This window comes from Cynocephalus volans, chromosome 8 (assembly GCF_027409185.1).
Source record: "Cynocephalus volans isolate mCynVol1 chromosome 8, mCynVol1.pri, whole genome shotgun sequence".
NCBI classification, from domain to species: Eukaryota; Metazoa; Chordata; class Mammalia; order Dermoptera; family Cynocephalidae; genus Cynocephalus; species Cynocephalus volans.
In genome coordinates this window covers 102,900,793-102,972,881 of record NC_084467.1, presented here as the reverse complement: position 1 = coordinate 102,972,881, position 72,089 = coordinate 102,900,793, and the positions used below count along the sequence as shown (strand labels likewise).

Sequence of the window (72,089 nt, the reverse complement as noted above, 5' to 3'; positions counted from 1 at the left end):
TTTTTTTTTTTGTCTTTTTCATGACTGGCACTCAGCCAGTGAGTGCACTGGCCCTTCCTATATAGGATCCGAACCCGCGGCGGGAGCGTCGCTGCGCTCCCAGCGCCGCACTCTCCCGAATGCGCCACAGGCTCGGCCCCTTTGCCCATTTTTAAATTGATTTATTTGTTTTTTTTACAATTAAGTTGTTTGAGTTCCTTGTATATTTTGGATATTAATACCTTGTGAGATGCATAGTTTGCAAATGTTTTATCCCCTTCCATAGGTTGTCTTTTCACCCTGTTGATTGTTTCCTTTGCTAATTGTATGCTCTAAACATAGTTGTATAACTGTTTTAAAAAATATACTTAAGCACTGTCATGATCAATAAAGTAAAAATGTATTTTAAAATTAAATTTATGCTTTTATGTATTGTTTGATCTATGGAAATTGAATATAAAATTTCTCTCATATGAAGGGTCTATATTTGCAAGTATAAAGGATGAAGGATCATTACACTTGAAAATGTTGGAAATCAGTGAGATAATGTCTGGTACGTTAAGTAGCTGCTTAGTGCTTGGCAACAGTTGTTGGTAGCAGCAGTAGTAATAACAGCAACAGTAGTGATAGCAGTAGTAATAGTCGTCATTGTCAGAGTGTTCCACGTGCATTATTTCATTTGATCTTCACAGTGGCCTGTGAAAGGGCAGAGATCATAAGCCCTATTTTATGATGAGAACATGAAGGGTTAGAGAAGATTGCTCCTCTTCCAATATTTTGCAGTTTGAAATTGCCATACCTAAAAGTAGAACCCAAGTCTTCCAACTCTGAAAGCATTACCCAGAGAAGCTAGGGAAAGTGGCCTTCCTGGTACTCAAGGAATGTATTTTTATGTCCAATGAAAGAAGCACTTTACAGGTAACTGATTCCTCAGCAGTCCCACAGTGTGGTTAAGCAGGATGGCAAGCAACATCTTGGGGTGCTTCCTGTCTCCTGGATGGGGCTTGGGAAAGTAAACCCATTTGCTTTGGAAACCAGTCAGGCAGGACTGGCAGTCAACCTAGTGAGAGTTAAGTCTACCTTTACAAAGAACACATCCCTCTCAGGCTTCTCTGAGAGGCAGTCTAGGCCCTTCAGTGGGGCTGCTGTAACAACCAGACTCTGGGGCAGCTTAGCCTCCTACCAGAAAGGACACACCACTGTAGGGATGCAAGACTCCTGGGCCTCAGTGACGGCTCTAACTCCATCATCTCTCCAACAAAATGCAGGGGCTGGACTTACTCTCAGGGCCCTTCCAGCTCTTGTATTCTGAGATCTGATACCCATGCTCCCTGAGGCCTGTAGCTGTCCAGGGACCACTGTAAGCACCACAAGGGCAGGGCTGGGGCAGGCCCCCACTCTGTGCTCAGAGACAAGACACAGCCCAGGCAAAGAGTGGGTGACAGAGGGAATGCCGTGTCATCTGATCCATAGCTGATTAATCCTTTGAAAATGCGCTCTGGGGACATGTCCGTGAAGGACGTCACTGAGGTGGGGGAAGAATGCAGCCTGTTGTCTGGGCCCAGGACACAAAGGCCTATCTGTGCACACGTGGGCACTCCCGATCCAGGCCGGATCAGCTGCTCTTGTTTCCTCCTTCGCCATCACAATACAACCACAGAGTTACAGTCTGTCCTTCAACCCCCGCCCCAGGAGAGCTGGGCAATGGGATTTCTGCCCACTGGGTGCCCGCTGAGCACAGCCAGTAGTAATACCAGCCTCCTGGCCCACTTGGCGCCTGGTAAGTCTAGAATTTCAACGGCCTGCTTCTCCCTGCTCTCATTTACTGCCCTTTCTATTATTCCCTTTCTCTCACCTTCCCAGGCACACGTGTGAGTGGCAGATCCAGGGTGATCTGGACCCTGCTGATCACCAGGGAGCCAAGCCTGGAGGCTCAAGCGGTTACCAGCTGGGTGGTGGCCAGCCGTGGTGAAGGGTCGCTCTAGAAACACTTTCCTTGGGCAGTGGAGCAGCAGCTGCCCTGGCCCACCATCCCGATCCCTAGGAAACTGGCAAGGGACAGAGTCCCTGCCAATGCCCAGCAAGGAGCCAGTGTAGCATCGAGATCAAAAAGCCTGGGATGTAAATATGGACTCTGACATCCTAGGTTACAGAAGTAGCATGGGCAAGGTTTTTAACCTCTGTGAGTCTTGTTTCCTCATTTATGTAAAATGAAGATAATAGTTCTTACCCCATAGAGTTGTTGACAGCTTTCCATGGACATTCAAGCAGTGTTTAGCATGGGGTGGAAATGTAACAGGCAGTGAAACAACACACACACACCGGGCATCAGCCACTCAACATCATTCCTTTATTCATCAATTATTGAGTTGCTTCTATGTGTCAGATATGGTGCTAGACACTCGGGACAAATCAGTGACAAAGACAAAAATCCCTGCCATTAGGAAATGCAACTTCTAATGGGGGGAGACAGACAGAAACAACACAGGTAAGAAATGAGGCAGGTGTACTGTATGTTGGGGGGGCACTATCGAGACAAAGAGCAGAACAGAGTAGGAGGAATCAGCAGGTGGGAGTGGCAGAAGGCTCAATGTTTAACAAGGTGGGCAGGAAAAGCCTTATTAAGAAGGTGATTTTCATGTGAAGGCTTAAAGGGGGTGAGGAAGGGAGGCAGGCAGATTTCTGGGGAAGAAGGTTCCGGGCAGAGGGAAGAGCCCTGCGAAGTCCTCACGGTGTATGTGAGGAACAGGAGGCCACTTGCGCTGAAGAGAAAGAATGAGGGAGACAACAGTAAGAGGTGAGGTCAGGGAGCAAGGCGGCTAGATGGTGTAGGGCCCTTGTATTGGTTTGCCAGGGCTGCCTACCAAAGTGCCACAGGCTGAGTGGCTTAAACAATAGAAATGTATTGAGTCCTGGTGGCTATAAGTCCTTACAAAGCATTGGGTCCCTGAATCTCCCAGTGGGTTTCTTCTCCTAATTAATCTGTGGGAAGGTGCGATGTGGGGACCCTTCTTTTTATCACCCTTACATCCAGGGATTGCCAGGTTCCACAAACTGAGCTTCTTCGAGGCTTCCATGCCTGTCACCTGTCCTTTCTTTTTCCCAAGGACACAGGCTATTCAGGCCTCAGAGACTTGTCTTATCCATGCTTATCTACAGCATTGCTAGTGGGTAATGTGCATCTTACAGCCCCACTCCTTCCTGACACCAGGAAACATTCATACCTTTATTGGTTCCCTTATCTGACCTCCCTGGCCTTAGAGGTCCTTTTCTGTCTTTGGGTTCATTCTAGCCGGGTTGCTTGGCTCTACCCTGTACCCAGATAAACCCAGCCCACTCCTTCTGTGGGTGGGTATTTGTAGAAGAATCAGCTTTAAAAATCAATCCAATTATTGTAAAAAACAATAATAATTCCCAGGGCTAGTGATGGTCATCTTGTGGTTGGTCATTGTATATACGGTTATAATTATTTAAGAAAATAATTGGGGGGCTGACTGGTTAGCTCAGTTGGTTAAAGTGCAGTGTTATGACACCAGGGTCAAACGTACTGGCCAGCCGCCAAAAAGAAAAAAAAAAAAAAGTAATTTGGCAATATGTTTCAAGTATGAAGAGATCTAAGGGTGTTTATACCCTTTGATTTGGTAATCTCACTTTTGAGAATTTAGCTGAAGAAATACATCTGAATAGGAAAACATGTAAATGAAAATGTACATCACAGAAATTTGTAATATGACAGACTTGGAAATAATAGGAGTGACTAACATTTATTAAGTATTTATTAGGTACCAGGCACTATTAAATTCTTCATTATTTTATCTAATCCTCACTACATCTTTATAAGACAGGAACAACTACTGTCTGGTAGGAACTGCAGTAACCATGTAGCTCCTGTAATTGCCTCCAGGCACCCAGTACATAGGAGGGACGCAGGAGTTTGGACTTCTGGCCTTGGGGCTGCCCTGCAGCTAGGTTAATTCCTTCCACCTTACACACAACCATTTCCTGCCCCTGCCCCTCCCCCTCAGTAATGAGAATAAAACAGGGTAAGTGCTATAACAGCTAATTAATTACATGAATCACTACTGAGCAAGTTATCCCCCTTCCTCCTTATAAAGTTGGGTTTATGAATCTGACTGGACTTGAAGTGAATTGGCTTAATTTTTATAATTGAAAACATGTGTGGGGACTGGGGGCAGGACATCATTTTAATTCTGGCTCCTCATTCAAACCTTCAAGATCTTCTGGATGCCAATCCTTTTGTTTAATAATGATGCCTTCTCTCAAGTTCTTTTACTGTAGATCGCATAACATGTGCTGAGGGCCAAGCAGGGCAGTGCTGAGAGACACTGTCTAGGTGAAGATAATTGTACTAAAACTCATCTGCTCCCACCACCCTTATTATTATTTTTTTTTTTTCAAATTTTAAAATACTTAGGGAGTCCTCATATTTTAAGCCACAAACTGAGCATTTATCAGCCATCTGGTAGCTCCAAACCATGGTTTGAGTACAGGGTTGGTTCTTAGATAAACTGCCTGTGTTTCCTCACCTTAATCGGAGTGATCATTGACATCACAGCAACTCAATGAAGCCGATGGAGAAACAGGTAACAGCGCCTCCTACAGTACTTGTTACAGAGACGGCCCTCGATATGTGTCCATTCATTCATTCATTCAAGCCGGCTTCTCGCCCTTCATCACTCACTCAACATCTTTTGCTGGGAATGTGGAAGCAGAGCTGCACTTGCAGCCCCTAACATCTCTATCAAGAGAGCCTGACTCCCCACCAGCCACAGCTGTCTGCATTCTGCCAGGGGTGCAGAGAGAGAGGGTGGCACTAGGAAGGGGGTGGGGAAGACATGAAGAAGGTGGTACTGTCCTGGTGGAGAGAATGCCTGGGCCTGTATGGGGCCACATATAGGACTGGGCTTGAAGCATTAAGCTTTTTTGTCTGAATTAGTCAAGTATTTTCACCTTTTTTTTTTTTTTTTGGTGGGAGTGAGAAAAATGATCTTTATTGAGTATATGTACTTAAAGGCGAGGAGAATTTTACAATCCAAAATTAACAGTCTCTTTTAGGAGTGATTATTGCCCACAGGGACTCAGTACAGGTTAAAACCACAATCTGAAGCAGCTACATGTTTTGAAAAAAGGTGTGGATCAAGTCTAAAGGAAGCTGCTGGACTGTTGTAGGTTAATTCTTTTTCCAGTCGTGCTCCCCCTTCCTTCTCCTCCTCTTGCCACCAACACCCCTGACTTGTCATACTTATTCCAGACATCAAGGCGCCCTTGAAGTGGTTGCAGGGGCAAAGCGGAGTCCCTAGAGATGGTGTCCTAAGGGAGTGTCTGAATCACTCATTTGTCTGACAAATAATTTTGGAAGTAAACACTCTCTTTGTCTTGGAATCTATCAGTGAACAAGACTGAACATATCCCTGCCCTCCTGGAGCTTACATTCTAACAGAGGGAGGCAGTCAACAAGTAAATGCATAAAGAAGACAATTTCAGAATTAGAGGTGCTTTGAAGAGGAGAATATGAGGCTTTGGTGAATTATAATGTGTCTCAAGTCATGCACTTTAGTAGGGGACAAAGCCAGGATGCAATACCATGCTCATTGGGCACCACTTCATGTTCCTGACTCTGAGCTATGCAGGCTCTCCTGCACAGCTAGTCTTTTCATCACCAACAAATAAGAATTAGACCTCAGCTTTACATGACATTTTATACTCTTCCACGTGGTTTCCAGCACGTCACCTCATTTCACCTTGGGATGATATTATTTCTAGCTTCTCCTCTGAGGCCTGCCATGAATGCAAAGGAAAAATGGTTGGAGCAGATCCTCTAGCAACAGAGCTAATAAGCTTTCTGCAAGCGTACAGCAATTAAATCCCCTTGATATGAAGGACCAAGGAAAGTCTTGAGTTGGCAATGGCTGGAGCAAAACCTTGTGGGCAAGAATTTAAATAGGAAGGGTTCTTTCATTTCTCCTCCCATGACTTACAGAAACTAGTTCTTAGTCTCTTCAGTGTCAAAAGGAGTTACTAACAGGCAGCTCCTGTGTTCTCAGGTGCTGTGGGGACAGGCGGAAACTGCAGCAGCACTCTATGTCTTTCCGTATCTCCAGGGAAGAATACCTTGCTCTTGAGTGGAGCAGTGTTTACTGCTTCAAGTGCCCGGTTGTAGCAGTAATCAGCAATCGACTGTTTACAATGTACTTGGGCATACTTGATCTTGTTTAATGAACCCTATCAAGTAGCTTCTCATATTCTTCGTAACTTTTGGATGAGGCAACTGAGGGTCAGGCTGACCCCAGGCTCAGGGCAGCCGACTCCATGTGCTTCCATGAGCTGGAAGATGTTGACACCAAGTCTGCTCCTCACTCCATCCAGCTATGCTGCTCCTGAAAGGACACTTGCTTTTTTTTTTTTTTTAATGATGACCAGTAAGGGGATCTTAACCCTTGACTTAGTGTTATCAGCACCACACTCTCCCAAGTGAGCCACGGGCCGGCCCTAAAGGACACTTGCTTTTGTGACTGCTTTGGAAGGAACTCTTGCTAAAATGTATAAGATACTTCCCTGCCTTTTAAAGCACAGGGCACTGGGGGTAGGGAGTATGTGGTGTGGTATAACATTTTCTTGATGGGTAAGGGTATTTTTGTAAGTGCATAACTCTCTATTCTGCCCAGCAATGTGCCTGTTTATCAGGGTTTCTTATTCTGCCTTTTGATGTCACTGGGCCTGCTTATCAGAGTCCTTGTCCTCTCTCTTATTATTTTGAGGCTTCCAATCAGAAGACACTATTACTAGGCAAATCCAGTAGGAGTGTAATTTGCTATAAGCCTTCTGAGGGGCAATTGGACAATGAGCTTTAAAAATGTTCATAATTTGTGATCCTGCAATTTCATTTATGGGATAGTATCCTAAGAAAATATTCAGGAGTGTGTAATACTATTTCTGTGTAAGATTCTTTATCGTGGCATTATTTATAAATTTAAAACTTGAGAGCAATCAATATAAGGAACAAATGAACACTTATTAAATAAAATACATTAAGTCCATGTGACAGAATATTATATAACTATTGAAACTGTAAAAATCAATCTAATAGCAGTATAATATATTCATAATATGTTAAACAGGTTGTAAAACGGCATTCACATTATGATCACAATTTTGAAAAAGTAATAAACATAAGTAGAAAAATAACAGGAGAATATACACCAACATTTTATAGGATTTACTTCTGGGTGTAGAGTTATGGGTGGCTTTTATTCTTTTTTGTATGCTTTTTTATTTTCTACATTGAACGTGTGCTACTTTTGAAATTTAAAAATACCACAAATATTATTTAAGTACAAAATATTGGCTACACATTAAATACCCCGTGGAGGCACTGAGTAGGGCCAGGCTCATGGAAATGAGTATTAGACAAGACTGTGACTTGATGAGGCAGAGAAAACACTTCTACTGATTTCTGACTTGGGGGCTGTGCTCTGAGGGTTTCAGGAAAAGTATAATGGAAGAAGGTCTATTCTCCTCTGTAAGGATTTTAGTCTTCCTAAGGAGAAAAGAGCCCATCAAACTATGACAGAGTACAGAACAGAGAGAGTGTCCATGTGGGCCCAACAGTGATGGGAGGCACGAGCTGTGTGTGGGCAGCCAGGCCTTGAAGGGCACATGGAAAGTCATCAGGAGGAGGAAAGGGGGTGGGCAGATCCCTACCTGGGAGGGAAGAGGAGCTTCCTTCTGCTCCTTCCCTAGAAATCCAAGCTGCATGTTGTAACTCTGTTCAGACCAAGGAACTCGGGACAGCTGTGTGCCAGGTCAGAGCAGGTGCTGCAGGATCATCTGCAAGGAGCAGACCCAGGTTGGCATGCCATTGGGTGCCAGCAGGAGGGCATGGCCCTGCCTGGTGCTAGCTGGGAGGGCACCTGCCCACTGCCCCTAATAAATCTGGGTGACAGCTGCAAAAGCAGTTTGTTCTGTGCTTGTGCCATCCTGATGAGTGACCCAGTGCCTGCCAGGACAGAGTGTGGGTTTGCACGCGGTGTGGCTGAGAGGCATCTCACATCCGGGTGATAACCCTAAGTCCCCATGTGGCCCTGTATTGCTGATAATAACCCTGGATTATGGGCAGCATGGTGATTGGAATACTAAATGCGCGCAAGGATGCATGTGTACCAGCTGCCCACCCACCCCTCCACACACACACGCATACACAGCCAGGCCCTTGTACTCCTGAGCATCCCTAAGATTGATGGGCCAGTGTGAATGCAGCCCCTGCCCGCTCCCATCCTCATCCTGCAGCCCAGCTCAGAGGTACCATTGTTATGAAGCCCCATGTCCCCTGGCTGGGCTCCAGGCAGCTCCATCTCCTGGAGTTAGTCACCTGGGCTGTGGGGCCTTCACTGCTCTGAGAATCTGCCAAGTCAGGACAAGCCTCTGTCTTCCTAGGTGACTTGAGGAGGGGCACACTCACTCTGCCCAACCATTCTAGCTTTCTCAGCTTCACAAGAAGGGTCGGGCAGAAGAGCTGAAGGACCCCAAGTTTATCTCAACCAAAATAAGCCAGGAAGAGAATGGTGGTTTAACTGCCAATTGTAGTTGCTAATGTTGGTGTATTTTGTAGTCCTTGGTCCTTCAGGACAACATGCAGGCTGCCCAGCACAATCCAGCCTCCCTCTTTCCAGCACGATCATTCCAACCATCTCACCCGAGCACCCCTGCATTCTTCTGCCCTCCTCCACTTGTTCACACTGAAACTTCCGCCCTGGATATCCTTTTCCCATCATCATTCTCTGTTAAAAGTCTGCTCTTCCTTCAAGATCTGGACCAAGTGCATTTCCCTCCACCTACCATGCATTCCTACACGACCAGCTCTGTTCCCACCATCCAGCATCAGAATGTGTCCCTCCCTCCTCTGTGACTCCCGTCCCACCCTGTTATCCTTTGTGGCTGGTGACAGTACCACCACCCTGCCCATCTGCCTATGGTGGACGTTTCTGTCTCTCCCACAGACGGTGAGCTCCTGGAGTGCAAGGGTCCTATAGGATGTCAATTTGTATCCTCCCTTGTGCCAATGCAATTCCTTGCACATAGTATGTCCTCAGGAAATGTTTGCTGAATTATGGTATGAGCATTTTTCTAACTGGGTGGGCTGTGTTCTGCAGACACTCAACATACAGAAATTATCATTAATAAGTTTGAAACTCAGAGGTCTGATTTCACAGATGGTACCTGTTTGCAGGATTTTCAGCTCTCTCATTCCATTTGTTCACTTAGGGTTGTGTTCAGCGGTCAGGTTCTATATCTCTGTATCTCCCTGTATCTCCTTCTCTTAGATCAGCCAGGGCATTGCTAAATGCCAGAAGCTTCTGCAGAGTGCCCTAGGAACAGGATTTGAGCCACCACTGGGAGTGCTGTAAGGGCTGGAGAGGGAGTTGCTAAAAGAGATTTTTAGTTCATTATGTTCTGTTCAGTTAAGCCATCAGCAACATTTCTTCTTTAGATCTTCATGCTTTTCTGCCAAACATAAAAATATTTCAACCATTTGCATCCATATTGGTGAACTGCAGAGAGTAACATGATGAATCTTTTAGCAGAAAACTGTTGTTTTTCCTCTGTGTAATTTTTAAAGGTCTCTTGTCCTTTTCCACAGAATTTTGTGTTATTGCCAATTTGTTTTCCAGAGGAGCACATCTCCAAATTTAAAATGAAAGGCAAGCAAAGTGGGACTTCATGGCCTTGGCTGGGCACCAAGTGATAGCTAATTTTTGCAGCAGAGAAGACAAAATAACAAGTCCCTGGATTGCAATTTGCGTTTCTCCTTCTGTTCCCAAACAAAATTGTTTAAATAACGAACTCCTGTCCTCATCATAATTATTAGTTAATGAAAATATGTCTGTATTTCAAAAGTATATTTTTATTTTTTAGATCTTAAATGTCATCCCATTTGATTAATATCATACCTTTGACTAAGGCAGAAGACTCTGGTTAAATGAATTAATAGATAATTTAACCAAACGGACTAGAAGAGCAAACAGAAATCCGGTTGACCAAGTGTTACTCTTTATGATTCTTATCAGCTGCCATCTAATCTTTAGCCAGTACACAGAAATGATAAATACATCCGTTTTGTAGAATGAAGGAGTTACACTTCTGCTAGAAACTATATCTTCTATGTTTACTTGATTAATTACAGACACTGAAATAAGGAATATCATTCTAACATAAACTTTGAACCATTTTGAAATCTCATTTGGTTCCAATAACAAATGAGGGTCTTAATTTATATAATTTCTTATGTCAGAATATAAACTTCATATAGCCCTAAAAAGCCTCTCCCATGTTGCATGCCCTCCTCTCTCATGCTTGTTCTTGGCTGCTCAGATCTCTCATACTGTGGAGCCTCTACCTTGCACACACACTCCTCTCTACATATAGAGCCTTTCTTGCTTTTCTGTCTAAGTTCTTCTAGGTTTTCCTTTCTTTATGGACTCTTATTTCTGCTTCAGCCTTCAAGAGTACTAACGGGTTAATTTATTTCTCCTCATCCCAAATCACACATCATATTTCTTCAAGTCTCAGGTGTCATTGATTGCAAGATGTTACATTAGTTTGTGAACCATTAAGAAAAAACAAGTGTAATTGCAAAAATCTAGAGACTTTGTTAGGCCTGATTTTAAAGATGTTTTAAGATGACATGATGTGAACTTAAATGCATCTGAATTTTGAAGGAGGCTTTCTGGAGGCAATGACATAGTGGCTCCAATGGTGAAGTGTCAGGCATCTTAGCAGGCTGGTGGGGAGAGAGGTTTGGAGTCAGATGGTGCCTTGGTTGCCAAACAATCACATCATGTAGTAAGCTGCCTATTTCATCTACAGTGGGCTTGGCTATGGGTGTGAAGATCCAGTACATAAAAAAAATAAACATACACAAAAACCACATGAATAAAGGTGTAGATCTGTTGACAGGAAGTTCACAGATATTTTGTGATGCTGCATAAATCCCAATGACCAGAGAAGGAAGAGGAAGTCTGTCCACACAAGTGTTCTGAGAATAGCCTACAGTTGATGCCTTTGCCTGGGCTCCAGACGAAGGTTGGAGTCCTGAGTTTTGGTTTTTGCTTTGCTGCTCTCCAGCCCATAAGCCCAATGACCTAGCTCTGTGGTTTTTATACTTTGTTCTCAGAGTTAGAGTTCCTCAGGTGAGGCAAAAGACAACAGGCCTTGGGTTTCAATCAGGACAGCTCCACTGTATCTGTCTTGGATATTGGATATCTGTGATTCCCTGTTTAAAAAATTAAAAAAGGAGTTATTCTGCAAAAAGAAAGGTTGAAAACCATTGATAGATGAACTCTATACTTTCCTCCACTGTTACGGTTCTCAGAATTATTATTTTACTTCAAAAACATAAGTTGTAGAGCAATACCAGAGTCTTTCTCCTTAGATAATAGCATCAAGACAGGAAGGCCAAGGGTAATTTGTGTGAGAGGTTGTCTCAGTTGCTTCCTCCTCACTGTTCCTGTTGAGGCTTCGCCTGTAAGTGAGTCTTTGGGAAGGAAGTGGAGTTGCCTAGTGTATTAATTTCCTATTGCTGCTGTAACAAAGAACCATAGATTTAATGGATTAAAACAATACAAATTTGTCTGGCCAGTTAGCTCAGTTGGTTAGACTGTGGTGTTATAACAACCAAGGTCCAGGGTTCAGATCCCTGTACCAGCCAGCTGCCAAAATTGTGTGTGTGTGTGTGTGTGTGTGTGTGTGTGTATAATATATATTATGCATATTAAATAATATATATTATAATATATATATTATTATTAATATATACATAATAATTTATATGTATATTATTTTACAGTTGGGCTGCGTTCCTTTCTAGAGGCTCCAGGGAAGAATCTGTTTCCTCACCTTTTCCGGTTTCTGGAGACTCCTACATTCCTGGGTGTATGACCCCGCTTCCATCTTCAGAGACAGCGATAGCGGATTGAGTACTCTTTACATTGTATCTTGCTGATCCTCTTTTGTAGTCACATCTCACTCTGACTCTCTTCTGTCTCCCTCTTCCACTTCTAAGGATCCTTGTGATTACATTGAGCTGATTATATCCAGTATAATCCTCCTATTTTAAGACCATCTTATTATCAACCTCAATTCCATCTGCAATCTTAATTCCTCTATGTCATGTAAGTAACATATTTACAGGTTCTGGCTATTAGGGCATAGACATCTTTGGGGGCCATTATTCTGTTTACCACACCCAGAAATAGGAGTCATAGTGTGACTGGGCTTGTGAGGATCAGAAAAAAGAGTGACACAAAAGAAGCCACAAAGCTATAAAGTAGCCCATTTTGAGTTGTGACTTTATTCCCATATTATTGCTAAATAATGTTTATTAAACAAGGAACCCAGTGAGTAGCAAATGAATATTTCATGTGAGATTGGTGTCACAGGTTGGATTTCCCAGAAGCAGACCCAGAGATAGAGATTTCCATGCAGGACATCTATTAGGGAGTACTCTTGGGTTCAACACCTTTGAAAGAGAAGGAAAGTGAGAAACAATTTGGGCAGAGATAAGTTGGGCCACAAAACAGGCTTGACAAAGGCGTCAGCTGACTCCAGAGGAAGCTTTGAAGGTGGGGAAGGGGAGCCAGACCTTTATACCCCGTTGAATACGGACTGTCCCAAGAAGGCAGGTATGACCTTGAGTGAGGCATCTCTCTTCAGCCAAGGCACTTCCTGGAGAGGGCTGTCTGCCAGAGCATCCCCAGCAGTTTAGGGGAATAAGTCCATCAGTTCTAAAGAGGAATCTGGGTGGTGCTCACACACAACAAAAGGACCCTAGTGTAGAAAGGTTGTCAGTGAACTTCAGGGAGCTCTCCAAGGCTTGGGTATAGGGGAGGGTCCCAGAGGAGAGAAAATATGTAGGAAGATGTAGGGATTTGCTCAGCCAGGCAAAGAGTTGATTCAGAAGGGATGTTTTTCATCTCCTACCTGCACCCCAATACCTGCAAGACTCTTAGGTTCCCTGACCATTGGGAGATGACCTGCCTTCTGTTCACCTCCAACTCATCACTTGGAATTACAGAAAAGTGGTAGTAACACTGGCCTGAAGATTCTGAACAGTGAGTGGATATACCCAGAGTAAACAGGAAGCTCGACTGGGCTTCAGCTTGATTTTCACCCCACAAACCCATGCACTGACAGCAGAGTCAATTCAGCAGTATTTATGTGCCCTGGTGGCTGCTGCACATGGTGGCTAATCGGAGGCATTATCCCTGATCATGTCTCACTACTCTTTGTTACCTTGTCATCAGGAGGAGGAAAGATATGATCATCCATAGTTGGTGGATGCATGAATGATTTCACTTTTCCCAAAGTAAACTCTTGGCCTCCCTCAGAACTCTACACAGGGGCCGGTAGTCAAGGTTAGTCTTAAGCATAGGCAGAATAAGGTGCCACCCAGTCAGGGTCAGCAGAAAAAGTCTAACATAAAAGAACCTCCCTAACCTACTTTCTGATGCCTGAAGACCCATCATTAGGTCACCAATTTTCAATTTCAAGCTCTGATCCCAATTTAAACGTAGACACTCTCAGAAAAGGTTACTACATCTCAGTGAAAGTACATTTTAGACGTTTTTATGAAAGACAATTTTGGGATAAGTGGTTGTGCTGCAAGTACCAAAGCCCTTTCTAAGTCTTCCATGGAAAGCCATTTGGCAATAATACCGAAAGCCTTTAAATGGTCACACTCTTTGACCTAGCAGTTTACTCCTCTGGATATAACCTAAGAAAATTGGTCTAAACACTGAGAGAACTTTATACACTAGAATGTTTGTCACAGAATAATTTATAATGGTGAAACTTTGGAAACCACTTGAATGTTAAACATTTGGAAGATGCTCAGGTAAATAAATGGTAGCATATCCACCCAGTGAAAAAATATCCTGTTGTTAAAAATTACAGTTAGGAAGAGTTAGTAATAGCATGGCGAAAATGTTGATGTTATAAAGTGAAAAACCACCCTGGATTCACATTACTATGTGCATTTTATCACAGCTATGTAAAAATAAATCCACACACACAGAAATAGAATGAAACGAAATATATGCTCGTGGTAACAATGGTTTGCTTAGTGGTAGAATTAGACGTGCTGTTAAAATCACTTTGTTAGTCTTGGTATTTTCAGAATGTCGTGTGATGACTCTGCAATACTTCTTTAATTAACTATGTTTTTAGGCACGGAGCCCATTATTAAACAAGGGACCCAGTGAGTAGCAAATGTCGTCCAGTGGAACGACTCCCGGGTGCGGGTGGGAGATTCAGGAGCCACATCCACGGTCAGGTGGCTGCCGCGGGCTCTGTGGCGCGGGAAGGGACAGCTTCGGCCAGGAGTCCCCACGCGTGACCCGAGGGCGCGGAGCGGGGACCGCCCTCGTGGCCTGCCGGGAAGACCCTGTGCTCTCCCTGCTGGCCGAGGCCGTGCTGGGTCTGCAGGCCAAAGTCGGCTTCACGCGGACCCAGGCCGAGAACCCGCCGCGAAGCGCAGGGTCTAGGGATGGTCCTCGGCGGCCGCCGTAGCGCGGAGCCTGATCCGCGCGTCCCCTCGCGGCGCGAGCTGCGCAGCCGGACCTGCCGGGCGTACTCAGACCCCCCAGGGCTACGGCCCTGGCATCCTCGCCTGTGAAGTGGGGCCGGGACGGTGCCCACCTCGTGCGCTGTGTGAGGACCGAATGAGATAGATGCATCTGCAGTCATAAAGTGCTTATCACAGTGCGCAGTCTCAGTATGGGCAGCCAGCCCATAAGTACGGGGACCCCTTGCCGGCCCAAAGAGGAGTTTCCAGGTGAACCCCCCATCTGGGGAGTCCATCGATGTACATACATGCCAACAATCCCAGTCAACGTTCATGCACCCGGCAGGGGACAGTGTGGACTCCGCAGAGAGGTCCAAAATCTCTTCCCTCTAGAATAAGAGTGATGCTTCAGGATTGTTAAAAGGATTAAATGAGATTATATCTGAAGGGATTAGCACAGCGACCGGTGCTAAAATAAATCATTTCCTCCACCCCCACTGCCCTTCACAACTGGACGTCTACAACAGCCGGCCGGTGGTCTCCGCTTTTGCAAGCTGGAGTTAATAGGCTTGTTTTGAGGATTAAGGGGGAAAATACACATACAGAACCTGGTATTTAACGAGGACTTGGGAAATGGTAAAAATTTCATCTTCTCTAAGGTGATATTCATGCTCCACCTTCATAGACACATACCCTTAGGACCCGCTTCTTGAATTCACGTGAACTGAGAAAAGGCAGATACTAAGTAGAGAGAACCAGAGGGGAGCCAGTCATGCCCAGGGAGCCAGTCCTGCCCAGGAAGCCAGCGAAGCCTCAACGGGACTGTACGAGGGCCCTCGTCAGTGCATCTGCTCTCTGCCCTGCATTGCTGTTTACATTTATGGCACCCATCAGTTCCCACATCTGGTCTCTGAAGCCAGGAGCTCAAGTACAGTTTGCTGGATCGAGCAAAACAGGTGCAGCACACACCAAGAGCAGCACCCCTAAAAGCCAGCCCTCCTTGCAGGTGAAGGTCCTGAAACCTCTAGGTAAGTGGGACACTCTAAGTTAGTTTCTTGGAAATAGCAAACTCAGAGGCCTGCCTATGTCAATGCCTCCTCCTCTCTTCAGTAAATCAGACTTTAAGAGAGAAAAGAAAATTGGCATAAGTCTATTCCATTGTCCAAATGAAAGCTGCTTCAGTAGCCTTTAAAGTGAGTTGTAGTTTCAGCTTCATTAATAGAGCCCTTTCTCTTTGCAGTCATGGTGCTAGATGCTCTGTAATCTCATTTAATTCTCACAATCACCCTCACAATGTTTTGTCCATTTCACATGTTGGAAAACTAAGACTCAGAGGTTAAGAAGACTTGTCAAAGGCCATACCTAATAAGCAGTAGAGTCAGAATGTGAATCTGGGTTTATCCCGATCTTAACAACTGTGTGTTCTTAACAACACACCTCTGTAAATATTCACACATATTTTCTGCTTTAAGTAGAATGCTTTTCATGTTTTAATTTTCAGGGCCTCAAATAAAGTATTTTGTGGAACATATTTTCTAGGTATCCCTCCACCCCCACCCAATCAAACCAGGCTTCCTTCTGTAATTTTTTATTCATAGCAAACACATGACAGATGCATGGCTGCATTTGTGAGCTTGGCACCACACTTGACAGGCTTTGGTTAGGTAATTCAGCTGCAAGTCACTTGCTGCCCAGTTAAAGTCCCAGGGCCAAAGCCAGGGATGCATGGCACTATGATATGGCCTTCCTACATCTGCCTTGGAGACCTTTTCATCCACCTATTCTAATGAATGCACTTCCCCTTCCCCACACTGACTGGGACAAAATGTCCTATGCTTTCACCTTTATGTGTCTCCAGATGTTGGGTTTAATTTTTAAAAATCTGCAATACTCAGAAGAAATGTGGCTATGAGTCAAGGATGTGTATGTGTATGTATGTGTGTCTGTGTGTGTGAAAGCCAGTGTCTCAGCACCAGCTAAAAATGTCTGTGCTGGGAATTGAGGACACCATATGCTTGCATTTCTAGGTCTTCCTAAGAGTTATATAACTGCCCCCAAAGCCAGGGGGCAGGAGCAGGGCCAGCCGTGGGAGAGGTTTCCAAAGAGGAATGCTGGGGAAGGACTGACCTTGAGGAGACAGGGAGTTTGCCAGGCCATGGAATGTTCCCAGCCTTGGGCTTTAGACAAAAACTGTATTCAGAGGCTGAGTGCTCTGTTGAGAACAAACCCTATCTGTCTCCCTGATTTGTCTTGGGGGCTTATCAAGGTGAGCCCTTACCCTGTGGAGTGCTGGATATTGAATTTAGAGCTGAGCGCAGCTGCCAGAGCAGGGCCCTAGTAATCCTCCCAGCCATCTCTAAATAGCAGGCTTCAGGGCCCACAGTGTCCTGAGGTCCAGGCAGAAGTGAGATAAGAGCTCTAGTCTCAACTATTCATAGAATAAAGCCACAGAAAGGCATCCTGGGAAGGGAGCTGTGGAGGGGACACAGCCAATCAACCAGGGCTTATCAAGGGCTTGCTCTGTGGTCAGCCTTGGAGGAGGGAGGTATCTGATTGGTGCCAGCCCACTGAGGGCCCCTGCATAGAGTTCTGTCCTAGAAAACACCATCCCTACCACTCCCCCTTCTTGCCCCCTATCTTGCTTGACTAAAGTCCATTATTCTCTCAGGCTGACTCAGTTCAGAGGGATGACACCTAGAGCATTGCTTTTCAAACTGTGGGTCATGACCCATTAGTAGCTTGTGGAATTAATTTATTGGGTTACAGCCAGCATTTTAAAAAAAGAAGACATACAATAGAATAGATTGTCTGAGCACATTAGTGTAATCAAGGTAAGTGTTGTTTTAGTTGTGTGAATACTGGATCATGATATAAAAAGTAATTCTTACTAGTGATTGTGATAAAAAAAATATTGAAAATCTCTGGCTTAGAGGCTAAATCTATCCTTATCCTTCTTCTGCAAGTATCAGAAACCCTGGCTCAATCTAGTTTAGACAAGAAGGACATGTATTATCTCACTTAAAGGAAGTCCAGAGATGGCAGGCCCCAGGTTGTTGATATGGTGGCTCAACCATGCCACCAAGAATGCCAAGCCTTCATGGAGCTTTTATGCTCAGGCTGGTAGCAAGATGGCCACTGAAGCTTCTTGTCACATCCAGAAAACACCCCGGGGGAGAAGAGACTAGATCTTGTGTCTCTGAAGAGTGAGGAAATCTTTCCTAGGAGCCTTTTGGCTGCCTTCTCTATCTTGGTAGAGGATTGGTCACAATTCTCTTCCTAAACCCATTACTATCAAGTGGTATATGAGTCCCAGGAGTAGGTGAGAAGAGCAGGAGACCCCTCCTGGAGCTGGAGATGGACAAAAGTAGGGTTCTGACTATGCATCAAATGACAGGGTGAGAGAATATGCTTGCAATGTCTAAAACTGACTAATATCTAGAATGTACAAGGAATTCCTACATATCAGGTTAAAGATAACAACCCCAATATAAATATGGATAAAAGATATGAACATGCAATTTAGAGAAGCGTTACCCTAAAATCTAACAAATGTAAAGTACTCAAAATAATTGTTAATCACCAAAGAAATATGAATTAAATGAGACTTTTCTCACATTAGACTGACAATATTTAGAAAGATGGATAATTCCAGTGGTGGGCATTGTGTGGGGACATGGGATCCCTCACACACTACTGGTGAACTGGTGCAGCATTCTGGAGGGTAGTCTGGTCTTTTTGGCCAAGTTATGTAAATGAATATGCTATGTGGACCCATACTTCTTTCCTCAGGGAAGTTCTTATAAAGGCCATGAGGAGACACATGCCAGAATGTTCACACAGTTTTATTTGTGGTGGACGGGAGTTATCCACCAGCTGGATACTCATTACTGCAAAAAAGAATAGGTCAAATGTGGTGAATGCACACAAGGCATGGTGCGGCAGTTAGAAGCGATGGATTAGGAGTGTTCGAGTACCATAGCAACACGGATGGATCTTACAAAGTGTTTTGTTAAAAAAGAGAGAAGAATCTGCTTGGTGGTTAGAAGTTTTTTTTTTAAAGGTCATTTTCTGTTGGAGATGCATACTGAAGTGTTTATGGGTGAAATGACATGATGTCTGGGATTTGTCTTAAAATACTCCTGAAAGAAAGATGTGGGTATGGAGGGGAGAGACTAGATGAAATAAAATTGGCAATATGTTGGTAATTGTTCAAATTAGGTGATGGCTACATGGAAGTTCATTATATTTTTATCTCTACTTTTGTGTACCTTAGAGATCTTTCATAATAAAAGTTTACAAGTACATGCACACACAAAACAATACCCACGTTGCAAGAACACATTGAAATAAAATGACCAACATTAAAATGGTTATCTATGAGGCAGAAGAAAGGAGTGGGAGTTCGGTATGGTGAAAAAAAGAGAAAAGAAAATAGAGAAAAGATTTGGTGTTCCATCAGGAAGGCTGGAAAAATCAGGATACCCCCTGTGGAGCATGGGATGGTTAAGGACAAAGTGGAGGGGATGTATGTTTGATGAGCAACCAGCAGGGTCTGCTCAGTGCCCACCTTTATTTTCTCAAGGAGCCTCCTCTCCACCCCCAAGGCTTGGGTAGGCTCTTGCTGTGGTTTTCTCCAGAACCAGGGGATTTTTCCTATTCTGGCCTTACCACATGCCGTCTTAAGACCTGCTCATTGCACCCTTCCCCACCAGACTGTGAGTAGCAGGGTGTGGGCCTGTGCTGTGCTTTGCTCAATACTGTTTTCATAGCACAGGGGCCACCCCGCTGGGTGCACTCTGTAAAATCTGTTTAATGACAAGCAATACCCACTACTTGAGTATTACCTCATTTTATTCTCACAATGAGTCTGTGAAGTAGGATAGTGCTTTCCCCAGCTGATCAACAAGGAAATGGAGACTCAGAGGTTAAGAAACTTGCTTCAAGTCACACGGCTAAAGTGAGGCAGAACCAGGATCCAGTCAGACCAGCTGCCGTTAGAACCAGTATTCTCAATACTGTCTTGAGGGAGGGATTGAGGCCAGTGCTGTTGAGAAGCGGACACACCTAAAGCACATTGGAAGCACCATCAGGTACTCCCAAACCAGGAGCTAAATGTGGTGGTGCAGGCACTGAAAGCTGTGCGGTTGAGAAGGTAATGGAGTGATCAGAGAGATAGGGAACAAAGGAAAAGAGAGTGAGAGAAATAATTGCGTGAGGCCAGCGCATGATTGTGGTTGAACCTAAGAACATTTTCCACAAATTGTTATGGGGCTGAGATTGTAGGCGGAGGCACAGCTCTCCCCATGGTCATGTCCCTTCTCTTCTAGGTAGTTCTTAATCAGTGGTTCTCAAATGAAGGTGATTTTGCCCTCCAGTGGACATTTGGCAATGTCTGGAGATACTTTTCATTGTCACAACTGCAGAGAGAAGGGTAGCTAATGGCATCTAGTGGGTAAAGGCCAGGGATGCTGCTAAACATGCTACAATGCACAATGCACAGGATAGCGTCCACAACAAAGAATTATCTGACCCAAAATGTTAACAGCGCCAAGGCTGAGAAACCCTGCTGTAGACCTATCAATCATTCTTAACCTGTAAGATAGTTCTGACTGTTCACCCACTCTGCTTCCTCCCCTCCCAGCTTCTGGAAGCTCTAAGTACAAGGACTTGGCAAAGATACGATACTGCCAAGAAAAACCCGAGGCTGGCTAGAGAGCCTCACGTGGTGGCTTTGCCTTTGATGGTTCATTAAAGTCCAGGGCCATTGCACCGTATTACCTTTTACTCTCCAGTGCTTAGTCCCAGTGGTGTGCTGGTTAATGTGTAACAACTAGCTCTCTGGGAAAACAAGCCCTGGTTTGTAGCGTTTGGCAATTTCCATGGTGTAACTATTCCAACCTTGGCCAATTTCATGTTACAATGTGAAGTCAGCTAGCTTGCAAAATTCCTGAAAACTTAAAAATTGAGCTGGTAAAAGCCACTTCCCACACCCCACTGCTTAGACCCCACCTTCTAATCTTTTATATTCTCTCTTATGCCACACAAATGCTTACCTACTGAATTAATGACTTAACACAATAAAAGCTGATTTCTTGCTCACACAATACTCCAACATGGGTATTCCTCTCCTACATGGTCCTCCTCAAATCAGCAGGCTCCTTCTGTCTTGTGGCTTACCTTTCTCTAAGGCAGTGTTTCTCAAACTTTAGTGTGCATCAGAATCACTTGGGGAGCTGAAAACACAATTCCCCAGAGTTTCTGACTTAGTAGGTCTGGGATAGGTCCTGGAGATTGTGTGTTTTCTAACAAGTTCCCAGGTGTTGCTGGTGTTGCTGGACAGGAGACACTTACAGGGCAATGGTTCTTAACCCTGGCTACATAGTGGAGTTACCTGGGGACCTTTAATAAATCCTGATGCCTGGGTTTCATTTCCCGAGATTCTGATTTAATTGGTCTAGGATGTAGCCCGGGCATAGAGATGTTTAAAGCTCCCTGTGCAGTTTCAGTGTTCAGCCAAGGATGAGAACCACTGCTTTAGGTCCTTTTTCTTCCGCCATTTGGCTGGTCGATGTAGAAAGAGAATGATTTAATGTGGGAGGATTTATGGGCCAGGCCTGGAGGTGATGTGTATATCGGGTCAGCTCTCCTTCCATTGCCTAGAATGGTCACATGGCTGCACCTCCACAAGGGAGGCTGGGAAATGTCAAGCTGGGTGCTCAGGAGGAAAGAGGTATGGTGTGTCAAACAACTGGTGAGTTGCCGCCATACCTACCTACTAACTGCTACTTTGGAATAAGTATAACTAGACGGATTGCCGAATGTATGGACTCACAAGTATCTGTGAGCCTACGTTAGTGTGTGGGAATCTCTGGCTTTAGGGTGGGTATGTTGAGGTAAAAACTACCAATGGCAACATAAGGTGCTTTTATGTCCCTCGAGGGAGGCAGCTGATGTGATGGAAAGACACAAGGCTGTGCTCAAACATTTCCTCAACCACTTTTTACAAGTTACTAACCTCTTTGAGTCTCAGTTTCCTCTCTCAGCAAAGTGGGAATAATATCTACCTCTGTCTACTTCATAGGATTAAATGAGGTAAATATACAACCCCAAAGACAGTGTTAGAAGCACCAGTATATGTTCAATGATTGTTGGTTCCCCTCCCTTTAGAAAACATCGCCCTGTTGGTACCAGTGATAAGGAAACTGGAATGGGTAACCTGCAAGGACTCTGGGCTTGTCTCCTGGCACACACATATAGGGTGAAGAGCTGGCTGTGAGCATTTTTCTGTCTATTCTTTGAGAGAGAACCCACACACAGATGACTCTCATTGTAGTAAAGGATGTAAGTATATTTCTGGGACAATACTTAGCTGGCAATAATGTCCTCATATGTCTCACTTTAGGAAAAATTTTAAAACCTGCAACCAGTTTTAAATGGAGCAATTATTTATAATACAAAAAGACTCTTCACATTACTGAACAACCTTTTTAAACAGTTCTGCTTTCCTACACACAAATTAACTATACTGAGTTAGAGCCCTAAATGTGGGATGGGAAGGGGAGGGATCCATGCTTTTTACAGAAAGCAGGGCTGGGGAGGGCAGTGTTAAAACCTGACTACTGAAGCACAATCATTAACAGAGGAGGTAAGGGACCTGCCACCCTTCAGCTCGAAGCCCTGCCTGCAGGCAGCCACAGCCTGGGAAGTGGGTCCACCTAGTAGCCTGACAGGAGAGGCAGCGTAGAATTTGCCTGGGCTTTGAGCCACCTGCCTTCATGCTTCCCAGTTACGCAAGTTTCAGCTTGATCACTCAGCAGCTCCTGGGGGCAAATCCATTTGAGTAACTGTTCAACAGCATGTGCTTAATTTCCAAGAAACTTTCCATGATCTTACGTTTTAACACCAACTCTAACCTTCCCTATTCTTTGTTTTTCATAAAAACACTGCCCTTCTCCAGTCTTGGCCCCTAGCTTTCTACCATTACAGCCAGCACTTCCATAGAACTTATATGTGCTGGATATAAAGTGTTAGGAGCCTGGACTTTGAGCCCAGCTGTCTGGGTTCAAGGCAGACTTGCCTGTCTCTGCCACTTATTAGCTGTGTGACTTCAGGCAAATTACTTCACTTCTCTGAGCCTCAGTTTTCTCATTTGTGAAATTGTTGTACCTGGCACATGACAACAACTATACAGTACATAGCTAGTCCCATTAAGTGAGAACACCAAGCATGCTCCTATAGAATTATCTTCAGGGGACACCTGGAGCAGGGTAATGGTGGGGATGTGTGTGTGGGCTGGTGTAGGAGGGAGGGACAGTTTACTGAACCTTTACGAAAGGCCAGACATTGTGTTGAGCCCTTTCCACATTTTACTTCATTTATTCTTCACAGCAGCCTCATGAAGTAGGCAGTCACCTCCATTTTACAGAAAGAGGCTTGGAGAGAGAGACTTGCCCAGATTGCTCATCTCATAAACTGAGGAACCAGCCTTCCCAAACCACTGCCGAGACCGCCTTTCTCTTGGGGGGTGGGGTGAGTGAGGGGGTGAAAAAGAAACCCAGCACTTGGGACTCTGTGGGCCCAAATCCCAAGCAGCCCCACAAGCAATCCTGAGCCCACCCTGTGAGCATGGGAGCACCTGTCCACTCGGGTGTGCATCTAGGAGGTAGCATACAGTGCAACTGTGGGGAGCGTGAGACCCACCAGTGCCAGCCTTGCCTTCTCTTAACTTCATGGTGTCATGGACAAGCCCCTTTGCCTCTTAGCCCTTCTCGCTAAGTAGGGAGTATTGACCCCGGTGCTAAGTACTACATTCTCTTTATGAGGCACTGAGCTGAGCACTAGGGATAAACAGAAAAGAACAAACAAGTTCTGTGACTTCATGGAGCTTACATTTTAGCACGAAAAAAATGGATATTAAATTAATAAGTACATAACTAATTGAGTAATATAATTAATTAGAATTGTGAGTTTTCTGAAGTATAGAGTACTAATCACCTATCTGATGGGAGATTCCAGCCTAGTTGGGGGATGGGAAGGGTTTCTTGCAAGATCATTGGAGGCCCACGACAGACTGAAAAGCTCTGGAACCCAGGCAGGTCCAGGACCAGTGTCCCTCTCAGGATCTCTGTGTCTCTTTGTAGAGCTCCTCATCTTCTTCACCCAATACCTATGCTTGCCAGTGGCTCCCAGTTCCATGCATGACTCATTCTTATACTCTCTAATTTCAAACTTCAAAGTCATGAGAGAGAAGTAGAGGTCCCACTCACAGACTGGTGGCAAGTCTGGGCATGGGTTTACCTTGGGTGAAGTGCCAGCCCTGAGCTGAGAAACAGACTCAAGGTGAGAGTGAGATGTTAAAATTATGGCTGCTTGGGCAACAACAAAAGTCTGGTAATGAGTATTCACTCATTCATTCAATAAATGTTGACTGTGCTTGATGTTGGGGAGGGTACACCCTGCTCCATGTCACCATGGACTGTATTGCCTATCAGAGGCCACACGAATAAGCAGAGGTATAAATGCTACAGGAAAGTGTGTAAAAGTGAGGACCCTCTGACTGTTTCTCAAAGAACAAAGACCCAAATGGTATCCAGAAAGGCTAGTTGATTAGCCGGGTGAATGAAGGTTGGGGGAAGGCAGGGTGGGTTAGAAGACCAAAGGGACTTGCAGGATGGCACTGAGGAGGGGGAATGTGGTCCATTAGGGGACTGCACAGGAGTCTGAGTGGCTGAGCAGAGCTGGGTTATGTGCCAGGGTGAATACGCACAAGTGGTGGAGAGAGGCAGCCAACTGGAGCTTGGAAGGACTAGATCAGCACTTCTTAGATTTTGGTGGGCATCAGAATCACCTGGAAGGCTTATAAAACATTACTGGGCCTCACCCCCAGATTTTCTGATTCAGTAGTTCTGCATCAGAATTTGCATTTCTAATAAATTCCTAGGTGATGCTGGATAATGCTGGTCTGGAGATAACACTTTGAGAGCCACTGGATTAGATGAAGGCAAAATGTAAGGAGACCCACTGGGAGGCTGTTGTAGGCATCAAGATGTAAAGCGCAGTAGTGGTAGAGAAAATGATTTACTGAGCATTGGCCCTTTATGCATAATCTCAATACTTTTTACAACTCTGAAATATCATCCTTATTTAGAGTAAATGAAGCACAAACAGGCTATGCGCCATGGTCATTCAGTAAGTGACAGGGCCACTATCTGTGTCTAGGCTGCTGAAAGACACAAAGCCCATGCTCTCTGCTACCACATTGGAATCCACCGTGGTTGATGATTGACGGGGCACAGCAAGGGAGAGAGAAGTCTCACATACCTTCTAGGTTTCTGGCTTGGGCAGCAGGGTAACTGACATCATCACTGCCTAGAGTGTGTTCATTTGTGAGACCTCAAACTTATGTTTGTCACTGGGGCCAAGACTCAAGGGTGCTGTGTTCCTTCTGAATAAATGCTGATGTCCAGGAGAAAACTGGGTATGTGGGTCTGGGGCCCAGGAGAGAGGACCAGATCAGAATTGGAAATCACCCCAGGAAGAATATGAAGCTGGGAGGGGGAGAGGAAACTAAGGGTCAAAGAGCAGGTGGAGAAGAGGAGGCTGAGAGCTAAAGAGTGGGCAGAGAGAACAGGGAGGCAAGGAGTCTGGTTTCAGGAAGGGTGTGATGGAGGGTATAGGACAATTTCAGTGGACTGGTGTTAATGGGAGATGGAGGAGATGAGAAGTAGAGGGAAGAAACGGTGGGGACTCTTCTTAGAAGGTGGTCCATGAAGGCAAGGTGACAGCTGATAGCTAGAGAAAGTGGTGGGGGTCAAGGATGTGAGAGACGATGAGACTAAAATTTAAATGTCCAAAGGACCAATAAGGAAGGTGAGGGCTCCTATATTGGGGCAGCCAAAGGGGTGTGTAGTCAAATGCCTTAGGAGGGCATTAAAAAGGTGTCAGAACAGGTTCAGATGCAGAGACTTATAGGGAATAGAAGTCACTGAAGGTCACTTTGGGGAGCTGTTTCTGTTCTTGCTCTGGGGTGGTTTTTAGCTTCCACTGACAGGGCTGACGTGGGAGTTTGAATGAAGAGGTAGATGAGGGCTCAAGCTCGTATTCGAGCCTTTAGAAAGCTGGGAAAACCCCAGCCCATCAGACCTGGTTTTGGTTACCCCTGAATAGCAGGTCACTTATCTGCTGATTTTAGGTCAAACATTTTATTCAAAGGATTGTCAAATAGGAAAAGGCAGAGATGTTCTGGTGGAAAAGGGGGTGGGAGGTTCAGAGCCTCCCTTCTGCTCCTTACTCCTCCCACCACCCTCCCTCTGGGGTGATTCCCAAAAGAATGGGTCTTCTTAGAGCAAAGAGGCCCTCACTTGGAAGCTCTCTGGGGTTCCCTTCAGAGGCCTCAGGTTGTTCCAAATTCCTGTAAGTCGGGGACCACCCACGGCCTTCACCACAGTAGTCTGTTCACTCATCAACTCTCCAGGGGTGCCAGAAAGCAGACATATGGGGAATAGGGCTGGGGACAGAAAGCCTTAAAAGGTCTGGGCCAGTCTAAGCACACAAGGTGGCTTCACTCCCATCATCACAATCGAATCAGTGACATGCATAACGTCCAAGGAGGACCTAATTACTACTTGTCTCACAGCCCTCTAATCCCAAAATCTTCCAGTTCTGTTAGTTCCATCATTTCTTTATGTTGGTCTGAACAAATGGCTCTCTTTAAAGATGACTTGCCTGCAAGGATAGAGATCACCCCAGAGGAAAGTGCCCCAAGAAAAAGAGTTAGACTAAGAAGTCACAGACTGCACTGCTCTTCCGGCTCTTGCAGCTAGAGGGGTGGGGGCAGCATTGACCAGCGCCAGTGTATGGGAATCACCTGTCCCCCTCTCCTCCCATCTGCACAGCTTGGAAGCAAGCAGCATGTAAGAAGCATGAGGAATGAATTACGCTTTTTGGAGGCAAAAAATACTATGCTCATCTGGCAGATCATGATTACTATTTGGTGCCAGAGGTGGGGACTCCTTGCATTTGCTTGAAGGTGACAGTCAGCAATGACAGCATCAGAAAAGTAAAGGCAGTTAACAGCATTCAGTGATGGATTAGGGATTGAGACTGAGAGGAGCCTTTATAGGAACTCTGAAAGCAGGAGGGTTCTCAGTCTTGACCCTGCGGTAAACAGATCTCTTTCTCCTTTTTCTTAAGTACCTTCTGGCACATAACCACTTTCTGAAATGGTGCTGTTTGATGCTAAATTAGAAACAAGTTGTATGGAAGGGAACCACTTTTTGAGGAGCACATATGCTGTGACAGACTTTGTATATTATATAGATTTCTGCTTCTCAGAGACACCTTGATCTAGAGACACTTAACGCTATTGTGATGGTGGATCTTTGGAAAGAAAGGAAGGCCTGAGGGTCTGTGATCAAGACTGGAAGTGAAAGGCCTCATCTACAGTTCTTTGTATTCGAGAGTCTGGAAATCCTTCAGATGATGTGTTTTTCTGTCAGAAGCCAGATGCTAAGGCAGCAGGTGGAATTACAGACTTATCACCTGTGGTAGCACCCAAGGCAATGGGTCAGGTAAGCTCATCTACTCCAAACAGAAAAGGAAACATCCCGCCCATGCTCTCCTGTGGTTCTGACCTGAACTTGAATCAGAAGCACCTTGAGTGCTTATGAAGACACACGACTTTGTCTGACTCAGGGTCTGAGCTTGCCGTCCTAACAAGCACCCAGGTGTGTTGACAAACTGCTGGACTAGGACTCGCATGCTGAGAACCACAGCCCAGGTCATATGCAGACATCTGCACCAAACAGTGATGAGGGCACAAGACAGAGTCCGTTATAATAGCCATCTTTATTTGTAAAAATCCAGATATAAAATGTATTCTTTCAATCTTTCCGGGTTTTCCTTTTTTACAAAAACAAAAAGGCACGTAAAAACTTTCCCCGCTGTCATTCTCACAGGTGGATGTTTTTCAGGCAGCCCTCCCCCCTCCCCCCATATAGCTACATGCTTCATTCCAGGACGTCTCGCTTCCCCACATGCTTTGGTGCTTTCCTACCAGGGTAGAGTTCTGAATTCCAAGACTGAAGTTCACAAAGGGGGAGGGAGGTGATGGATGCAGAGAGTGGCACAATGCTCCACGGCGTGCAGGACAGGGGACTAGTAGTAGGTTTCCTTCTCCACCCAGCCTGCGGGTGAGAGAGATAGAAAAGATATACTATAGTGAGTCTTCCTCACTCCAGCATTACAACGGGAACAGCAGCAAAGAGAATCAACCTGAGCGTAACAGGGCTGGAGGGTGTGTTAAAATCCAAATTCAATATGGGACCTCAATTATACTTATTTAAACATTTTTAGGAATTTTAAGTCTACAATATGATCAGTTCTCAAACCCTGAGATCTATATTTTGAAGATGTGAGTGGAGCCAGTTTACAGTTGGCTGATCCAATGGCTTTAGCCAGCCAGACTGACCACTGAGGGAACCCAGACGGTAAACAGGAACAAACTAAAAGCCAAGAGAACTACAGCCCCTCCCGCTCCCCCCATGACCAAAGTTAAAATGTCGTCATTACCGCCAGGGCGTCGCCTGATGATGAGTTTTCTGACTTCATCATATACGAAGATGAGAAGAGAGTAGGGGAAGGCACAGAACCACCAGGTAGGTCTGGAAATAGAATCAGGTACCAGTTTATATGCACATGAACACAATTCAAAGGAAGAGAAACTGCACATCACCACAGTGACAGGGAAATAATCAGCCTGAAAAGAGAAGCCAAGTACAGTCACTGACAACTACTGAGTCATTAACAGAACAACAAAAAATGCCTTAAAACACATTGCTGCTCCATGTGCCCAGGGCCTAGAGACACAGAAGAAATGAGTCTGCAGACTTTACAAAGGAATCCCTACCCATCTTCAGTTTGGTTTTTATAAGAATAGGTTTAAAGGGTGAGGAGTGTACATTTCCTGTTGACAATCCCAGAGCAAATCATTTTTTCTTCCCTTTCTACAGTGTTTAAGCTTTTTTAGTGTATTTGTCTGATGTTCAGATATTTGCAGATAAGGAACTGAGGGTCAGGGGTCAAAACCAGCTTATTCATCACCTAAGTTTGGTCTCTGACAATGGAATTTGGGATGGCCACCTGTGTGTTCTGAGTCCCAGACCTGGGGACTGAAAAAAACTGAGCTCTAACAGATCACAAAGGCTTCCAAGGGGCCCAGAGGCTGCCGCCACACAGTCCCCAGCCTGGAGACAGCTCTGGGCAGCCTCTGTTGGAGGGACTATGCTTTCCACAGTAAACATATGAGGAGGGCTGTCCCTATGAAGAACCCTGGCAGCCTTCTTCTCTTCCTGCCCTATATGTTCTCCACAGCAGCTAAAAGATGACCTCATCTGACTTGGAGTAACCAAACCACCCTCCAAAATTGGGTAGAACCTGTCAGAAACAAGGTCTCTTGTGGTAGCAAAAGATTGAAGGACCCAGAAAATGTCATGTCCTGAGGCACCACCCTCCATTACTGTGATTTTCCTTTCCAGTCTTTTACAGAGCTCTGTGACCTCTCCTACCCTCCTCTTCATAAACAGTGGCCCAAGCTGATAGAATTCTACTTGGACATGGCTTGCCCCTGCTGTATGCCAGCTCTGTGCAGGGTGCTGAGGATACAAAGACAAAAAGACACTGTGGCCCATGCCTTCTAGATTATAATCTAGTGGGGAGCAGAAATGACAAATAAGTAATGCTAAAGAAGAGAAGAAAAGGTGTAACTGCACAGGCCAAGTAGGGCAAGGTCACATGGGGATGAGCTCCAAGGAAACCAGGCCTAAAGGACTGATGGAGTGGGAGGGAACACCCTTACCAAATACACAGGCAGAAGAGAATACTGAATTCGCTGAACGTAAGTGTGGATGGGTATACGACTAGGCAGGAAAGACAGGTTGGCACAGTGACACACACCCCATATGCCAGTCTCACCTTGCATTAGATGATGTCTGCACAAACCCAATAGGAAGTCAATAAGGCTGATGGGATTTGGTTACTTCAGGGATGAGATCGGTGAAAGGAAGTGCTGGCAATAGGCCAGGTGAGAGAAGGTCCAGTTGGGTCTGAGCAACAACGGGGCAGCGGGAATTCAAAGAACTATGCTTTGAATCAAGTGTTCTTGAAGGAACTTGTCGTAAGGGTCCCACGTTCTATGGCTTAGCGTATTTTAATCAAGTTACAGCTGCTTAATCTCAGTCAATATTAGACATCACCAAACATACTCAGTGTTTCAAAAAGCTACTAGAGTTTGTGGTTAACCCTGTATGTAAAAATTCAAGCTTATCAGAAGTGCAAAATCATTCACGGTGTTTAAGACCAGACTGGATCTGACCACACTCTAGTGGTCTGCTTGCTTTGATCAACTCTGCCAATGATTGACAACAAAGTAAAAAAAACCTCAGATCTGCTTCTCCAGGCTTCATCCTTTTGATAGCAGAGGATTCAGAAAGGTGTGTGTGTGTGTGGCGGGGTGGGGTTTGCAATGGGACACACAGGAACCACGTAAGAAATCAAGATTTGAGCCTGGATGCTCAAACTCCAAAATACCCCAGGTGGCCTCTGAAGACAACTGGACTGGGCTGTGGAGGACTTGAATGCTCAACACAGTTGGCTATTGAGCAGTTCCAAGGTACCAAGCCTGTCTGGCCTTATCTAGCTTGGGCCAAATCCTAAGCGCTGGCTGCAGTCATACAAGTCTCTGGATGTGCTAGTCCGATTTACCAACAAGTCAAGCTTTCCTAATTTTCCAATTCATAGGAATGCTTGTACACACTGCTCAAAATTCTGAAAATAGCTATTAATATGTGTCATAAGAGAGAAAACCACACATAATATTTCACACATTTTGGAGCTATAAGAGAGGATCCACTTACTTGAGGGGATACATCCTAAGGGCAACACCCATTCCAGGGCAGTAGGAAAGGAAAGCAGCAAGGGCCGTCTCTTCAAAGAGGCCAAATATTAAGATCTTGTTCCTAAAATTATAATGGGGGAAAAGAGCTTAAAAGATGCAAATAGAGGTTTACCTTCTAATGCCATGCATTAAATGGCAGATCAATGTCTTTATGTATTAGTTGTAATTAGGCACTTGGAGGTCAGATTTTGAAAAAATGAGAACATTACACTTTGCTTCCTAAATGTGCTCCAAAAACTAGAGATTCCAAAAACCTGACCAGGTGTGTCAGACACTGGGCTTTTTGCAAAGAGTTTAGAAATTACCAGACCCCTTCTTTGCACTGTGGTCCTTGACTACTCACTTCATCCCCTGCTGGAAGACGGAGTTCCTCCTGGTCTTACAGATGACCAAGTCGGCCCACTGCACCACGACGATGCTGACAAAGAAGGCTGTGTGGCAGGTGAACTCCACAATCTTCCTCTGTTCGTAGGTCTGAAATGCAAAAGACAGAGAGATGAGGCTTGGCTCCTTACCCACATGGCTGGTAGCAGTAAGGCCACAGTCTTCTTGGGCTTGGGGAGCTCCAGCACTGGTCAGTTCAGAGGCCCTCACTTACCCACTGCTGCCCATAGCTGTCCTCCACATCATTGACCCAGCGGTCATCCCAGTCCAGTCGGAGGCCCAACAGGTGAATCGGGAGGAAGCCATTCTCAGCCAGAATCACAAAGTAAGTGAAGAAGCCTCCAAGAGCCTGGATCATACCTAAGAAGTTGGAAAAACAACTTTAGTGCTGTAATCTCATGCAAGGGCATCTCCATGCCCTTCATGTGATCACAGTAGCAGGCCTGGGAGTGCACATAAGGGAGATCTGTATCACTGGTTGATAAAGGCACAGGAAAGAGTTGCCTGGTCACTCACAGTCTATGAGTGATGGGATGGAAGACCCCAGAGCCACTCCAAGCTCAGGGTCTTCTCTGCTTAAAAGAAGCACACATGCGTTATTCTAAAACACACACTATAACTTGATCATCTCCTTCTATGACCCTTAGAGGAAATCCACTTCCCTACTTTTTAATCTCTGAAAAATTATGACTTCTTTTTTATCTCTCAAAATTTTCACACATTGACATTTTGCTAGCCACTGTGACACCCCCTGACCCAACCCTTCTCCTCACTTTCAGGTCCCTTCTCCCCTGGTATCCAATCTGTCCATACCATCCTAAATTTCTCATTCTCAGGGTAGGATTTCATCCTATGCATCCAGAGACCTAGTCTTCCTTCCTCTCAAAATTAGGTCTTCCTGGAGGAGGTCAGGAAGGGCTATCTGCTAATTACTTTGTTGCCAGCACCTGTCTAAAGAATCTTTCCATAATAAACTATTCTGTTCTAGGAGGAATTCAGATGTGGAAGACAGTTGGAAAAATAACTTTCATGCTAGAATCTCACGCAAGGACAACTCCATACCCTCATCTGATCACTGAACAAGTTGCTCATGGTGGCTTAACCAGTTTCCCTTGAAGGAGACTAGACAGAGGACTGAAAAATGAAGGGGATTTGTCCACCACCTAGATCACCTGAGAGCTGGTCATGTTCAACTGGTAGAGCAGAAATCAAGCATGAGGTAGGAGTGGGGTGCAAGGTTGCCATGTGGTGGTGACCTACTGGCCAAACCTTCAAACCATATAATTCTTTTAAAGCCTAACTCTCCATCCAACTTAGCAGACTCATTACAGACAAGTGTGTATCCCCAGGGAAAGCCGCCTTTGAGTTAATCCATGCATTTCTGTAGCACTATGCCATCTGGTGTTCCGCAAGGCCATTGAGGAAGGACATCCTCAGTTTTCAGGCAGAGTTGAGCCCAGTTGCAGGGTGCTCAGTCTCAAGAACTAGTTTCCACAAAAAAGTAACTGAGCAAACAGCAAATAATCTACTCATATATAGAGGAGAATTAAAAACAAAAAACAAAAAACTGCATAGTCTCACCCTATGTTATAGCTCATCCTAGATTTGAAAGTCACCCTGGATCTGAAGCCTCAGGAATCAACCTCAATCTGATGCAGACACCATCACTACAGATACTTTAAATCTGCCAGTCTGCTACTCAGTGCCACGGCTTACCAATCTGTCCATAGGCCATGCTGATCAGCCGCTCGTTCACAAGTTTGTCTGTTTTTGGATTTCTGGGCTGTCTTTTCATGATGTCACTCTCAGCTTGCTCATAAGCCAGGGAAATGGCAGGAACCTGGGGGAGGTGAGAAGGGATTTAAGTTATCAAAAACATGGATGCTGATATTATGAACCTTTTGTCATAAGATTCTTGCCCTCCTTTTTTAAAATCTGTTTTTCATACCACAAGATGATATTACAAGTCCCATTAAAAAAAAAAAAAGGCAAAATTATACAAAAGGGAGGATTCTTATCTGATAAATGAGTACTGACTGTTGCCTTGAAGAATGGTAACACTGATTCTTGGATGCTGAGGTGGGGACACATATTACTGTTAAGAATTTCTTTTCCTAATGTTGGCCTCTTGGATCCCAGGGACATAGCTGTGAGCACTCATGCCAGAAAATGAGGACATGGCCCACACCTTGCCACTATCTGATGTGTGGATGTTGTGATATTCACTTACCATGTCAGTACCCAAGTCAATGCAGAGGATGGTGACGGTGCCCAGCGGTAGTGGAATGTTTGCAATAATAAATATCAGGAAAGGGGTGATCTCTGGAATGTTACTGGTTAGGGTATAAGCAATGGATTTCTTCAAGTTATCAAAGATCAGACGACCTATGAAAGCAAGATTTTTTTACTGTGTAGCTTAAAGAGACAAGCATAGAAACTGAACATATTTAATAAGTATATAGAAACCAGTACTGATCAGCAGTATGTGGATAAATTTTTGGTAACCACCTTAACTCTAGCACTCTCACCTTCTTCTACTCCAGTCACAATTGAGGCAAAGTTGTCATCCAAAAGAATCATGTCAGCAGCTTGCTTAGACACATCTGAGCCAGCAATCCCCATGGCAACCCCAATGTCCGCTTTCTTCAAAGCTGGAGAGTCATTTACACCGTCACCAGTTACAGCCACAATAGCACCCTACCCAGAAAAAGAAGGGAGATGGGCTCCTAGAAATCATTTCTCCTAGGGATGTAAATAAGTAAGATGCAAGCCTCTACTGGGCACTCATTACGGACACTGCTCCTCTCCCACTGAGACGGTACCATCTCACAGCCAAGTACCCACACAGGCCCTCTCAAATAACAGAATTGAGAAGTGACAACAGATTCTTGTACCCTAACAAAGACTACTCAAAGTAATGACTTTGGCTGAGTGGCACTCTGGAAGGTCTCATTCTTATAGGCATACCCCTTAGTCTTTTCAAGGTAGGGAGCAAAAGTCTCCTGGCCTTTCACACCTCCACTGTAGATTTTAGGGCCCCACACTGCTATTCCAGACAACTCTACAAGGCTTCAAGCCCCAGGCCACAGTGGACACCTGTACAATAAAGTGCTTTTGTTACCACACTGTTAACAAGTCATCCTTCTCTCTATGCCTGGGAGCCTTCTCCTGGCAGATATACACTGAGTCTGACAAAGCTGGGTATATGTTCCAATCACTACTGCTTTGTTTTCTCAAGAGCTCCAATCATTCAGGTCAACAGTGCCTGAAGCAGCCTGACCCTCGTGGCATGCTAACCTGTCTCTGGCAGCCTTCCACAATAATAAGTTTCTGCTGAGGAGAGGTCCTGGCAAACACAATCTCAGTGTGATGCTTCAAAATTTCATCTAGCTGCTCAGGGGTCATGTCCTTCAGATCACTGCCATGTACTACGCAGGCCTTGGCATCTCTAGAACGAGGACCAAAAAAAAAAAAACAACATTATCCAAAAACATTATCCATTACTTCACCAGCATGATGTCCATAACCTTGAGCGGATGTTGTGAATTATGCAGGACACTTTATAAACAAAACAAAGGAATTTTCTCCACCATGTAAAAACTATCATCTGTGTAATATTTTACAGATTACAGACTGCTGTCACATATATTATCTCATCCGAGGTTCACAACCACCTATGTGGCATGACTCTCTGTCATCTTCCTTTCCCTTCTACATAAGACACACTAGGATAGTATGTCCCAGTTTTATAAAGTGACAGAGCTGATGAAAGACCAAACCTTCCCCTAACTACAAAGTAGGGTGAGGAGGCCCTAACTCTTAACAAAACTAATTTAATGCCAATTTTTTTTTCCTTTTTGGCCTGTCCCTTCCTCATTTTGTTAGTGTGGACCTGGAAACTGACAAGGCCCTAGGTGCTAGGCAGTATAGTTAAATGGTTAACAGCAGGAAATAAGAAACTAGACTGCTGAATTTATCACATGACTTCACCAGTTCTGAGGCACTTTGAACCTCTCTAAGCCTCAGCTTCCCTGCTCTGCAAAACGGGAATTATATCTACCTTAACAGGTCACAATACCAAGCATTTAGAACAGTAAGCATCATCTAAGTGTTGTTTATTATGACTTCCTCTTACGTAAAACCCTCTCTAGGAATGACAAGGTTGCTTTCTGGCAGTGCAGGCACATTCCTTACTCCGAGCAAGCCTAGAAGAAAACCATTTAGAGACTAAACTACCACTATTTGCAAATTTACGGAGGACTGTGATTTGAGCTTCCTACCTTACCTGGGGTTCACCTGGCTGACTGGGATGTTGAGGCGGGCAGCAATGTCTTCTACGGTCTCGTTGCCTTCTGAGATGATGCCCACACCTTTGGCAATGGCTTTGGCTGTGATTGGATGGTCTCCTGTGACCATGATGACCTATAATAAGAAACAGGACAATTTAATTTATTGAATGCAGCTGCCAAGCAAATGACCTTTAACAGTCTTTTATTTCAGTAAGCGAGAGTAAATATTAAGGATGATTGAGCTTGGAATATCAAAAGGAAAACAATGCAAATACAAAACTGATAAACAACAGATAATCTGAAATATAAACACATGTACTCACAGAGAGGAAACAAAGCCAACTCCTGGATTTTATCTTGGTACATGCTCACATAGCACACACAGTGTCTATTTTTCCTTTTACACAGTTACATAAAAATACACAAATTTACTAATGCCAGCAAAAAACGATAAAGACCTGATACTGGTAGGATTGTAAACATGCCACATATTGCTGGCTAGCATTCTCAAACTGACCCAATTTGGAGGGAAGGTAACATGTAACAAGAATTTTACTACTGTTTTTGATCCAATTATTATAGTTAGAAGAATATATTTTAAAGGAAATAGTCAAAGTCATGAGGAAATAATTTCTACAAAGTTTTTCAGGGCAGTATTACTCATTAGAATAAAAAAATGAAAACAAATCAAATACCTGGCAATGTGGGATGGGGGGTCAGGAATATTAGTATAGCTGAATAATAACATTCAGCTATTTAAAAAAAGAGATACACAGAGTATACCAAACATTCATTAAAAAAAGTTAACTGAAAACACAGAAGACATACCATTCACTGCATAAGGTATATTAATTTAGAATAATGCAAGTATTTTGCAATTTAAAACTTTACATAAGTCTTTTGCTCGTTTTACTCTGCTTACATTTCTTTAAAGTGTTTTTTTTTCTGTAATCTCTCATTTGCCATTTACACCAACATTTTAATATTATTTGGTATTTTTTGATTGCAACTAAGCTTTGGAGATGAGAATACTCTAAGTGAGAAAAACAGCTGGTCATCTGACCTCCAGAGGCAACATTCACTAAGTAGGGTGTCCCAAGGCACTAAGAGATGAAGCCAAGGCGGTGTCTGGGTACTACCTTAATTCCAGCACTTCGACATTTGCCCACGGCATCAGGAACAGCAGCCCGCGGGGGGTCAATCATGGAGATGAGGCCAATAAAGCAGAGATTATCGAGAGGGAAATTCACATCATCAGTGTCAAACTGGAACCCTTCAGGAAACTGTTCATCTGGCAGAAAAAGGTGGCAGAAACCTGCAAGGAGGGCAGGGAGCCTATGAGGATTTTCAGTACCATCAGCAGCAGGACAATAGCAGCCTGTTGTCCATCAAGTCCACCTTCTACTGGATGTTTAGTTTGGAATACTTTTTTAAAGTTCTATAACAGCATGAAGGTTTTGTTTAACATTTATGAGTTATATAGAATTCATTACCAAGCCTCAAAGGAATAGGAATTGTTTGATGTGGAGAAGACCGAATTTTGAGCACCAGGATATCAGGGTTCTAGACCTGCCTACTGACAGTAAGTTATTTAGATTTGGCAAATCATATGATTATCTGTCTCAGTTACCTTCTCTGAAAAGAATAAAAAAAAATACAAAAAAAAAAAAAAAAAATCCTTGAGGCCACATCTCTGCTCACTTGTTCATTTAACAGAAATATATTACTGAGCATCAACACAGGGCATCATGCTAGCTACTTCGAGGATAAATGCAGATCAGACATGTTTTGCCCAAGGGGATTTATCATCTAGTTTTATAGTTAACAGAAAAATCAAGATATTCAAGACATGTCCTTCAATGTTGTATGAAGGTTACAGTGGTCTTTAAAGTGGTTTTTTGAGTCCATGTGGACTCAAAGAAGAGAGACTGCTTCTAGTTTGGGGTGATGGAGGTAGGGAAGCAAATAACACTTAAGGAAAGAGAGTGATCTTTCAGTTGGAGAACTGCAGAATAGAGGCACCACGAGTTAGATAGGAGGGAAAGGGTATGAACCTGAATATGGGACCAGGCAATCGGTTCTAAGTTATCCAAGTTAAGGAGAATAAGAAATATATAATAATGAATTTATATCTATCAACCTACAAGTTTTATAAATGCCACTTTCCCAAATCCATTGAACAATGGGTAAAATGAATTTCTAAACTTCAGTAGCTGTCAGTGTATTCTAGATGCATTAAGAATTAATTTTAATTGAATTAAGCTTCTAGATCATGGCCATAGCAATAAAGATTAGATAATAAAGCTCCCCTTCCTCCATTTTTTTAAACAAACAGAACTGACCAGCATGAGACCAAAGGTTTAAGTAAGAGTCAGAAACAAACCATCAGGACTTTGTTTCCCACAGCCCATTACACTGAACATTTCTCCAGCATTTATTGTTTTCAAGTAATAGGGGGTAAATAATGAAGTAGAAAGATTGCCCCAGAAAGACTCAGAGGAAGATCAACATGACATAGAGATCACTTATAACTGGTCTGAGACTAGATAACTTTATAGAGACATGCCCTGGCACTTTGTTACCAGGTTAACTGTGTACCTAGTACTCGCTCTCCAAGGCCGCCCAGCTCCAGGTAGGCATTCTGAAAGGCATCCTTCAGCTCCTCATCCAGGGGCTGCTCCTTGCCATGGACAAGTATAGAGCTGCAACGGTCCAGGATCCTTTCTGGAGCGCCCTTCATCACCAGCAGGTGTCGGGGCTCAGATGTGTTGGGGTTCTTATGAATGGACAACTGTGAAGAATTATTCAGGTGTAAACAGTGGATGGCTGGACATTGCAGTCCATGGAGGAAAAAGCTTCACTTACTATTTAGTTTGTTACCAAAGACCCTAAGATCCTTTCTTTCTGAACTCTGAACTATCTCATACCTTGTAACATATTTTGAATACTACAGAAAAAAATGAGCACTGTGAAGTATTATTCATAGATTCCTGACACATGTTCACATAAAAACTGTCCTGAAGAAAATTTGGAAACAAAGGGACTGGCATGCACCTGTGCACGTACACCCTAGCCCCTATCCCAAACCACAAGCAAGCATTCGAAAGGGCCCAAACAATATTTTGAAAGAGGCTTCATTTATCCTGCTGATACTCAATTAAAGCAGGACTTTCCATACGTAGTCACAGTTAGAATTTAGAGTTAAAGTTTGTAAAACTCCAAAAGGGACAATATTTCTTCTTCTATCTTATGATCCTTCCCTCTTTGTTTCCCAGCCTGCCCCCCACCCCATGGCTACCCCCAGCCCTTCAGACCTGGTACTTGTTGGTGGAGTTGAAGGGTATCTCAACAATTTTGGTGTATCTGTCTCTCATCTCCTTCACAGAACCGCAGCACAGCTCAATGCATTTTAAGAGTGCTGACTCGGACGCGTCTCCTGCAACTGCCCGCTGTGAACAGAGACATCTATTACTTTCCTGAAAAAGTTTCACTGAGGCCTCACTGAAAAGGAAAAATAACTCAGAAGGTATTCCAATCTTATCTGAGGGAGGAGAGGAAGCAGCGCTGTTGGAGTGACAGCAGTCCCTTTAGTCCAGGTGGCTGCTGTTCACAGCGCTTCACACTCAAACCCCAACCTCTGTCCCCACCCATCCCACATCAACTTCTAGTAAAAGAAGGGTGTGTGAAGGTGTCACCCACTCTAGGAGAAGCAGAACACACCCTTCTAACCTACTTTTGCCTATTTTTATCTTCCCCAGCCTATTGAAAAGTCTCAAAGCCAATGATATTCCCAACTACATATTTTTGGTTACGAATCTGAAAATAACAAGCGAGAAAGTAAACATTTAAAGCACCCTTTGTTGCCTTAGAATCTAACAGAAAATGTCTTAGGGTCTCAGAACTGGGAGCAGTGTCTATGTCAAAGACAAAGTAGAGGACTTTACATTCTAAACATAATTCAAGTATGCAAAACTATACGGGCCAAAAGGTTGTGAACTGAAAGCTATATCACATGAGCTCCAACAGCAATGTAATCCAGCAAACAATTTAGTTTGAAGCCCACACTTCAGGTAACACATACTCATATTTTTTTGTATTATTCTTATATGGTGACACACCTGTTTTGACATACTAAAAACATCTGCAGTTGCAAACAACTTTTAAATGGGTAAACATTTTTAGAATGCTGACGTGCAAGGCTGCATATGCAGATGAGCAAATTAACGCTCATAAGTATAGTAGCCCTAAATAATAAGGATGGCTAGGTTTGGTAAGAAACACTAAATAAGTGGGGAAACTAGTTTTCATTAAAGCAGAATAATAGGGCTGCTACCTTTTTTCTTTTCTTCCTTCCTTTTTTTTTTTTTTTTTGTGACAATGCCATTGACACGGCCCAGCTCCTGAAATACCCAGAATACATATCCCTGCTACCCTTATGGGGGTTTTAAGTCAGGAAAGATTTGGTACTTGTGAGTCCCAATGCTCTAAGCCTAGAAAATTTCCACTTTGAGGTAAGGAAAAACATAAAGCAGGCATCTCAAGTTTTATCCTTGAGATAAACAGCAAATCAAGATCAATTCAATGTCAAGAAAATCCCCCCCCCCCCGTTTTTTTGTTACCTGGCTGGTACAAGGACCAAACATGGGACCTTGGTGTTGTCAGCACCATGCTCTAACCAACTGAGCTAACTGGCCAAGGAAAATCTCCTTTAAAGAATGAATGAACTGTATCTTCATAAAAGAAGCCATTTCAGTTACATCTAAGCCATATTCTCTTTGGCAACTCAGTTTATATCCAGAGATACCACAGAGAACATGCTGAGTCTAGATAGCCTCACACAGCTTTCTCCTCCACAGGATTCTGTGCAACTCATGGCCCTTCTGAGATTGCATCTTCACTAGGGCAACACAGTAAAATCACACTTATTTCAAACTGCATGAGACCTCCATGAGGCTGAGCTTATTTTTGCCTTGAGCTTATTTTTTGCATATTAGTAAACATGCTAAGAACAAATAAGATAAGAGAAACAGCTCAGCTATTTTAAGAAAATAAATAGCTTAAGGGATTTATTGTAATTCACTATATCCTAATATGCAAATACGATTATAGAGTCTCTAAAGTAGCCCTCACTGTACACTAGGTTAGGTGTTATCACATAAACTTAGAATAGGAAAAGTGGATTAAATAGGTTTTCACCAGTAGTGATCATCTCCCCCTCTTCCCTCCATCCCCTGCTGGTCAGATTTTTACTGTATCTTCCCGTTTTTCCACCCTGTGTAGATCATGGAATACTGTAAGTATGTGAGGATCTACAGGCAACACAATGTCAGGTACATATAGCAAAGTGTCACACAGACCATTCCAGGTGTTCTACAGTGAACAGTTATTTTACAGACCACAATGATAATGTGCTATTTTAAAAGAACACTTAGATAGCAATTCTTGTGTGGTATCTACACAACCCCAAAGGCAACTAACAGCTAACAGCTAACAGCAACTCCTGAACATACCTTAAGAATAGGTACATTTTCCTGGTTAGCCTGAAACACTGCCCTATTACAAAGACCTGCAACTCTGGACAGAGCGAGCCAAGTGGTTGAAGTCTTGTCGAACGAGACACCTGATGGAGACAAGAAAACACAACAGGAAAATAATGCATTCACTTTGAGTGCTATGTTCTCTATTCTGTTAGTCCCACTAAAATATGCAACGAGACAGCTCATTTCCCAATTAATGAAATTAATTAGGTTTTAGATATTTTTCAATCATGTAGGGCAAATTAACTTTTCTATTGACATGCAAAAAAGATCCTAAAAAAAAAAAGTGAGAGGCACTCCTGGTCTTACCACTCTGATTCTCTGTTGTATCAGCTTCATGGATTTGATTGTCAAACCACATGTGGGCCACTGTCATCCGGTTCTGAGTCAGAGTTCCAGTTTTATCGGAGCAGATGGTGGATGTGGACCCCAAGGTCTCCACAGCTTCTAAGTTCTTCACTAGGCAGTTTTTCCTTGCCATGCGTTTGGCAGTAAGCGTCAGACATACCTAAAGTGTTAGGAACAGGATTACTTCAGTCAACCAAGTTGGAATCCTGTACAAACTCCTGTTACACCCTAATATGCAAGAAATTTGAGAATTAAAATTGGAAAATTAAATCTCTCCAACCTGCATCTGAAGAAATAATAATAATGGAAACATGTATACGGGCTTTCCATTCTACCCCCCCAAAAACCAAAATATTAAGGAAAATAGTAATAGCCAGGATCTACTAAATTCTGTTCTCCCTTCTTACCCCCAAGTTCTTTTCTTTTCTCCACTACACTGTTTTGGATCATGTGATAATTTAAGAACAATATATATGCTTTTGGCTTACTATCTCCTGTACAAATACATGCTGAGTTTTTCTCACTGTGAAAGCTTACCATGTGATGTGGCTCTGCAGAAAGACTATATATAAACATGAAGAATAAAACGTAAGTTGGCAACCCCTTAGAAGAGGGTAGTGAGTGAGTCAGGTCAGTGCAAGCTGATCTGAGTGAGGATGACCGTCACCTTCCCCAAGCCTCTTACCGTGACAGTGGCCAGCAAACCTTCTGGCACATTAGCTACAATGATACCGATGAGGAAGATGACAGCCTCAAGCCAGGTGTACCCGAGGATCAGAGAAAGGATGAAGAAAGTCACACCCAGGAACACAGCTACACCCGTGATGATGTGGATAAAATGTTCAATTTCTGCAGCAATGGGGGTCTGGCCCCCTTCTAGCCCTGAAGCAAGTGTGGCAATTCTTCCCATCACAGTGCGGTCCCCAGTGTATACAACAATGCCACGTGCGGTTCCTTAAAAAAAAAGGGGGAATTGTACCAAATTGTACCCAAGTGGAAATAAGCCACAGAATCTGCATGATTAATTACATAGCATTGTTAAAAAAGAGACAAAGAGACATACACTTTTTTTTTAAGGGCCAGCTCTTTTGTAGCACATGCTGTATGTTTAAACCACAGAGACTTTGCAAAGAGATTCCTATTTATTGGTAGAACAGCAGCTCCAATATCCATGCTACACTGGTGCTGCCAAAAGAAGAAGGTCGGTGGAAGTAGAGGGAAAACGAAAAACAGCCACAAGGCTTCCTGGGTTTTCCTCCCAGCAAGTGAACCACCTCTGCTCTGTGTTTAATGGAAGTTGTTACAAATGGAGCCAATAAAACAAGAAGAGAAATCATGCCCACCATTTTTGTTTTGTTAACTCCCAAGATAAATACCATGCTACACTCAATAGTCTCTTAAAAATGGTCTACCTTCAACACAATTGGTTGAAAAAAAGGCAATGTTCCTTGTCTCCAGTGGGTTTTCATTTGTGAAATCCGGAGACCTGGTCTGGGGTTCTGATTCACCAGTGAGTGAGGAGTTATCCACCTGTGCATGAGAAAAACAAGAAGTGTCATATGAATACACTGGTCTCATCATGGGCTACCATACCCCTCAACCTGCCCAACAGCAGAGCTGGCTATGAGAGGTTGTGTTAAAAAATCTACCTTGCAGCCATTTGCAGATATGATTCTGAGGTCAGCAGGGATTCGGTCTCCTCCTTTTACTTCTACCAGATCCCCAACTACAACATCCTCCGCATTTATGCTCATTTTCTCACCATTTCGAATCACAAGGGCTTGCTTTGGAAGGAGAAACAGTTTACACTGTTAAATCAGGTAAACAGATACCGACAAAGAGAGGGTAGTGTCCCAAACAAGAAATCAAATTACAAATGATCTATAATCCTAATTATCTGAATATATAACAAAGATATTCCTCTTAGATATTGTGCTTGCTTTTAGAGTTTATGTTCAGAAGGAAGGCTATTGCTTCCTGGGGTAGAAGAAAAATAGGTCTGGTTCAGAATGGATGGGAAAGGCATCCATCTCTGGTGGAGTCACTTAATACTTAACTTCATACTAATTCACATTATGGGGGCTGTCAAGGAACCTCATTGGGGAAGGACAAAGCACTAGGTACCTGAGGGACCATGTTTTTGAAGGATTCCATGATCTTTGAACTTTTAGCTTCTTGATAGTAGGAGAAACAACCAGTTATGATGACAACAGCTGACAGCACCACACCAAGATATAGCTGGAAGGGAACAGACAAGTCAGGACCAATGGCTCTTAGTCAAGAATTGGGAACATTCAGTTAATTTCTGACTAGACAAAAAGCAGATATTTGCTAGAGATCAAGACTTCAGAAATATACAACTCATGTCTTCATATTTACTTTTCTAGGGACCATGTCCACAAGAGTAAGAAATGGAGTCAGTCATAGACACTTGGTCACTAACCTTGATAGACTTTTGGAAATGTTCTAGATTAATCAGTTTCTCCTGCTTTATTAAAACAGACTTTTTCCAAACAACTTGTGTCTTTTGAAGAATGGCTACCAAATATTTCTAAACAGATGTAATGTGCCAACATTAAAAGCTGTGCTCTGCCATCTAATGAGTGGCAGCCAGGCCTGGGCCAGGACCTGAGCAGAGCTACCTGTGCCCAGCAGCAACGTGTGGGGTGGACATCCAACTTGTACAAGCATCCAGAGTGGCACATGGAGAGAGAAACTTGAGACGAAGAAGGAAGAGTAGATGGGCCTTGAAGGCAACAGCTGCTTACACTATTTCCTAGTGTTTAATACCATCAAGCAACTTGTGGTAATTCAAAGTAAGCAGGATGCAAAGACGAAGAGGACACCTCACATGTCCCTACTAATCCACACGCAGAATTACAGAACTCACATTATCGTTTTGAGGTTCCTCTTCCGTGGCAGCTACAATGCTGTATGCCAAGAAACAAAGAATCGCTCCAATCCACAGTAACATGGAGAACCCTCCAAACAGCTGCCGACAGAATTTGACCCACTCAGGAGTAGTAGGAGGGGGAGTAAGGGCATTGGGACCGTCTCGGGCCAGGATCTCAGCAGCTCGAGCAGATGTTAAGCCCTGAGAAGTGGAGGAATATAAATAAGACAAACTGTACTAATGCTTACAAGCTAATACGAGGGTACTTCAAAAAGTTCATGGAAAAATGGAATTAAAACATAAATCTTTCCATAAACTTTTTGAAGTACCCTCATATACTTATCTGATAGGTGGAATGCTGTCATATGCTTATCTGATAGCTGGAATGCTGTAATGAAGGATTTAGAGACGAAACAAAATTTCCCAAGCTTAAGAGCATGGTAAAAACTATGAATAATTCTGATTATGATCCCCCACATGGTTAAGGCAAACAATAAGCCCAAGTTTCCTGAAGGATCCATAACACCTAGATTAAAACTTTTAAAATGCATCCATGGACAAATGTAAATCCAGCTTGGTTTCTTCTAAGTTTTAGATCAAGGGATTCACACCAAATTGCATTTTTACCGAAAGGATATTTATCTTAACTGGTTCAGTTTTGCAAATTAAGAGCTTTAAGTTTTCTGTGTATCGATTCTGTCAGGGAGGAAAAGAAACCCTCCACAAACATCAAAGGAGAAAAAAACTTCTGTAGGACTCCAGCCTCTTATTGGGTTAACAGACAAGTTTTGGTATAGAACTTTAGACTTTGGATGGCAATTAAGACACTTAACTGGCAGGGAAGGGCTAATATACATGTATGTTTTAGCTAACTCCCACCAGGAAACCTGTGAATTGAAATGTATTCACTGGAAAAGTCTACTGTACTGAAGCCCTGCTATTTCCTAATGGGCCTTAAAACCAAGACTCATTGACTGCAGAGTTAGATACATGGCTTCCATTAAGAGGGGAAAATATGACTAATTTGGTACTATTAAAATACCAAGTCAAGAAAAAGATGTAAAACATTTTTGTCTGAAGTACCTGTTTATATATATTTTGTGTTCATGTTATTTTTAATATTGAAATTAACTAGGGAATGTGGGGAAAGCAGAAAAGAAAATGAAGCAGACAGAAAAAAGAAGGAATTAGTTAGGACCCTTCTCCCCCTCAAGTTCATGATGGATTATCCCTTGGTAGAATAATAAAAACAATTACCAAGCATTTGAGCACTATCTACATGTTAGGCACTGAATTCAGTGCTTTAAATTTATTAAATTGTCTAATTCTCATGGCAATCCTCTTTAGATATTATTAACCACATTTTACAAGTAAGGAAATAGACCCTCAGCATTTAAGTAACTGGTTTAGGTCACAGGGAGCACACTTCATAAGACTCTAATAAAAGCTTAAGTGAGGTAAGACATATGAAGCACTTAAGAGACTGCCTGGCACACAGCACAGAGGAACTGTGAGCATGTTGTTCTGAGCAGAGCCAAGGCCTCTCTCAGAGCTCAGGTGCCCAAGACAGTGTGTCTTCTCAGAGCCTCTTGATGCCTTACTGAAAACAATGACTGCATATTAGTTTGGCATTCAAGTTATTCCCCAGACTTTTTAGTGACTTTCTAGAAATAAAAAACTCTACTGCCCTGCCCAGACTATTTACTTTAATAATATTTGTAGCCAATTTAATATCAAAATCGTGTAGATAACAAAGATATATAACACATTTTATTGAAAGGTTTCTTTGAATTTTGTACAAAACAAGTTTCAAATAAATGATAGAATAACCAGGTTTCTGGCACACTGCAATAAACTAGCTGGGAAAAACACAAAATTTGAATTGTTGAAGATTCAACTAGCTAAAATATCCAACTCAATTTAACAAATGTAGAAAAATAAAGCTAAGATTTGTAATCACCATGGTTTTGGAGCCAATTGCAAATCCTGGTGCTCCCAAATATTGAGTCTCACCTATACTATGAAATAGGAAAAGTAGTATCTACTTTCAAAAAGTTCCAGGGAAAATAAAATGCTAGCATATAAAAGTCTAAGCTGTCATAAAGTAGGTACAAAGATGGTGGCTGTCATTATTTTCCTCCTAGAGCTCCCAAGGTTAGACATGTGATACAGGAGAAAATAAAAGGGAAAACTAGGATTCTGTACAAGTTTCAAATCAGAACATACTCGGTTTAAGTCTGTTCCATATTTACGATGAAGTTCATCAAGGCTAAGTTTATGGTCATCCTAAGGGAAAACAGAAACAAAGAAAAGAATTCAATACTGAAGCATAAAAAAGGATAAAAAAGCATCAACATTACTCATTACTATCGCTAGGCTCAGAGAGTTTTTCTTCAGTGCAGAAGCTGGTATACACTTTTCACCACTGCCTAAGGGCTTAGCAACCACGTAGCTATCTACTGAGAGTTCATCATTGGAGGATGGCCAAAGCTGAGTGATGAAGGTCTGTTACTGGCTGCCACGACACTTCAGAGAAACCCAGCAGCTCTTAGAAATCTAATAAAACCTCATCTGCCTTCTCTGATGACTAGGTAGATTCTAGACAGGTTAAGTCTGGAGAGGCCAGAAGTTCCCACTGTTTGACATTATCTAGAGAAAAACAAGGACCCATGATATCAAACACAGTTCCTTCTGTGGACCTTTGATTATGCCAGACTGAATAACTTTTCTAACCTTCCAAAAGCTTTTAAAATGAAAATTTTCAATACTGACATCTACAGCTGGGTAAGATCTGTACAACTGCTACAATCTTTTAAAATAAAGCAATTCTCTGACTGAGGGAACCAGGGATGGGAGAAGTGTACACTCAAAAATCTAAGATACAATTAATTTTTAAGAACAAAAAGCAACCTTCCTCCTAGCACTTACCATAGAAACTTCTTTCTTCAGTTCATCCATGTCCCTCTCTTTCTTGGCCTTTTTGCCCTTTTTATCGCCATGTTCAGAAATGGCTGCGGGTTCATATTTATCACGTCCAACCTACGGGAGAATGTGGGAAAGGTGTGGTTGTGAATTATGAAGAACATCTCGAAACTAAAGATTCTGGAGCAGGGGATTTTGGTAGTTTTTAGGATAGCCATTCATGAAAATTTATAAGTTTGTACTAGACAAAGCAATCTACTATTACACTGCCATCATTAGCTCACGACATGCAATCTCAACCCAAGGACATTAAGACCAGTAGGAAAGTCATGGAAGGCCTCAGAATGGCCCTGCCAGAGCCACATCCATTTGGGATGAATGGAAACAGTTGTGCTTTCAAAGTCCTTAATTCTACAGCCTTCCATCTGTACCAAAAGAATGAAACTATCTTTATTATTTATTTATTTATTTATTTATTTTTATTTTTTGGCAGCTAGCTGGTAAGGGGATCCGAACCCTTGACATTCGTGTCATAACCTGAGCTCTAACCAAGAATGAAACTGTCTTTACATAGCTAGAATACAGTATAGTACTTATGAGTTTGCATCTTGAATCAGACAGGCCTCAATTAAAATCATGGGCTCTACCACTCACTAGCTGCGTATCCTTGGGCAAGTCACCAACTCTTTAAGTTTCACAATTTCCTCTTCTACAGCATAAAGTTAAGAATAGTGTCAACCTCATTTACTGTTTTTGAGAGGATTACATGATATAATACCCTTAAATGCTAGTTACTTTTATATTACATTTAACCTCTTTGCTTTGCAAAGGTATTATGTATCAAATTTAAATATCTTTAGTGCTCATATAAGAACAATGACCTTTTTATCTTCTTGTATTTGGAAAGTCAGCTTAACAGTCGTCCTTAAATTTCTTTGAGACAAAAAAAAAAAAAAAAGGGTCCCCACCCTATTCTGTAGCCTGAAAATAAAACCCCCAAAATGAAAGTCATTAGAAATGTTTTGACATAAGCAGGATGCAGAAAAAGCGTGTACATTGTCACATAATTCACAGGATCCACCTACGCCTCTCAAAAACTTGAACAAGTTTTAGAGAAAATTTTGATTCTATAGTTTAAAATTAGATTGTTCCACTCTCCTACCCCATTTAAGATGTTTTGAGTTTATCTACACAAAGCCTGAGCTTGGTGCTCCAGAGCTCAGTCCATGGAGAAGAGCCCCTCATTCCAGACTCTCTCCACCCCCTCCCCAGACTGCCTCCCACAACTACAACTTATGAAAGGCAAACAAGTTGATATTTAGCAATTTTCTTAAAATGGATGATATGTGGTGCTATTACTATTATTTTGTGGCTCTCCCTTACTTATTTCTAACTTTTAGAAGTACATTACCAACTAGTAAAGCAGTAATTAAAAAAAGCAAATAAAAAAGTATATGCGTTTCAGTCATAACACAGTTGCAAATAAACAACAATATTTTCACTTGAATGTGAAAATACTCAAAATACTCTCTCTCAAGACTCCAAATAGAAATCCTGCTCCAACTCAGTTGGTATTGCCCACATGTAGAGACATTTATACTATTTACATTGTTCAACTTCTGTGATCACGTTTGCAGTATTAGTTGACAAATAACTTCTTCCAGCAGAGTGGGGTTCTTTAGTTTCTATCTTATCTGTTAAGAATGAAGCAGGTCTAAAGATAGTCAGCATTCTTGACATTCTCTCCATTGTGGAGCAAGCACATTTGCACATGCCTCTTTGAATATAACTCTTGGTGCCAAAGCTAAAATGAAAAATAATTATGCACACTACAAGCAAACAGACAAATGAAACAAAAGGAAAAGACACGGCTTCTACCAAAGAGAAACCAGTCTAAGGTAGTATTTCCTTCACACACTTAATGGGAAGATGCAATACCAAAAAATCATTTTAAAGACAGTGACCAGGGATCTCTAAATGATTTATATGGCCAGTTTGTATTGATTTTTAAAATACAGTTCATGAATTCTCTTTAAAGAGAATACCGCTTCTTTTTAAAAAGTTGAGTATCATTAAAATATATTTAAATAAATGAAAATCAGAGCTAAAACCCCTCCACTTTCCATCTGTATGCTTTAATTATTCTCAGACTTGCTATATTTTCCACTGCAAAAGGGGAGAGAATTATTGGAGCAATGAGGCCTTGGACACATTCCAAAGTTTTATCCCTATTTACAAAATAAATGTCTTGCCTGCAGCTTCACAACTATCAGTGGTAAAGTTAGTTGGGAATCTAGATTCCCTAATCGCTGTCCCTTATCAATTCATGCTACCAAAAGGCATACTTTTAAGTGAGGCCATTTGTTAAAGAGACATGGAAAACATTAACATGTAAAATCACTTTTTCTTGAACATTTTAATTTTCTCACTAGGCAATGTTCATCCAGAAGAACCAGGCAGCTTTTACAATTTGGTTCTTCTCCACAAGTAAAACAATAATTTAATACCAGCATATCCTGGTAGGAACCAAAATTACTTAAGTCCCTATCACTCTCAATTACTGCAGTTCCAAAGCCAGAAAAGTCTGTAGGGGGTGAGGGGCTGCTAGGTGAGACAGGGAACGAGTAAGACAACATTTTCTTCATTATTTCTTTTAAAAGCATTTGGGAAAAACAAAGGTCATAGCAAAGGGGAATGGTAAATATGGTGTTTCCTCAATCGATAGTTCCCTTCAGTGACCTCCCTGCTCACCTGGGCATTGGGCATGCGATTCCTACTTTTTCAATTAGAAAATCCAGAGCACTCCCCCACTCCCACAGAGGGACTGGGAGTGATGAACTCCCAGAGTGCGCCAAGCCACAGCACCCCTCTGAGCGCCTCTGAGGAGCGTCACAATGGAAACTCAGAAGGTTACACCATCTCAAAGGGGCTACTTGTGAAAATGAAGTAAGTTGGGTTGCATGTGTGGGTTTTTTTTCTTTCCCTATTCTAATTTAGGAACTGGGAAGTCACAGCAAGGGCAGGGGCTTGCCCACCCTTTGCAACACAGCTTAGGACGGTGCCATTAACTCATTCTGTGCTTCCCAGGGATTCCATCCTCTTAAAGATTCACTATGAATGTTGCTACTATTTGATCTGGGTAGAGGGAAAAGGTGCCCAGGAGATGGGAAGAGAAAATTCTACACACACACACACACACACACACACACACACACACACACACACACACACACACACACACACACACACACACACACACACACACACACAACCACCCCCGCCCCCCGGCCTTCATACCGCCAGCCTCCATCAAGGCAGGCTTTGAAGGCTTTCTCAACTGGGTACTACAGATGTTCTGGCCAGAGTTTCTACCATATCAGCACAGTGTTCTGTGGCCAGCAAGGAGCTAAGAGTTCTTCAGACTTCTGAAGCTCCTGCTGAAAAAGTGTAGAGGGAACCTGGAAGCCCGAGATTCCCACTCCCTTTAGACAGGTCTGGTGATTGTGCTTTTAACAGCCCCAAGTCATTCTAGTGCAGCCACAGGCTAGCTACATGACCTTGAGCAGTCAGCCTCAGTTGCTTTGTCCCTACAATGGGAATAACACTTGGTATAACTATTAAAGACCTACAGAAGGCATTTTGATAGTCTGATTAGCCAAGGAACTGCCATCAAATCTAGAAATGAAACACATTAAAAACTGCACTGTTTTCAAAACTCACAAACAAAAGCTTTTGACTAGCAAGAAGGGCTAGAAGAATGGCAAAAGTAACTGCCCCAAATGCAACCCATTGCAAAGTTGGTTAAGAGGGTTTGTAGAAATGGCATCTCTACACTCAATTTGGCAAATCTTGCCTTAGGAAAGTTGGGGGATGGGCTCTGGCCCAGCTGGTAGCCTAAAGGCACCACCTATCAGGGCTACTCTTACCACAAAAGAAGCGGGGGAGGGCTTTCCAATTTTCCTGGATGATATATTACTAAATCACCAAACACAACTGTGTATGTAAAGGTACTCTGCAAAGTGCTACACAAAGTTTATTATTATAACTTGGTTTTAATTAGCACATGCATTACTGTCATTCCTCACTTACTATGAAAACTCTTTTTAAACCTTTAAACAAAAAACTCATTTTGGGTATTTTTTTATTTCACCTTGTCAATTAAAACTTAGAAGAGGGCCGAGCCCGTGGCGCACTCGGGAGAGTGCGGCGCTGGGAGCGCAGCGACGCTCCCGCCGCGGGTTCGGATCCTATATAGGAATGGCCGGTGCACTCACTGGCTGAGTGCCGTTCATGAAAAAGACAAAAAAAAAAAAAAAAAAAAAAACTTAGAAGAAAATCACAGTCAAGAAATGATCAAGTCCAGTTCGTTCTATCTCCATTTGCTCCTAGATGATTAAGAAGTTTAGTTTATATACCCAGAATTTTCTAGCCAGGGATCTGAGGGCTGAGAGATGGCTGGGATTGAGGGAGGGCATGCACTATCACAGCACCGTCATAGTACTGCAGCTGCTCTCCAGCCCCAGTAGTGACACTTCACTGCAGGAGCAGCAGGTTCTCTGCACAGGTGACCACGAGGGACCACTATGCCTTCATATTCCTTCTCTCACCCAAACATGCATTCTAGAGAATATAATCTAGCAAGGCAAAGCAGTAGGTCCCTTTGAGAGCCCAATTCAGTTATCTCCAAAATTGGGCTGCAGCCTATTAGCCAGCAAGTGACAAAGAGAAGAGCTATAGCTCTAACCAGTGGGTTCCCTCATCCCAAAATGCATATGACTTTTCACCAATCTGCCTGCATGTAAATTTGTAACAAGCCTGCCAGCCTACCCTACCTGCACTAGTTAGTATATGTTCATGAAAAAATAAAAAAATAAAATAAAAAATATCTCAAAAATAAAAAATCTAAAATGTGTAAAGAATCACTGCATTTTAGATTTACTGACTCTTAAAAAAAAATATACTTTTTCCCCAGATATTAAAAACCAACACACATTGAAATCTTAGTTTTTTCAATGGATACTCTACCCCCACATTAGGCATCTGGATTATGAAATTAAAACTTTCTGCTTATTCCTCAATACCCTCCCCTTTGCTGCCTGCCTCACCCTTTTTTCTCATTTTGCCAGATCACTCTGGTTTGAGACAACAGATTCATAGAGGACACAAGTGTTACAAGGGGACCAAATCAATTCCCAATAAGCCTGGATCACTCCTCAATTGGTACCCTGAAGCCTAGGCTAGGAAGTAAAATGACTGCCAGGCTGAAGAGAGTAAAGGTGGTCCATGGACTAAAGAAATAGCATGAGCTGAAATAATCAATATGGTGCTGTAGAAGCACCATGTGGAGGATAAAAGAAAAACACAAGAGAATATGCCCCAAAAGTGCATTTGGGCCCTGCCCTCAGCATGATAACAGACTAGAACAATAAATCAAACATCAAAGCCCATTGAGTCACAAAACCTGACACTGATTATCAGGCCTATAAACAATGTGAGTCCCAAAGACAAAGCATAAAGCTTTGTCTGCCACCATGGGATCCAGCTTCGTAGATAACCAACGGTTGTTGTTACTAAACAGGGTTTGAACAAAATCAGATAAAGAGATATTTCAATGTAAAAGTCACCAAGGAAATAGAGAATGAGGTCTGAACAGAAAAGAGAGAATGTTCAGATACTAGTATATTTCACTGTAAAATCCCAAAGAAACTAGGGAATGAGGTCGATTGACCAAAAATCCCTTTGCTCAGGATCCAAATGAAACCAAACCAAAAAAGAAAGTATAGGGTAGAGGTGGGAGGGTACCTCTTTTCTGACTGACAGAATCTGTTATCCCAAACATCAGTCAAATAAATGCAAAGAGCTTCTTGTGGATTCCTGACAACAGATTGCAGCACAACTAATGAGGTGAGTCACATGCAAAGAACAGTCTCTCCATGACTCCAGGCCAAAGAACACACTTCCTCTCATACACTCAATTCACAGCAATGTGAGAAAGTTCAGACCTAACTTGGTTACATATCCTTTTCCAAAAATATATAAATGAAGGAGAGTTTTAAAAAAGTGGTTAGTGGATTTTGAAGTTCTCTTTACTTAACATTATCACTTACTGGATGTGTATTTTCAGCATAATCTAGATCTGGACAGCTCTGGCAGGGATCGTGAAACATTCTGCCCAGTGTTTTGCTGTCCAAACCCAGCCACTCTGATTATTGTGAGCCCATCTGATCTGACACTCGTGTTTCTTCTTCTGGCCAGCTGGCTGGCAGAGTGCCCTGAGCAGCTAGGAGAAGGCAGCACACACAAATACTCAGGCTCCCTCCCATCACATAATCAACCACGAAGGAAGTCCTTTACTTGAAAAGTGAAATCAGACGAAAACTCTACCATGCTATTAAATAGATTTGCTTATTGACCAAAGATAACAGTTCTTAGCAATGTCAATTGACACTTCCACTTGGCTTTCCTTTGAAGAGCAATTAATAGTATTTCCCATTACTTTCAGTCCTTATATGTTTTTCAGGGGAAAGAAAAACTGTTCTCTAGCTTTGAAAGGGCTTCCGACTAACTGATGAAGAGCAAACCCAGTTTATAAAAATTTGATCTTCTCCCAGTTCCAATTACTTTGTAAGCTTACTTTATAAGCCCCAACAACAATAGCCGTAACTCACACAACAAGCACTGCACTCACTCTATAAACAGAACATAGATTACTTCTCCTGATCCTCAGGGTGAGTATTCTAACCACCAGGCAGATGAGAAACTGAAGCCTTGGGCTTTTTTTTAAATGAAGAAACTAATTTTACTTACTTTTCCATACAAAATCCTTAAAAGCTACTTTAGTTAAAATCTCCTCATTCTTAAGTTTAGGCTATGTTCTTTTAAATATATCTGATTTGAATAGAAAGTCACTTATCTGTTCATTTGTTGCTAAAACAATCATAAAACAGTGATTTAGAAGGGCACTGGGAAGAAGCATGGATGAATGCCAAATCTACTGTGCTTTAAGATGTTGAATTCACCTTTTCTTTTTAAATGCATTTAGGAATAACACTCCCAGGAATCTGTATATTTTCACTTTTAGCCCTCGCCTGGATAAACAACTCAGTAAAACCTTTAAAGCATCTTTTGTTGTTGTTTTTTATTTTTATTTGGCTATTGAGTTTAGCACTCTTTCTCCATCTTCTCAAGTTTATGATGCAGGCCTCCCCCTTTCCTCCCCTCCCACCCAAAGGTGAGTCACTAGAGTGTTACAAACTTACTGGCAGGGAACACTACAAATGAACAGTAAGTTACCAAAAGGGATACACCCTCCTAAGAGGGTACAGAAAGAACCCAAGAGGGCAGGACTGTTACACACACAGAACAGGCACAGACAATGGGTGTGAGGCAACCTCCAACTCTCTTCTCTGCCCCCAGTGCTAGTCACTAGTTCCTGTGACTGCTCCACTTGCTCCAGGCCAGGCCTGGGAAGCGTTCCACTGAGGACTCTGCCTTACAATGTTTTAAGTCTAAAGTACTACCTTTATAGCAGCCCGGGGATATTTAGTCACACTTTCAAGTTGAGCTCCAAAAGGGCAGCTGATAATGTTACCATACAACCAGGATTTCTGCTGACAATGTGTGTCCCTTATGCAACCTTCACCTGAACCTTTTTTCCCTGCCCTTACTTAAATCACTACCCATAAGCTATGATTTATTTTCTGGGTAACTAAGTTAATATTCAAACCAAATCCAGAGCTGCAGTAAAAGACCTCATGAGACACCCCCAAATGCCCCTCCTCCCCACCTTTTATAAACTTGAGAAAACAAAGTTTCTTACATTTCTAAACAGTTATAGTGAACTAAACAGTTGTGAGTGGTAGGCCTAGCTCAGGATTTAAGCCAAGTCACTGGCAAAAACACCCAATAAGAAAAAAAGGGACAAAATCCTATTTCATCCAAGAATGATTCAGCAAGAGCTGTTCTTTCATTTTCTTACCAAATGTTTAGGAACAAGATCTTTAAGTACACATAAATGATGGTATTTCACATCAAAACCTAGGCCCCACATGGTACTTAGGAGGGGAAGAAATTAACAATGACCTTAAAAATTAGCTGCCGACACAGGCTTCCTGGTTAACCAATTATCAGCAGGGCTTTAGTCATCACCCCACCCACATTTTAATCTCCATGTGGAAAAATCCCAACATTTCAGTATGAAATATTCTTCTGAACACTTGGACTATCATTAAGTCACTGGGGACAACACAACCCTAATGTTCAGTGTTTCAGAGCACCCCAAATACTAGACACAACCCAGCTGATAAGCAGCTTATCATCTTGTGTTAGCCAGCTGTAATACAATCCAGTGTTTGCTAGGCCCTAGATATTTTGTTAGGATCCATAAGACATCTGGGTTGAACCTCCACTAACTACTCAGGTGTGCTGTTATTATACCACTACTGTGCAAGTGTGTGTGGTTATAAGAGAGCCATCTAGATATACAGCCAGAACTTAGTTACCCAAATATCTCCGTGGCCTATAAATTCGGTATCACAAATACTCCAGTTTCATCTTAGTGTTCTGCATAGAAGGCAACATTAAGGAGTAAACGTTATGTTTGGGCTTGGGAGACCAAAGACTTCAGGAATCAGGGACATCTGGCCTGTCACTAACCAACGGTTTGACCTTGAACAAGTCACTTCACCTTCCTAGGCCTCGGGTACACATCTATGATCTCTACAACTCCCCAAATCAGTAATGTCTCTGCTCAGGAAATAACCTTTTTTCTGAGGAGAAAGAAATAAAAGAATTAGCTTTAAGAGCTTGTTTACAGGAATGACCTCAGGTCTGATGGCCTGGTAAGCATAGGCCACTAACCCAGTTTCCATCCTGGGGAGTAGAGAGGCCGGCCCTCAGCTCTTTGCTGTTATGCTACTTGACCCAGACCACCCCTCCACATTTTATGCTTTTAAAATCTACACAAGTTGTGCCTTCCCACTTGTCCCTATTCTCCCTATCAAGTCCAAGCCTTTCAATTACCTCCTTCAAAACCCATTCAGAGTCCTCCAAATAATGCGCCCTTCCTCTGCGCCCATCACTCAGTCCACACCAGGAGTCTAAGGACATTCAAAGACCTGCTGAATGTAAAGCACTGTTCTAAGCCCTGGAAACAATGGGGTGGATGCTGCTCTCCCACCTGTATTCATGGCCTGGTCTTTTCTATCCCATGAATTGATACTTTCTGGGGTTATTTTGTGTGCATTTTTATCAACTGGGCCCCGTCCTCTGCAGAGGTTACGGGTTAATTCTTCGCCTTGCAGAAATGTAGGAACGCGACATTGTTACGGTATTCCCACAGCGCTCTGTGCCACTCTCCCGCCCTCGAGACCCCTAGCTTCCTTCGGGGGCCACTCTTTGGTGAGTCAGAGGCGCTGGAAACCGGGAAGGCATTAATTACTACCACCACGTTATCTCCAGTCCTTTTTCGGGTTTATTGTACCCGGAGGCCCTGGTGGGTCAGCCAGTCTTCCTTCAAGGCTCCTCCCTCCAAAATATTTACACACCCCTTCCCACCGTTAAGATGACAACTCCAGTTGCCACGGGAGCATCCGGTGTTTATGTTAAGTGGCCCATTAGAGCTCTCAAAAGTATACCTTAAAGGCCATCTTCGGGTGGGGAAGACACACCCTTCTGGCACCAGCCCGCTCAACGGGCTCCGCAGTAAGGGGAAGACAGTTCTTTCTTGGGGGAGGGCGGCCGCCTCTGCGGGGAGCTGGCTAAGCCCCAGCGCCTCCAGGAGAAGCAGCCTCGACCCGGAGGCTGCCCCCGCCGGAGCGCCCCAGGGGAAGGGGAGGAGCGCGCCTTTCCTCCGGGCACGGAGGGCGGAGGGAAAAAGGAAGGAGAGAGACGGGGGTGAAGGCGGGAGGAGGGAGGGGAGTCGGCCTCGGGGATGCCGCCGGCGGCCGGCTCCGTCCCGGAGCAGCCCAGCGCCGCCTCCAGCAGCCCCCGGCCCGCTCGGCCTCGGCGGCCAGCAGCCGCTGCCTGGGGTCTGCCCGCTGCCCCGCGTCCCCTCGGCGCTCCTGTCCCCCGCGGTGCACCCCCCCGCCCCGTTATTGCGCTCCCTCCATTTCCAAAGTGCGTCGTCTTTTACGCGCGCCGCCCTGCCAACCCAGTCAGCGCCGCGCCGCTTCCTCCGCCGCCGCCTCCCGCTGCCCGCGATCGCCCTCCCGACTTCCTCCTCTCGCCCTCCACGGCTCCCCGGGCTCCCTCCCCGGGCTCGCCCGACACTCACTCCCTTCCCCATGGTTGCGGTGCTCTGTGCCCGGCGCCGGGTCCTGCGGCTGGAGAATCAGAGAGAAAAGAAGAGAGCAGCGCCCGGCCGAGCGAGCGGGGCCGGGGGAGCCGAGAGGAGGGAGCTAGGGCTGCTGCGGGGCGGGAAGCCGGCAGCTCGGGCCGATGCCGCCACTGCTGCTGCCGCCGCCGCCGGGGCTGCTACCGCTGCTGCTGCCACGTGTCCGCCTCCTCCCGCCGCTGCTCTGCGCCCCAGACCCCGCCGCAGCTCGAGCCCGCGCCTCCTCCACACTTCCTAAAATATGCAACCTGCGTGCTGGCCCCGCCCACGCCGAGGCACGTCACCGTTACCGGAGCAACCTGACACCGGCCGCGGGCCTAGCTCCGCCCCCGCCCCAAGCCCCTCCCCGGGGCCGGGACAGCGCCGGCTGCGGCCAGTCGGGGCTCTCAGTAGGAGGGCGCCCGGCCCCGGGCGCGCGTGCCCACGTCCCAGGAAGGCTGCGGGGCTTGCCTGCTGGCGGGGCTGCGGGCACTCGGCGGCCATGGTGCACCCCCTCCCCTCTTCCCGCCGCCCTGCGTGACCCGCCTGCTGTGTAGGGCCCCGAGGTCCGCAGACTGGGCTTCCCCATTCGACGCCGACCGGACACAAGACGCCTCGCGCGGAGTGGCCTTTCCAGTGCATCAGGGATGCATCCGGGGTCTCGGGTGTGACTGCAGCCAGTGCCCGCCTGAAGGACTCCGCCTCTCAGCGGAATCCAGGCCCTGCGCCCACGTGCGGGCGCCCTTCCCGGCTCTTGGTCCTCTCCTCGATGCCTCCTTTGACATTTATAGACTTCCCACTCAGCCACAGGAGGAATGGGTCTGAACTGGCCTCGTCAGAGGTCTCAAGCACCGCCCCCCTTTCCTTCAAGACCCCCCAAATGACAATCCAAAGAGAGACCAATGAATTCATTTACGCTACTGTGTGAATGAAACCTGCCTGTTCCGTTCGGGGTTCTCTTTGTAGGAGAGAAAAACCTAAAACACAAAAGAAGGCATATCTTTAGTAAGAGGGACTGATTCAAGAAGAAGGTGTTTGAAGCCTTGTCTGGTGCCTGTCCGTGCTGGCACGGTAGCGCTTCCCCAGAGCAACCGTGTGTGCTCCGAGAGGTCCAGGAACCTACCCCCCAGCCCCTCCCCAGAGAGCTGTGGACCCGCTGCACTACGGGGCTTCGCTATTATTATAGCGTCCGCGTTTTAGTGGCTGAAGTTCTCCAACACTTAAAAAACAAAGTATTATTATTAATGTTTTCAGGAAGTCAAGTACACTGGGAAAGCACAGGAATCTAGGGAGAAAGTCAGTCACTCCACATCTGTAGGAATTCCTACAAGAAACAAGGAATATATTAATTTCCTAAGCAAGTTAAAGCCAACCCTATATCAACTTCAAGTCTTAATTTAACATGAACAAATAAAGATATGAAGGTTGAAAAAAAAAATGAGGGAGGAAGAAGGAAAGGAGGAAAAACTAGTAGCTGTGTTACCAGTTACATCATTAGGGTAATTCTCACTTTTTAGAAGGAACTGTTTCAAACAGGAGTGTCTTGCCTCATGCAAGAATGCATTGTTAAGACCTGGTGTCTCCTCCAGTGATCTACAGACTTGGTTAAATCAGTCCAGGCCTTAGAGGAATTGTAAACAAAATTCAAAATCGTGACTGCTGGGAGAAGAACTCCCAAATCCAGAACAGCATTCCCAACATTATTAATTCAACAGAATGTTAGAGTGTTATTGGGGCTCTATCTCCACGATTCTAGAAAACACTTCAATTACACGTCTGACAGCCACCATTACTGCTACCCTGTAGGAGGCTTTTGCTTGCTAAAGATCTCTTAGCTTGCTTAAGACTGATGCCCCTTGGGCCCTGTTCTGAATGGGAAAAGTGCTGCAGCAACAACAAAATGTAGAAAGCACAAGTCCGAACAATGTAGATTCTCCTCCTTTTTCTTTCCTCTTTAGTAAAATTATCATTCATTCAACAAAATAACCCTGATATATCAAGGTATTTCCTTTTGTCTCTAGAGCTGTTTATTTGGTAGCTGAAGGTTGCTGAAGGTCCTTTCAGGAGGACCCCAAAGTTCTAGCTGTGTTCCAGGGTGGAGAAAGAGAAAATATATTATATAAGAAACATTAAAATCTGTATTTTTTGGACTCCACACAGTAGTTCTACATGTGTAATATCCTTGAGTTCTCATAAGTCTGCAAGGTAAAGAGTGGGAAACTGGAGACTCAGGGACTCTCAGCTAGCCTTGCCTCAGAATTGCAAAACTGGAACCATCTTCTTTCTTCTAAAGTTTGTTCTCTGAGTATAGAACCAACTTTCTACAGGAAAGCGTGATGAAAAGAATCCCTGCCGGTTGTAATATGGAGCCCTGGACATGCCTATGGAACTAAGAAAAAGGTGTAAGGCATGGCCAGTACTGAGGTGCAGAAGTCTCAGATGCAAGAGGGATGCCCTGGAATATAGGTGACCAAAGGTGGAGAAGTTCATTTTTTGGAAAAGAGTTCTTTCCTCCTCTGGGGAGAAGCTTCTGAACGAAAATTTAGAGATCAAAGATCAAATACTCCCCTCATTTTATGATGAAGAAACTGAGGCCCAGGGAGTGATTGGCACTTGATATTCCAAGGTTAGTGGCAAGAATTTTGGGTACCTTTTCTAACTCCCAGACCAGTGCGGAGGACAAAGGTGGATTCCAGAAGAGAGGGTGGGGAAAGCAATGCCTCTCTATTCTAGCTGCTTCTTAGCCTACCAGCTATTTTTTAGCTACTAGCTTGGGGCACAATTAAACTGATTGGCCTATAGACTCAACATTTACAAACTGCAAGGCTGTTGAATGCGGACAGCTTCGAGGAGGATTTGATCACAACTATGGAGGGTTGACCCGGTCATTGTGAATAAAGTCAGTAGATGTATGAAAGATATGATGCAAAAAAGTATCTTGAGCCAAGAATGCTAGCACTTTGAGTAAGTACTTGCTGAAATGAATAAACACACCATTGCAATTAAGGGTTTTAGAATATGAGTTGGAGCCCACATCAAATTAGCATTTTCCATAGGAAGCAGACATTTGGGAGATCAATAAGCTAGGGATATGGAAGGACAGGACTTGGTTCGGCCTAGCTTGCCCTAGAGTTAGAGAGCTCCAGATCCTAACCACTAGACCACCAGGGAGCGTCTGCCCTAGAGTTACCATGGAAACAATCACAAGCATGCATCTTTATCCTTTACCCATTTCCTGGGTTGCCCAGAAAGCTATTCTTCTCATCATCCCAAAGTTCCTCCTAGCCAGTGTCTGTTCCTTTATTGCAAATCTATTTTCTTTTCTCCTGTTCAGCAGCAGACATGTTACCTCCTGCTTGAAAAGCACAATTCCAGGTACATTGCTGACCATCAAAGTCTGTCAGCTACATAATGACTCGTATAACCTTTCCTCCCAGATCCCATTTTCTACTCATCTTTTAGTTCCTTTTGAAAGCTCTTTAATATTCTTTTAACTGTATTTCTCCCGTTAATGGTTGTTGAAGACTTCAAGTTTTGCCTCTGGAGATTTGGAAGAGGCGGCATTTACTTGGTGATTATCAGGTTACTATCAACCACAACAGAGTCAAGTCTTTGGTCTTTTACTCATCACCCCTTTAACACAACTGTCACTTAAATAACTTGCTCTTATTGATGGGATAAAGGACTCTTCAGTTGTTCCCCATGTGTTTTATATCAGATCCTGAAATTAAGAGCCAGGATTCTGTCTTGTCTTCTAGCACTTCCCCCGCCCGCACTACAAACACACACTTCTGCTCCCCTCATCCCAATTCAAAACACTATGAAATGTCACAATATCCTGGCATTTAAAAACACCAATTGTTTTCTACAAATCAACAACCACTGGGACATTGCAAACAAAAATCAAATGGCAACGAAGAAGGGATCTGGACTGAAAAATAGCCTAATGATAGAGTCCCATCTTCATCCAGGCAGCAGAGACAGAGCTTCAGGCAGGCTTACAACCCACCGGGTGAGTCGGAAGCTGAGAAGAGGCAACAGGAGGTTACTATCATCTACCCTTCCTGCTGTCAGGGAGTATAACCATGGGCACTAAGGAAATAAGTGCCATCATTGGGGTGGAAAGATTTGCTATTCTTGGCCTTAGCATCTTCCATGGAAAAACAATTGAGAAAGTTCTGTGGAAGTTGGTCTTACTGAGAACAATACTCTTCCATACATGTCATTGTACTAAAGCTGTGTTTCAGAGACTGCAGATTTTCCTTTCAGCAGAGTCGAGTCACCTTAAAAGGAGAGAATACTAAACCATCAAAAAGTGGTCAGGTTCATTTATAAAAGTCTGGAAGTTTTTGCAACAGCAGTAGAAGTAACCAAAAAGTAGGTCAGGTACAAAAATAGTCACCAGCTCAATTCATTTTTAACAGCTTATGTTTCACTCTGGAGGAAGCCATTTTGGTGATGAGTGACCTCCACATGAAGGCTCTTACAAATACACCCCTAAGAAGGGCTCTCTCTTTTTCTTCTACTCTCATAAAGAAGCTTCTCTAACCCCTAACTCTGGTACTCTGCACTGTTTAACAGAAGTAAAAATTAGCTCGTGCAGAAAAACAAAACAAAAAAACCCCATCCAAACGAGAATAACCATTATTGGGTATCTACTCTGAGGCTAGCACAGTGCTTGGTCCTGGCATATAAAGATGACCAAGACACATCTCTACCCTCAAGTAGCTCACCATCTGGTACAAAAGAAAGTTATGCAAAGAGATATTAGTAACCGTGAGAGGTGCTATATTATGCAAGGCATCATGAGGGCATGGAAGAGGAACTGGCCAGCTCTGCCTGCAGAGTTGGAAAGTCTTCCCTGGCTGGATCTTGCAAGGTGGATAGGAATTCATTCAGTGGGCAGCATGTTGGGCATGGGGGGAAACAGGAGGATGCAAGCAAAAGCAGCACATGGGCAAAATCTTGAGAACATAAATAAGCTTAGTCTGCTGGAGGACTGACCAGTAGTTTACAATGGCTACAGCCTAGGTTGTGGAAGGGACAGCAGCAGGAGGTAAGCCCAGAGGTGAGCAGAGTCCGGATTGTAAAGGACTTGGATGCCGCCTAAAGGCTTGGCCTTTATCCTGTAGGCCATAGGGAGACACTGCAGGATTTTAAGCAATGGTGTGGTATGATTGGATTTGTGCTTTGAAAAGATTTCTCAGGCAGTACCAGAATGCTAGGATAAGCCTTCACAACCAGCACATTTTTTCAAAGCTTTTCTAATCATATTATTGAATTCAAAATCCTAAGACATCTATGACTTCTCGTGTGTCTTTGCAATAGCATACTAATTTGATTTTTCTCCCTTTTGCACATATATGCAGCATGCCTTAGTCTCCATTACCATACCCATGGTCCACCACTTTCCCCAAACAGAGGCTTCTGAATTGCTGTATATGCTGAAAAACTGGCATTAGGACATAATTTTAACAATTGGTTAACATACAACTCCCTAACCCTGGGAGATAGTTCAATTTGTTGGGAAGGTTCAGCCATTTTATCTGGTTTCCCAGTGACTTTGCTAAACCAAATTCTAAATAGACCAAGGACTTTGTGGCTTCCACTTCTCTCAGAGACCAGTGCTTGATGCAATTCCACTGACTAAAGCCACCTGGCAACCAATCTCACATATAAAGCCTGAAATTATAAAAGATAAAGAGAAAGGAGGAAAAGGCCAAATTAATGAATAATTTAGCTTCAACTGTCCAAATCACTCAAAATAAAGATTTCCCTGTGACAATGAATCTCAGTTTTTTGCTTTTATGACAAGTCCCTGCCAACTGGACATTTGGTGCCTGGTAGTGGATATGGTGGTAGAGGTAGTGGTGGAGATGGGGGTGGGGGTGGGGGTGGTAGAGGTCATGGACCCAAAGCAGTTGCTCAAATAACAGGATCCCAATAAAATACCTTCTTCAAACAATAGCATTTTCCTTAACTACATGAATGGTTTTTTATCTACAAAAGCTATATAGTTTAGTAGCTATATCACTGGGCTGCTATGAGGATCAATTGACATGATACACTTGAAACATTAGAACATTGCCTGCCTTGTAGTAACTGCTCAAAAAGGGTAAGAAATTATCTTGATTCCAAATTCCTACCCAGCCTGGGAGACACAAGGGCCAAGGAAGGATGACGGCATTCACAAAAATTTGCCCAGAGGAGGGAGTGAGAACAGAATCTGCTTTATGCTGGCTTTTCTCTTCCCCAACCAATCTCCTTTATTTAACAAAGAACTGGCTGCTGAAACACAGCCAGCCCAGTTTGCCCAGATGGGTAGTAGGGGTCAGTCAACACTCCACCTCTCTGAACTGATCTGGTTATTACCAAACCCCAGGTGAGGACCAGGGACTGAAGCCCACTAAAACCTCGCAGCTGTAGCCCAGCGGAGAGATTTTCACTTTCAGAGTCAGAAGGCTGGATTTCCAGGTTCTGGACTGCAGGGGCTGATGCAGCACAATCTCCTCAACAAAAAGAAAGCATTGTCTCCGAATGCAATTTAAAACCTTTAAAACCTTTCTTATTTTTCCTTTTTACTTAAAAAAGAAAAAAAGGATACCATCTGCTAATGCAATCACTAATTAGTGAGGGAGAGTTATTCTAGCTTCCTAAGAACAGACCCATGGGGAGGCTGGGTTTCAGGACCATCAGTCCTGTTCCAGGAATAAACGGCAAACTCAGGCAGGCACCGTGCTGCAGGCTGGAGCTGCGGCTGGAGCAGCAGGGACCTACTTCTCTCCCATGCCTCTAATCTCATAAACCAGAAGTCCTCAAACTCAATGTATTCTCTTTCCCCTCTCGTTTTTCATAATAGAAAAAAAAAAAAAAAAAAAAAAAAAAAAAGGCCCTGTTTACATTTTGAATTAAGAAACAGTTACCAACTAGGTAATTGAATTCTGCTTGAAGCAGGCCACCTGGTTCACATCAGCAGCTTTTGGCAGGTATGGAAGTGTCAGTTAAGGTCCTGCATTGACTTCTAAACACAGGCTCACATTCCATGAGCAGTAGAGAAACCTTAATTTCAAAATAATGAAAGCCGTTTTATATCAGGTTACCTCAATGCATGGCCGATTTCTTAGGCACAGATGTTTAGAATTATAGCAGTAATGGTTGGTCTTGGCCATTTCTAGCCACATGCTGCCTGAAAAAAAAAAATATCCAAAAACTGAAAAGCCAGTTCTCTTTGGCTTCCTGTTTGGACATCCATGTCACAGAAATATGTGTGACTTAAATCACCTTGTTCTCCTGGAGGATTCAAGAGGCTGAGTGTTTCCATCTCCTCACACAGTGGAAAGAGGGGAGAGCAGCCTAGGAGGATTGTCGGGTGTTTATCTAAGGGCTGGATGCCACGCCCTTCCCTTCTCGGCTGCTTCTTTATTGCCAGCCACCCCTGTTCCCCAAAGAGAGGTGCGATCATGTCACGTGAATGGCTGTGGGGGATGCAGTCCTGTTCCCCCACCTCAGACTACCCCCCACCCCATACCAAGGAGAAAGGAGCCAGGGGCTTTGCAGCATGCAACTCCCTAACCAGAGCTGTCCACACCAAGTACGTCTTCGATTTATGATTTACGTGCACAGGCAGAGCTGATCTCAAGAGGAAGGGTTGGCTAGAACAAGACTTAGCAAGAAACAGAGCTGCCCCAAACTTGGGTGGTCTTGAGCAAATCTTCATATTTTCCTTTCAGTCCATTTTTCACATACCTGAAATGTCTACAACAGAACTGAGTGCAATTAGAAGCCTCTCTCAGGTAACATCTGATTCCTGAACTGGGGGGAGGGGGTGCTATGCATTGGATAGAACTCTTGCTCATGGGTAGTTCAGGGTTTACAAAGGACACTGAGTATATGGAGCAAGAATTCTACAGCAGAAATAACCTGGTCCTCCTCTTTTACAGAGTGGGATTGAGGCTGAGGGGCACATGTGCTTTCCCTGGGATCACAGAGCCGCTGCTTAATGTCAGAGCAAGAGCCCAGCCTATTCTCTTCCCACTGCACCATGCTGTTTCCTTAGCTTCAGGACCACTAGAAAAGAAGCAACTCTAAGAACAGAAATGGTTTTGCTTCTAAATGAAACAATGAGAGTTATCCAAAACATGTAATTTGAAGGACCACCTCCTTTAAAATAGAATTTTCCATGATGCCCTGGGTACTCATATAAGTTCATCTTAAAAACTTCACTTCACTCATTTCTCAAGAGAGCTGTATCTGAACACACAAATGCATGCGCCTGTGCGTGCACGCGCGCGCGCGCGCGCGCGCGCGCACACACACACACACACACACACACACACACGACTATTTTCAATTTAAGAGAATTCAAGGAAGCATCTTCCTTTTTTCAAAATGCTGTCAAGATAAAATTAAATTAAAACTCTTTTGCAGGATTCCCAGGCTCAGGATTAGCCTCCTCTGCTTCTTTCCTGGGACGTTGCTTCTCCCTCCAGTGGCAGCCCCCTGGGCCTGCATCACACCTGCAGGCTCCTTCATGACATCGCTTAGCTCCACCCCACAGCCACTTGGCTCTGACTCTCAGCAGGCTCACTTCTCCCTCAGCCTCATGATCTCTGTTATTAATCCAATAAAGAGGCACTTGCCTAAATTTGAAAAGGTGCCATAGCATTATTTCATCCACAATATCCTATCCTCAAGCATTTAAGTTCACAAATTTCCTCCTCAAAACTAATTTCTGTCCAATAGGGCTCTTTTGATATTGATCTAGAATGACTAACATTTTAAGTCTCTGAGAGATTACTGTCCCTTTACTCTCCTCTTTCTTGCCAAATAGGCAGTGTCTCAACTCTCCCTGTTCCTTCACTCACTCTTGTTTCTCTCTCTGTTCCCACGGCATCCAACTAGTTATGTCTCTGCCATTATGCACAATAACCTCTTCTCCTGGCTCTAATCAGGTGAGATTTCTTCCCACAGCTGGATCCATGCTTAGTGTGCAGACAATCAGATCTCCATGCTTTGGAATGGGGTGGTGGTGGGGAAAGTACTGACTCTAGATCCAGGTGCTGGACAGGGATGCAGAGGGGTAGGAGACACCAGTGAGTCCCAGTACCCTAGTGACAAGGGCTGTTGGCATAGCAGCAAAACTTCCCTCTTTCAATACACATATCAGAGATTCCTTTGGTAACCTCATTTTCCTTTTTAAGGTTGCCCTTCTTACTATATCCCACTGATAATACAAGTTCGGGTTTTTGTAGCAGACCCGTATTGTGATATTCCTTGGATGCTGCCTATAGCCTCTACAAATATCAAGAAAATAGGTCTCTCCTAGGTACTTCTTTTCAGAGTATTGAAGCATTGGACAAATATAAAATTTCCAGCAGTACTTGATTCTCACTGCAGTACATTTCTGGAAACCACATGGAAAATCCTAAAAACTGATCTTACCCGTGGGATCTGTGTTATAATTGGATGTTGCATTCTTGACCAAAGACTTGGCATCAGATAAATCACAGATACTAAATATGTCATAGAGGCAAAGATTCACAGTTTAAATCAGTAATTCTCAACTCTGGCTAAGCATTAGAATTGTCAAAGGAGATTTTTTAAAATACCAATGCCTGGGCCCCACTTGGGACCCATTAAAGCCAAATCTCTATGGGTGGGTCCAGGTAACCAATTTTTTTGTTTATTAAGAACCAGGACCCAAAGAGAGAAATGGTTGTTATTTGGGATTTTAAAAATGTAAAGAGCCACTTGAAAGTAAATCACAAGACTTATTGATTCTCCAAATGGAAATTTAGAGATCCTACCTTTGATGAACAGTCATCTCACATGGCAATGAGAGGTTGCATGTTGGTGGATACACTGTCCACCAAGTTCAGATTTGAACTCGTGCTGCCAAGGTACAATACTCCAAGGCTATGACTGGTGAGTTGATGAGTATTTAGAAAGATTCCATGACAAGAACAATGTCTCTGTATTGGGGATTTGTTTAGGAGTCTTTGGAAAAGAACAGGTATAGTCCTCGTTCTCAAGAAGTATTCAAGGAGAGAAGAGCACAATGATTCTGAAACACGGAAATGTTGCCCTTTGCTGACAATAGCATTTGTATCTGCAGTGATCTCAACTGGATAGATCCAACTTTTTGAAAATTGTAATAATTCAGAAATATATTTCAGGATTCTTCCCTTCCCTTGGCAGAAGGTTAGAGAGCTGACCCAGGGAAGGGGAACCTCAGGCCCATGATCTGGGCCTCCTCCTGCTGCATTCAGTGTGGAGAGGAAGACAGTCCCAGAGTGCCACCAAGAGGCCCCAAGAAGAGACAGGCCCTCCATGTTTCTCACCTGATTCATATAAACGGGGCGGGGGATACACCCAGCCAATCCAAGAGGTTAGTTTCTCTTTGAGATTCCAGTTCTTTGCCACGAATTATGTGAGTAGATGCAGGGCATTTCATGATGCCTCAGTATATTCACTTTAAAACAGAAGAATAATGTCTATTTTCTACCTACCTCAAAAAGGTAACCTAAAGACAAATTAAATTCTATTAAAAAGATATCTGAGCATTTTTATTGTATTTGCTTTTCTGATTTTAAGAGTGACATATTTATTGAAGAGAATTCAGAAATTACAGAGAAATATGTTACATAATATAAAGAAGAAAATAAAACTCACCCATAGTCACACTCATAATCCCACAATCATTATTTTAACCATAACAAAACACAAATGAAGAGCATTCTCTATGTGTGGTTTTGTATCCTGTTTTTTTATATAAGATTTTGTAATGAACATTTCCGTATATCTTAAAATATCCTTTAAAGCATAGTATATTGTGGCTGTATAATATTTCATTATATGACAGTACCATAATTTGTTTATTCATTATTAGATACACAATGTGATTACTTAAAAATATAAGGGCAAGTTAATAATCCAAGAAATTTTGGTTACTATTATTTATAACAGTACATTTGGAGATTTTAAAACTACATGGACAAACAATCTCAGAAGCACAGAAAATGAGATTTAAAAAACAGGAGCAATTTTATTTTTAAAGGTCAATTCACTTACAAGGGACACAGAGAACATGCAATAATTGCCTGTAACTACGTTTTCATTGACTTCTGAGTGGTAATTTTATCTTTAACACCCCCTACTGGTTTGCCTTGTGGTTTTAGTGTTATCACTTTCTTTTAAAAAAAAAAAGTAATTTCATTAGAAGTCTGCCACCTTTCCGGTCCTATCTTCTTTATTCTCTCACTCAAAAATTAGAGGGAAAGGGGTAGGAGCAAAGAAAAACAGAACAATTGATTAATGCTTTATATAAATCCTCCCCCTACTACCTCACCCACCATATGCAACAAAGGAGGCTAGAGAAGCCCAAGAGAATGAGAAGATTTCCTCAAACTTCCTCTTAAGGACTTTGTAAGTTGTTGCATTACTCATTCTTTCAAGGCCATTGACATAGACTCTGTATTTCACATTACTCTGCAATTATCTGAACGATGAACCCAGGATTGGGTGGATTCATGGGGACCCCAGGGTTAAGGCAGGGCAGGGCCAATGTGTGTTCATCATTCTTATTGCTGGAGTTGAAGACAGATCACTTCCAAGTGCTCCTTGAGATGGCTCTTCACTGAGCAGTTGTTTGTTTTACCAAAGCACTGTATGGAAAGTTTCCATCCTCTAACTTTACTTCCCACCACAAAGGTCAGCTAATGACCACATATGATGTAAGAAAACAAAAAATAGCCATTACTTCATTAAATAAATCTGAGCTTCATGAGATAAACCTGGGCTCCCTTTGTTCATTCCAATAACATTTATTGAGTGTCCACTCTGTGCCTGGCATTGATGGAGGCACAAGAACAACACAGATCTGGTCCCCACTGCTGTAGTTTCCAGGCTAGTGGAAGAGATGAATAATAGCAAAGCAAACAAATCAGTAAGCTAGGTAACATAAGACAGTGATCAGCCCAAAGAAGACCATAAAGTAGGGTGGCAAGATGGAGTAACTTGAGGGGGTGAGGGGAATATTTTTGCCAGGGAGGTCAGGGAGGGGTTGCTTTTGAGGTCACGCCCAGTCACTGACCTTGAGTCTTCCAATGCTGCTGCTGCGTGTCTTGTTCTTCAAATCTTCTCTGCCTCTTTCTTCTTGCCATGGCTCTTATGGCTTAGTCTCAATGCCTTCCCCCTATCCTTTCTGCTTTGGGACTCTAGGAAGGGTTTTTAGGAACCCCCACCACTTTCCTTATGGTATCCTACCTCTTACAAATTCATGTTCACTCTGCAATCATCTTTCATCCTAGTATCTCCATTACGGAAAGATAAGATGAGATTGGAAATAAGAGGGATTCTGTTTCCTTCAACTATACTTATTTATTTATTTATTTATTTATATTTATTTATTCTTTGGATGCTGGTGGGTAAGGAGATCCAACCCTTGACCTTGGTGTTAACGGCACCACACTCTAACAGTGAGCTAACTGGCCAGCCAGTTTCAACTATACTTTTAAACATGTGCAAAATTTGCATTTCAATACAGATAACTATTGTATTATTTGGGATTCTGCTCAGATTATCTCTGCAGAGAAAGAGTCTCTTATCGCCCCCAGCAGCTTTCTCCTTCACCCAAAAGACCAGATTGTAAGAGAAAATGTTTCTTGGACTGCTATAGAAAGTACAGGGCCAGTGATGGTCTTCAAGGTGGTGGAAGCCTCTCCTTTCAGCCGTGATTGATCAACACACTTGTTATCTGGAGTCACAATTATAAATGGTCTTTGAGTCCTTGGCTGGAGTAAGTTTGGTATAATTTTTAATCACTGGGAATAGTTTTTGGAGTTCATAATCCTTTTCTGCCATTGCTCTTCTCTTGGCTACAGCTGATTGAAGTATTTCTTGCCTTTAGATTCAAATAGCATCGAATCTATTACTGGTTCCACATGTCAAATTCTGCACATGATACATCTATTTCCTTTCTGAGTCTGTGACAACCTCGTCTGTCCTGTATTAGGAATGGGGAAGATGAGACACAGAGGGATTTGGGACTGTTCCAAAGTCAGAGGTAGAGGAAAGACTACACTCAAGTCTCCTGATTCCAATTCACCTGTGTGTCCCTCAGGCTGCGTGTCTCCTGTCTACATGTGTACAGCACTGAGCTAGGTCATGAGGAAAGTAATGTGAAATGTAATGTGCAAGTAGCTGTCTTAATGAGGATTTCAGTCTCGTTGGGACCACTAGTCACAAATGAAACATGAAAATGTTAAAGACATTGAATGTGTCCACGAATATATAGATATTAAATATGGTTACAGACAAGAGGGTGAATCCCTCAGGTGTTGTCTCCCTCTCCTCAAATGCAACCCTGAAGAGGCCATAGGAATAGAAATAGAAATATAGTATTAATTTATAAAATCATATACATACGTGTGTATATAATTTTATAAATTTTACATATATGAAAAAATATAATTTAAAAAAGCAACAAAAGTATCTGGTCTTATACTAACAAAGAATGCACAGGACCTTTATTGAGAAAAACTTTTAGCTCTCTTGCTCCATTAAAGGAAAAAGGGAACGACTAAATAAATGACTGTGGCAATATAGTACTTTTATGATGTAATTTGTCCCCAGATTGTTTTATGTACTTCACTGCAATTCCAATAGAAATCATAGCAGGAATTTCTGGAATTAGGATAAACTGATTTTAAATTTTAATTTTATGTGGAAGAATAAAGGCTTTTGAGTAACTGAGCAAGTTTGAAAAAGAAGAATGAAGGAATGGAACCATTCCACTAGAAAATGAGACATTTGAGAAAGACATAGTAACTACAGTTATAAAGTGTAGGTGCAGAACAAGCAAAGGGACCAGCGGAAAGAATGAAAAGGCCAAAATCCAACTACGCGTCTATAAGAAGTAAGTATATGATAGGGTTAGCTTAACAAGGGCATAGTAAAAAGATAGGCTGTTTAGAAAATACTTTGGAGAAAAGTCTGACTAAATGGAGAAAAATACAGTTGAATCCCTATTTTGACTCACTTAAAAAAACAACTCGAAATGGATTGATTTCAAAATTCACAAGGAAAACTATAAAGCTAGTAGAAGAAAATGTAGGGGGATATCTGTCTGCCCTTGGGTACTGGAAAAATTCCTTTTAAAAGCCTCATAAGCTCAAGCTGTTGAAAAATAAATTGACGAACTTTACAATAATCAAAAATGAAAGACTTTGGTTCAAAGACAGACATCATAGACAAAGTTAATAGTGACAAGTGACTGGTGACAGTCTGGAAGATATTTTGCAGTGCCTAAAATCTTTAAGGTATTAACAGCCAGAATGCACAGGGAATTAATGCAAGTCAACAATAAAAAAAAGGTACAAAAAGGAAAAGAAAAAAAGGACAATGAACATGCATAGACAATTCACAGAACGGGGATCTCGAGTGGCTAATAATTATAGGAAGAGAAAAGTGATTGACTGACCAGCAATCAGAGAAGAGCACGATAGAGCACCACTGAGCTGATACTTCACATCCATCACATTGGCAAAACTATAAAGTCAAACAATACCAAGCGCTGCTGAGTAGAAGTTGAAACAAAACCTTTGCACTACTGGTGTGGAAAGGAAAACCACTGCAGCTTTCCTAGGGTGCAGCACGGCAATTTTTATAGAAATTATGTCTGCGTGATCCCCTGACTCAGCAATCTCCTTCCTGGCTACATACCTCAGAGAAACTGTCCAGAAGTAGGAACTGTAAGTTTCTCTCTATGGACAGTTTCTCTGACCAGCAGAGAGATTAATAAATTTACAGGGATGTTCATAGAAGTGTTTTTCAGGATGAGGGTCCATCCAGATGGATATAGATAAGTATGTTTGGTGTGTGTATTTGATGGAATAG

At 43.2% G+C, this 72,089-nt stretch overlaps 1 protein-coding gene across 1 annotated transcript; it reads right to left on the bottom strand.

Annotated features, from left to right (window-relative positions):
• Positions 1 to 27,384: 27,384 nt before the first annotated feature.
• ATP1A1 (ATPase Na+/K+ transporting subunit alpha 1) lies at positions 27,385 to 57,444 on the bottom strand. Its single transcript, XM_063105458.1, has 23 exons — positions 57,156 to 57,444; positions 46,889 to 46,999; positions 46,187 to 46,246; positions 43,958 to 44,161; positions 43,192 to 43,305; positions 42,717 to 42,851; positions 42,480 to 42,597; positions 41,753 to 42,021; positions 41,029 to 41,227; positions 40,693 to 40,802; positions 38,497 to 38,631; positions 37,781 to 37,973; positions 36,322 to 36,497; positions 35,179 to 35,315; positions 34,191 to 34,341; positions 33,422 to 33,590; positions 33,124 to 33,278; positions 32,610 to 32,733; positions 31,108 to 31,253; positions 30,853 to 30,983; positions 30,469 to 30,570; positions 28,127 to 28,218; positions 27,385 to 27,741 (listed from the first exon to the last, which is right to left on the bottom strand). Exons 1-23 carry the CDS (start codon positions 57,165 to 57,167, stop codon positions 27,713 to 27,715), a joined length of 3,072 nt encoding a protein of 1,023 aa, XP_062961528.1. The 5' UTR covers positions 57,168 to 57,444; the 3' UTR covers positions 27,385 to 27,712.
• Positions 57,445 to 72,089: the final 14,645 nt, after the last annotated feature.

Coding starts and splice junctions, on each gene's coding strand:
- ATP1A1 (XM_063105458.1), bottom strand. Junction 38,632..40,692: donor AAAATGTACCTATTCTTAAG/GTATGTTCAGGA, acceptor CTCTGTTCACAG/CGGGCAGTTGCAGGAGACGC. Junction 30,571..30,852: donor GTCTTCCAGCAGGGGATGAA/GTGAGTAGTCAA, acceptor TTATAATTTTAG/GAACAAGATCTTAATATTTG.